The 72,089-nt window shown below is 44.9% G+C and overlaps 3 pseudogenes; 2 read left to right on the top strand and 1 right to left on the bottom strand.

Moving 5' to 3' along the window:
• Nucleotides 1-41,471: 41,471 nt before the first annotated feature.
• On the bottom strand, nucleotides 41,472-41,589 carry LOC134938251 (5S ribosomal RNA; annotated as a pseudogene).
• Nucleotides 41,590-41,606: 17 nt separating this feature from the next.
• LOC134938783 (U5 spliceosomal RNA) lies at nucleotides 41,607-41,648 on the top strand (annotated as a pseudogene).
• Nucleotides 41,649-41,651: 3 nt separating this feature from the next.
• On the top strand, nucleotides 41,652-41,769 carry LOC134939097 (5S ribosomal RNA; annotated as a pseudogene).
• Nucleotides 41,770-72,089: the final 30,320 nt, after the last annotated feature.

The raw sequence follows: 72,089 nt of genomic DNA, 5'->3' as shown, positions 1-72,089 counted from the left end.
TGGAGGGGAGTTATCATATTACACCTTGAAACAACAGGTGCAAACTTTAACAGCCCTGCCGCCATCTGCCCGGAGGCTTTCACCCTGCAGAGAGCTGACCCTGCACCCCTGCTGGAATAGGCGCTGCTGCGATCACCTATATCTCGGAAGCTCCACCTGCTCCACCCATAAACCCATGCCGGCCTCTACACCTGTGTGACATTTCTCCTCGCCCATGTGCGCTGTACACGGACTGATGCCTACCGGTCCTGAGCTATTACTCGTTGAGATGTAACCTGTTATACTTCCGCTTCTTTTTTCCTCTCCATGTGACCTCATTATAGCCTGCTCCTTGCGTGAGGCGACTCCTACTGTATAAATCGGTTCTCCGTTGCCCGCTTATTTTTATGGAAAAATTTCTCATACCCACCCCGATGTCAATTGCTGACCCCGCCTCTACAACCCGAGGCGATACTGTGTGGAGACACTCGTCTGATTCAGATTGCTCTGTCACCCGTTCCAGGTCCTTACAAAAACGCAAGTCTGCTCCGGCCAATAAGCCTCCCAAAATGAAACCTGCGGATATTGCGGCGGTGCTGGGCCCTCTACTAGATGAAAAACTGGCGGGCCTTAGAGAAGCTATTGACTCTACTCTATCCAAATTAACTCAACACTCTGGCCGCTTAGATGACGTCGAACAGAGGGTGTCTACCCTGGAGGATGATTTGCATGCAGCACAACTCACCATTAATTCACAGCAAAGCGACATTTCGGATCTGACCCAGAAGCTAGATGATTTGGAGAATCGCGGACGCAGAAGTAATCTCCGGGTGGTGGGTATCCCCGAATCGGTCAAAGGCTATGAGTTACTTGATCTTCTCTCTAACTGGATACCGCAACAACTGGCCATGGATCTCAAAGGTGCCCCTCTGGCTATTGAGCGGGCACATAGAATAGGCCCTGAACGTAAAACGAACTCTGGTCGCCCTCGCCCGGTGATCATGAAAATCCTTAATTATGCCGACAAAGCTCGACTCTTAGACCACTACCGGAAGACGGATAGCTTAACCTACAACGGAGATCGGCTCTTGATATTTCAGGATTTTTCCACCATTGTCGCTGCTAAACGCAAGGAGTTTGCCCCGTTGTGCAAGCAACTGTTTAATGCCAAAATCAAATTCTCTCTCCTGTACCCGGCCCGGCTGCGGGTCTTCGAGGACGGCAAGCCGTTGTTCTTCGATGACATAACACTCGCCAAGGCCCACTTCTCGAGTTTACCCACTTGACTGTTGCACTGTTATTATTGCTTGCATGCATGTTTTTCTCTCTTTTTTTTCTCCATCTGCAGGTCACGTGGAGAGGAATAATTGCGCAGCTCTGTGTATACAATGAGCTGTAAATTTTCTTGTTTTTCTTGTTTGTTTTCTATGTTACTGTTTAATATTGTTGGTTGCACCTGCCAGACCTGCCGACCCCGATCCTCCATGGGTCAACCCCTTCCCGCTCGCTGGGACGGGCAGGGGCCCTACTTTACCTCTAGTATATTTTTTCTTGCATTCCCAACCATCGGTATAGGCTGATATAGCTGACCCTGCTCCTACTCCCCCCGCCGCCGCGGAAGATACCCCACTCCTTGCCTTCAATATAGTATCATGGAATGTGGAGGGCCTTAACGCTCCAGTGAAGCGTAAGAAAGTGCTCTCCCACCTCCACCGTTTGACCCCTCACATCACCTTCTTACAGGAAACACATTGGCTGGACGATCCCCGTAACACTCTACGTGCCCCCTGGATCGGGGATTGTATCTCGGCCCCTTACTCTAATAAGACCAGGGGAGTTGCCATCCTTTTTCACAAGTCCCTACAATATTCGATACGCAGAAAATTTCTCGATCCTAATGGGAGATTTATTTTGCTAGATGTGATTATTGATAATGTCTTGTATACTCTCCTTAATCTATATGCCCCAAATGTCTCTCAACAGGATTTTTTTGCAGTTGTCCTACAGAAACTTTCCTCTTGGGGGAGCTCTAATCTAATCCTAGGAGGAGATTTCAACACGGTCATCGATCCGTCCATGGACAGGTCTGGGGTGAGTACTTCATCCTCCAAATCCGGCTATGATCTTCTTTCTTCCCTCTGTTCACAACTTGCTCTCTCTGACCCTTGGCGTATCCATCACCCTCTTCTTCGTGATTACTCTTTCTACTCTCACCCCCACTCCACACACTCCCGTATTGATTATATTTTCTTATCCCGACACCTCTTTCCTAAAGTCACTCACACATCGATTCAAAATATTATTATCTCAGACCATGCCCCTATTATGATCTCTCTTAAGCTTGCGTTGCCCCAATGCTTTTCCAAATGCTGGCGATTCCCTGCCTATCTTACTCACTCTGAGGATTTTCTCCTACACCTTAGACACACTTGGCACACCTACGTTTCTGATAATTTGACCCAGGCGGAGGATGTCTCACTGTTCTGGAGCGCCTCTAAAGCTGTTATCCGGGGCCACATTATCTCATACGTAAATTCCAAACGCAAAGCATTTAACTCCCGCCTCCATGAACTGAGCTCCCTTCTCACCTCAACTTATAGAACGTATAAGCGTTCCGACACTCCCGCACATAAAGAGGCTTACCTGACTGCTAAACAAGTATATGATACCTTCCTAACAGAGCAGGCCCAGACACGATATGATTACCAGCGGAACAAATTTTTTAGATGGGGTAATAAATCGGGCAGACTCTTGGCAAACCTCGCTCGGGGACCCCGGACGCGCACATGGGTTGAGGTGGTTAAATCTTCAGACACTATTATATCAGATCCGACAGCCATTTGCGCCGAATTTATGCAGTTTTACAAATCCCTATATACAGCAGAGCCAGATAACGTGGAGACAGGTAAATCCTTTCTGTATGACGCTCAGCTTCCTGTCCTCTCTCGAGATGACAGGGACCTTCTCGAGATGTCTATAACTGAGGAAGAGATACTCACAACTATCAAATCTTTACCAAACGGCAAGAGCCCAGGCCCTGATGGCTTTGGGGCTGAATATTATAAATTACTTAATGCTGAACTCACACCCACTCTAGCCAAATTATATAATCATATCTTTACCTCCGGAACTATACCCTTATACTTCAATGAGGCACGGATAATCGTAATACCCAAGCCGGGTAAAGATCCCTCCCTTGTGGGTTCTTATCGCCCTATCTCACTTCTTAACCAAGACTTCAAATTGCTTACCAAACTAATGGCCAACCGTCTACAGTCTTGTCTGCCTCATCTCTTTTCCCCGGCCCAATTAGGCTTTATTAAAGGCAGACAATCTGTACAAGGTATTAGATCGGCGATAGCTGCTATTTCCCATACCCGCCTTCATAATTTGGAAGACAATATTCTTATCAATCTAGACGCCGAAAAGGCCTTCGATAAAATCGCTTGGCCACACCTTTTTAGAGTGCTCTCCCATCAGCAATTTGGCACTAATTTCTGTAGTCTAATGCGGACCCTCTGCACTGCTCCGATGGCCCAGGTGGTAGTTAATAATGTGGCCTCCTCTTCCTTTTTTCTTGAGAGAGGCACCAGACAAGGATGCCCTCTCTCCCCTCTGCTTTTTAATTTGGCCTTGGAACCTTTTATTCGTTATATCCAACTACTACCTGGGTTTAGAGGCATTGTTATTGGGGATCGCGAACTCAAAGTTATAGCCTTCGCAGATGACCTACTTATATGTACCTCTGACCCTAAACGCTCCCTTCCTGTATTGGTAGAGGCAATTGACAGATTTTCGTCTTTTGCTGGCTTCTCCATTAACTTTGCCAAGTCTGAAGCCCTGGCCATATTTGGCCAGGCGAGACTGGGTTGGATTAGACCCTTCCCGTTTAGATGGGCCCCCTCGCATATCACCTTTTTAGGAGTGGCTCTACCACAACATCTCTCCACCCTCTATGCACGTAATATTACCCCGATCATACATAAAATACAGACTGAACTTAGCCTATGGCAAAACCTTCCCCTTAATATGTTAGGGAGATGCAACCTGTTTAAAATGGCAAGCTTCCCAAAACTCCTGTATATTCTCCAAATGACTCCCATTCTTCTCACTAACTCCGACTTTTCTTTACTTAATACCTTGCTTTCCAAGTTTATATGGAACCGTAAGCGCCCCAGGATAAGCCTAAAAAAAATGACGCAATCGGTGCGCCAAGGGGGTGTAAACCTACCAAACATTAAACAATACAATCTAGCGTGCTTACTACGTTTCGCTATGGATTGGCTCAGTGGCAACGATGTATTCACAGATACCAAGTTAGAATCTCAGCTTTGTGCTCCTCTCTCTTGCTTACCTCCTACATGCCCGGCCCTCTCAAATAAAATCTTCCCAATTTGATAACCCGCTATTGTCTTCCACTATTAAGGCGTGGAAAATGGCTAGGAAAGCCCTTGGTCTCAAATATTATTACTCAGTATCTCTACCTTTGCTTGGAAACCTGGAGTTCCAAAATGGTACTGCCTCTTTGCCTTTTGGTGCTTGGTGCTCCTCTGGTTTAAAGACTCTACGTAATCTGATGACACCTACTCACACTCCTTTGCCATTCCAGGAGGCTATTGAGAAATATGCAATTTCACCCCTGCATGGATTTTACTACTCCCAGGCTATACATTATCTTACATCCGTTCTCCCTCACCTCACGGGAAAAGACTTTGTTAACCCCTTAGACTCCCTTTTACGCTCCAACACATACTCCATATCTTCTATCTATGCGCGCATCCGCACTGAACTGGACCCCCACACTGATTTTCCTGATCTGGCTAAATGGATCTCCCAAGTTCCTACACTCACAGTAGACACCCTACTAGATACTTTTTTTATGACCCTTAAACTAATACCGGCTAGTATATATCAGGAAATGGCCTATAAACTGCTACACAGGGCATATATTTCGCCCAAACAAGGTTTTCTAATGGGTATATCAGATAGGGCCGGATGTAATAAATGCTCAACGGTAGAAGCTGACCTTTTCCATTGTCTCTGGGCCTGCCCTGTCATCCAAAAATTCTGGCATACCTTACACCACTATGGCACCTCAACGCTAGGCATCCCCTTTCAATGCACTGCTCCCTGGGCCCTCTTTGGTCATCTGTCGGACCAACCTGGAATTCCACGCACTGATAAAAAATTGATAGTGCTACTTTCAGCAGTGGGGAAAAAAGCTATATTGCAACAGTGGATCCATCCTACCTCTCCTACTCTCCCTATGGCTACTTCTAGGTTACTCTTCTTATTTAATATGGACTGGCTGGAGGCCTCTATCCACAAGGAAACCCTGACTCCTGCACTCTTTAAGTGCTGGGATAAATACATCTGTACCCTCCCTGCCCACACTAAACTAGCAATACATAAATGTTTCCAATCTAACTTTTGGTACTCTCTCCGACAACTTGATAGCCAACTTTCTCTAACTGACTGAGCCTCCTATCTTCCCCTCCCCCTCTTCTTCTTCATCCGTACTTCCCTCTCCACACACTTCTTCTTTTCTTTCCCCTTTCTTCTTATTTCTCCTGTCTCTTCCCTGGCGGATTGATTGGACACTTCTATGGACGGATCGGTGGCCTGTGGCTCTTGGTAGGTGTTTTTGCCTATTTTTGTTCTAACGTTTTTGTGATGTTCTTTTTTACCTCCCCTTTTTTTTTTTTTTTTTTGTTATTTGAACTGCCGGAATTGAGTGTCAGTTTTTAGTCAGTCATATTCAGTCCCATTCTCAATATATTATAGCCTGACCGCCGCTCTTCTGGTGGTTTACAGTTTGTTCTTGTTGATTGTTTTGGAAAATTGGAAAATTTCCTCCACCTACTCATATATGCTGTGTACTTTTACCTTTCTTATTTGCCTACTTTGATGTAGATATGTTTGATATGTATGCGGTTTTTTCCTTACTTCTGTACCATGTTTTGGAGGTATTTAATAAACATATTTGGAAAAAAAAAAAGAAAGTGCTGGGACATCCTGGAAGAGATAGCAGAGAGACAGTTGGATACATGGGTGAGGAGAGCAGGTAAGAGGTCTGGGGAGAAAAGGCAGATTTGAGTATCATCAGCATAGAGATGATGGCTCTCATTCCGAGTTGTTCGCTCGCTAGCTGCTTTTAGCAGCCGTGCAATCGCTAAGCCGCCGCCCTCTGGGAGTGTATCTTAGCTTAGCAGAAGTGCGACCGAAAGGTTCGCAGCGCTGCTACAAAAAAAGATTGTGCAGTTTCTGAGCAGCTCGAGACTTACTCCTGGCTTGCGATCACTTCAGACTGTTTAGTTCCTGTTTTGACATCACGAACATGTCCTGCGTTCGGTCAGTCACGCCTGCGTTTCCCCAGGCACGCCCGCGTTTGTATCTGACACGCCTGCGTTTTTTCACTCACTCCCTGAAAACGGTCAGTTACCACCCAGAAACACCCACTTCCTGTCAATCACTCTGCGGCCAGCAGTGCGACTGAAATGCTTCGCTAGACCTTGTATGAAACTGCATCAGCTGCTGTGAAAGTACGTCGCGCGTGCGCATTGCGCCGCTTACGCATGCGCAGAAGTGCCACTTTTTTGACTGATCGCTGCGCTGTGAACGAAAGCAGCAAGCGATCAACTCGGAATGACCACCGATATTGTAAGTCAAAAGATCTAATGAGCTCACCTAAAGAGGATGTATAGAGAGAAAAGAAGCGGACCAAGAACAGAACATTAGGGGACACCTACAGTTAGTGGAAGTTGGGAGGTGGAGTCATGAGAGGAGACAGAAAAGGAATGGTCAGAGAGGCAGGAGGATGGCCAGGAGAGGGCAGTATCACGCAGACCAAGGGAGTGAAGGATTTACAGAAGGACAAAAGCAGCAGAGAGGTCCAGGAGAATAAGTAGAGAGTAGTGGCCCTTGGATTTAGCTGAAAGTAGGTTATTACTGACTTTCATGGGGACACTTTCAGAGGAGTGGAGAGGATGGTAGCCAGACTAGAATGGGTCAAGCAGTGAGTGGGAGGAAAGAAAGACAGTAAGGAAGTTGTAGACAATAGGCTCAAGGAGTTTGAAGGCAAAAGGGAGGAGAAAGATGGGTTGATAGTTGGAGAGAGTGTGGAGATCAATGATAGCTTTTTTAAGATAGAGGAGACAAGTGCATGCTTGAAGGCAGAGGGGACACTGTCTAATGAGAGGTAGAGATTTAGGAGATGGGCAAGATGGGAACAGGCCAGAAGAAAGAGGTAGCAGAGGTTGACAGTAGGGGATAGTGTCAAGTGGGAAAGTGCAGGTGGGGAGGAACGGATGAGGGCCATGACTTCCTCACCAGACACATGGGAGAAAGATGTCAGAGTTCGTAAAAGGGATTGAGACAAGTGGTAAGAGAAAGGAGGTGGCTGGTTGCTGATGGTTTGGTTGGATGTAATATCCTGATGTATAAAGTCAGTTTCGGATGTGAAGTAGGTGGCAAAGTCAAGAGCAGAGAGTGAGGAGAGGAAACAACATAGGGGTGGATAGAGGAAGGAATTGTGAGTCGCAAAGAGGCCCCAGGGGTTTGAAGATTGGGAGGAAATGAGCTTTTTTAAGTATGACTGTTTAGTGAGGGAAAGGGCAGAACTAAGAGAGCATAAGTTTGAAATGGAGAAATTACGTGAGCATTTTTTGTAGCTGTCTGGTGCATTTGGTGTGCTAGGGTTGAGATGTTGATCTGTGAGGTTAAATAGTGGTTGGTGGAGCGACTAAGTCAAGAGCATAAGTAAGGGAAGCATTATATAGGGAAGTGCCATGTTCAAGGTATAAGAGAGACAGTATAGGCGAGAGAAGTGAGTTGAGCAGGGAGGATAGAGAAGTGGTGGTGATAGTCTCAATGTTACATTTAGTGATGGCAGCCTTAGGAGGTAGAGATGGAGTAGCAGAGAGAGGAAGGCAGAGAAAGGCGTTATGAGTGCAAAGAGGCTCCAGGGGTTTGAAGACAGGGAGTAGATGAGGTTCTTGAAGTATGACTGTTTAGTGAGGGAAAGGGCAAAACTATGAGAGCATAAGTTTAAAATGGAGGAATTAAGTGAGCATTTTGTGCAGCTGTCTGGTGCATTTGGTGTGTCAGTGTTGAGGTGTTGATCTGCGAGATTGAATAGTGGTCAGTGGAGCGACTGAGTCAAGAGCACAAGTAAAGGAATCATTATATAGGGGAGTGCCTTGTTCAGGGCAAAAGAGAGACAGTACAGGAGAGAGAAGTGAGTTGAGCAGGGAGGATAGGGAACTGAAGTAGTGTTGATAGCCACAATGTCACATTTAGTGATGGCAGCCTTAGGAGGTAGAAATGGGAAATAAGTTAAAGGAGAGCAGGTAGTGGTCAGAGTAGGGAAATGGGAAGATTGGGTAAATCGGAAAATTTCACAGTGGTGAGTGAAGACCAGATACAATGAGCTTCCATTCACATTGGAGGGTGAGGAGGTCCACTAGGAGAGACCAAGCAAACATGTAAGGTTAAGGAGTTTAGAGGCAGGAGATTTAGTAGGGATATCAATTGGGATTTTGAAATCTCCTACGATAATGGAGGGAATGTCAGAAGAGAGAAAGTGAGGAATCCAGGAAGCAAAGTTGTGAAGGAATTTGTAGAGAATGCCAGGGGGCAGTAAATCGCATCTACTCAAATATAAATAGGTTGGAAGAGGTGGATAACGTGGACCTCAAATGCAGAGAATGTGAAGGATGGTTCTGGGGGTATGAGTTGGTAGGAGTAGCTAAATGGTAAAATGACCCCAACACCACCATGTTTGGCGACCCCCAGGTCAGGGTGTGTGAAAATGTAAAGCCCCCAGCTGTTATGCACACCAGTGCCTGCAGGAAAGTACTGGTGTCAGGACTGTTATGCACTCCAGTGCCTGCAGGAATGTACTGGTGTTTGAACTGTTATGCAAAACAAATGGACTCACAGACAGACTAGGGAATATGACATAACGTACACAGAAGGTGGTAGGGTAACAAAATACACACAACGTGAACAGAGAAGCCCAGAGGCTAAGGAACTGGGTATCTCCCTAGTATTAGAACTGCTCAGATGTGAAAAGCAAGATGTTGTGTTTTAATACATAGAAAACCCGAAATGCTGTTGCTAAGGGCAACAGCAAAACCCTAAAGGGTTACCAACGGGTGTGGCAGTAAACTCCTTGGTCAGAGATGGAATGATAGACACAAGGAGATTCTCCACAATCCTAATTCTCACTTGCAGTGCACAGGTTCGGTTTACTGCCACTAAACTGACCCCTGACACCTAGCACAGTGAGACAGGATTAGACAGGCAAGTCTTAGAATACAGCCGCAAACTTGCTAAGTTCACAGAGTAGTAACAGAACCCCAGCAAGCTAAACGACTGACTCCAGTCTTACTGCTAGGTCTGGATTGGCAGAGTGTAATACCAAATCCCCAGGCCTATTTGCAGTAAGCAACAAACAAATACAAAGCTACACAGTACTGGCTAACTTTCAGAAACTGACTAACCAACAAAGATTCAGCAGCATCTGCTTACCCTGAAAAGAGGCCTTATAAAGCAGGTGCTGTCCACGCCCCACTCAGACCTCACAGACTGTGAGCACAAAAACCAGCACCGGATCCCCTGCCATGCACAGAGCCTATAACCACTGCACAGCAAAAGACCCGAACCGGAGTATCAGCTGCGCTCAGGTTACTCCGCTAGCACTTGTCTCCCGGTTGCCATGACGACGTGGCAGCACAGGGCAGGAGACCCTAACACCAGCAGAGAAAGCAACAGGAGAAGTGATGTCAGAGTGAGTAATCCAGGTTTCTGTAATGGCTAGGAGATGCAGGGAGTTGGAGCTGAAAAGGTCATGAGTTTTGTTACAAACAGATCTGGCATTTCATAGGGCACAGGATAAGGGATGTGAGTTTGTGGGAGCGATGTGAATGAGATTATCAGGGTTGCTGTAGCGTTGAGGTGAGACTGATTTGGATGGCAGGGATAAAGTGGGCATAGTGTTGGAGCGGGCTTCTTTGCAAGGACGGGAAACTGCAGGAGAAGGGCAGGGAGGGAGTGCAGTGTGATACAGATGTGGTTGAGGTGACATGACAGAGAAGGAGGGAGTGAGCTGGGCTGAGTGGTGGGGTAGTAAGACCATGGTGGGGCAGAAATAACTGAAAATGGGGTGACAGGAATGGAAGAGGAGAAGGGAATCAGAGGCGTGGGTGGGAAACATAGGAGGGAAGAGAGTAGGAGATGTAGGAGACTAGGGGGGAAGGATAGAGGTGGGAGGAAGTGAAAAGATAATGGATTAGGTGTACAAGGAGTGATGGAGAGGGTTTATGAAAACCTGGACATAGTATGGGTGAGGTAAATAGGTGTAAAAAATAAACATTTTTAAAAAGGAGTAAAGACTCGATGACAGAATGGTAGAATTACAGGAGTTCAGATAAAAGTACGGTGTTGGTAATTGTGTATGTTAGATGACGAAAAAATAGAGTTATGAGCGAAATGTAAAGTAAAGATTATAAGATTACATAAATTTAGATTTAAAGTAGACTGTTAGAATTAAGAGAGGTTGTGAGAGAAGGGAAAAAGCAATGATAATTCAGACAGGACTTACAAAAATTAGAGATGAGCGCCGGAAATTTTTCGGGTTTTGTGTTTTGGTTTTGGGTTCGGTTCCGCGGCCGTGTTTTGGGTTCGACCGCGTTTTGGCAAAACCTCACCGAATTTTTTTTGTCGGATTCGGGTGTGTTTTGGATTCGGGTGTTTTTTTCAAAAAACCCTAAAAAACAGCTTAAATCATAGAATTTGGGGGTCATTTTGATCCCAAAGTATTATTAACCTCAAAAACCATAATTTCCACTCATTTTCAGTCTATTCTGAATACCTCACACCTCACAATATTATTTTTAGTCCTAAAATTTGCACCGAGGTCGCTGTGTGAGTAAGATAAGCGACCCTAGTGGCCGACACAAACACCGGGCCCATCTAGGAGTGGCACTGCAGTGTCACGCAGGATGTCCCTTCCAAAAAACCCTCCCCAAACAGCACATGACGCAAAGAAAAAAAGAGGCGCAATGAGGTAGCTGTGTGAGTAAGATAAGCGACCCTAGTGGCCGACACAAACACCGGGCCCATCTAGGAGTGGCACTGCAGTGTCACGCAGGATGTCCCTTCCAAAAAACCCTCCCCAAACAGCACATGACGCAAAGAAAAAAAGAGGCGCAATGAGGTAGCTGACTGTGTGAGTAAGATAAGCGACCCTAGTGGCCGACACAAACACCGGGCCCATCTAGGAGTGGCACTGCAGTGTCACGCAGGATGTCCCTTCCAAAAAACCCTCCCCAAACAGCACATGACGCAAAGAAAAAAAGAGGCGCAATGAGGTAGCTGACTGTGTGAGTAAGATTAGCGACCCTAGTGGGCACATGACGCAAAGAAAAAGAAAAGAAAAAAGAGGTGCAAGATGGAATTGTCCTTGGGCCCTCCCACCCACCCTTATGTTGTATAAACAAAACAGGACATGCACACTTTAACCAACCCATCATTTCAGTGACAGGGTCTGCCACACGACTGTGACTGATATGACGGGTTGGTTTGGACCCCCCCAAAAAAAGAAGCAATTAATCTCTCCTTGCACAAACTGGCTCTACAGAGGCAAGATGTCCACCTCATCATCATCCTCCGATATATCACCGTGTACATCCCCCTCCTCACAGATTATCAATTCGTCCCCACTGGAATCCACCATCTCAGCTCCCTGTGTACTTTGTGGAGGCAATTGCTGCTGGTCAATGTCTCCGCGGAGGAATTGATTATAATTAATTTTAATGAACATCATCTTCTCCACATTTTCTGGATGTAACCTCGTACGCCGATTGCTGACAAGGTGAGCGGCGGCACTAAACACTCTTTCGGAGTACACACTTGTGGGAGGGCAACTTAGGTAGAATAAAGCCAGTTTGTGCAAGGGCCTCCAAATTGCCTCTTTTTCCTGCCAGTATAAGTACGGACTGTGTGACGTGCCTACTTGGATGCGGTCACTCATATAATCCTCCACCATTCTTTCAATGTTGAGAGAATCATATGCAGTGACAGTAGACGACATGTCCGTAATCGTTGTCAGGTCCTTCAGTCCGGACCAGATGTCAGCATCAGCAGTCGCTCCAGACTGCCCTGCATCACCGCCAGCGGGTGGGCTCGGAATTCTGAGCCTTTTCCTCGCACCCCCAGTTGCGGGAGAATGTGAAGGAGGAGAGGTTGACAGGTCGCGTTTCGCTTGACTTGACAATTTTCTCACCAGCAGGTCTTTCAACCCCAGCAGACTTGTGTCTGCCGGAAAGAGAGATCCAAGGTAGGCTTTAAATCTAGGATCGAGCATGGTGGCCAAAATGTAGTGCTCTGATTTCAACAGATTGACCACCCGTGAATCCTTGTTAAGCGAATTAAGGGCTCCATCCACAAGTCCCACATGCCTAGCGGAATTGCTCCGTGTTAGCTCCTCCTTCAATGTCTCCAGCTTCTTCTGCAAAAGCCTGATGAGGGGAATGACCTGACTCAGGCTGGCAGTGTCTGAACTGACTTCACGTGTGGCAAGTTCAAAGGGCATCAGAACCTTGCACAACGTTGAAATCATTCTCCACTGCGCTTGAGACAGGTGCATTCCACCTCCTATATCGTGCTCAATTGTATAGGCTTGAATGGCCTTTTGCTGCTCCTCCAACCTCTGAAGCATATAGAGGGTTGAATTCCACCTCGTTACCACTTCTTGCTTCAGATGATGGCAGGGCAGGTTCAGTAGTTTTTGGTGGTGCTCCAGTCTTCTGTACGTGGTGCCTGTACGCCGAAAGTGTCCCGCAATTCTTCTGGCCACCGACAGCATCTCTTGCACGCCCCTGTCGTTTTTTAAAAAATTCTGCACCACCAAATTCAAGGTATGTGCAAAACATGGGACGTGCTGGAATTTGCCCATATTTAATGCACACACAATATTGCTGGCGTTGTCCGATGCCACAAATCCACAGGAGAGTCCAACTGGGGTTTGCCATTCCGCGATGATCTTCCTCAGTTGCCGTAAGAGGTTTTCAGCTGTGTGCGTATTCTGGAAACCGGTGATACAAAGCGTAGCCTGCCTAGGAAAGAGTTGGCATTTGCGAGATGCTGCTACTGGTGCCGCCGCTGCTGTTCTTGCGGCGGGAGTCCATACATCTACCCAGTGGGCTGTCACAGTCATATAGTCCTGACCCTGCCCTGCTCCACTTGTCCACATGTCCGTGGTTAAGTGGACATTGGGTACAACTGCATTTTTTAGGACACTGGTGAGTCTTTTTCTGACGTCCGTGTACATTCTCGGTATCGCCTGCCTAGAGAAGTGGAACCTAGATGGTATTTGGTAACGGGGGCACACTGCCTCAATAAATTGTCTAGTTCCCTGTGAACTAACGGCGGATACCGGACGCACGTCTAACACCAACATATTTGTCAAGGCCTCAGTTATCCGCTTTGCAGCAGGATGACTGCTGTGATATTTCATCTTCCTCGCAAAGGACTGTTGAACAGTCAATTGCTTACTGGAAGTAGTACAAGTGGGCTTACGACTTCCCCTCTGGGATGACCATCGACTCCCAGCAGCAACAACAGCAGCGCCAGCAGCAGTAGGCGTTACACGCAAGGATGCATTGGAGGAATCCCAGGCAGGAGAGGAATCATCAGAATTGCCAGTGACATGGCCTGCAGGACTATTGGCATTCCTGGGGAAGGAGGAAATTGACACTGAGGGAGTTGGTGGGGTGGTTTGCGTGAGCTTGGTTACAAGAGGAAGGGATTTACTGGTCAGTGGACTGCTTCCGCTGTCGGCCAAAGTTTTTGAACTTGTCACTGACTTATTATGAATGCGCTGCAGGTGACGTATAAGGGAGGATGTTCCGAGGTGGTTAACGTCCTTACCCCTACTTATTACAGCTTGACAAAGGGAACACACGGCTTGACAAATGTTGTCCGCATTTCTGGTGAAATACTTCCACACCGAAGAGCTGATTTTTTTGGTATTTTCACCAGGCATGTCAACGGCCATATTCCTCCCACGGACAACAGGTGTCTCCCCGGGTGCCTGACTTAAACAAACCACCTCACCATCAGAATCCTCCTGGTCAATTTCCTCCCCAGCGCCAGCAACACCCATATCCTCCTCATCCTGGTGTACTTCAACACTGACATCTTCAATCTGACTATCAGGAACTGGACTGCGGGTGCTCCTTCCAGCACTTGCAGGGGGCGTGCAAATGGTGGAAGGCGCATGCTCTTCACGTCCAGTGTTGGGAAGGTCAGGCATCGCAACCGACACAATTGGACTCTCCTTGTGGATTTGGGATTTCGAAGAACGCACAGTTCTTTGCTGTGCTTTTTCCAGCTTGAGTCTTTTCATTTTTCTAGCGAGAGGCTGAGTGCTTCCATCCTCATGTGAAGCTGAACCACTAGCCATGAACATAGGCCAGGGCCTCAGCCGTTCCTTGCCACTCCGTGTGGTAAATGGCATATTGGCAAGTTTACGCTTCTCCGACGACAATTTTATTTTAGGTTTTGGAGTCCTTTTTTTACTGATATTTGGTGTTTTGGATTTTACATGCTCTGTACTATGACATTGGGCATCGGCCTTGGCAGACGACGTTGCTGGCATTTCATCGTCTCGGCCATGACTAGTGGCAGCAGCTTCAGCACGAGGTGGAAGTGGATCTTGATCTTTCCCTAATTTTGGAACCTCAACATTTTTGTTCTCCATATTTTAATAGGCACAACTAAAAGGCACCTCAGGTAAACAATGGAGATGGATGGATACTAGTATACAATTATGGATGGACTGCCGAGTGCCGACACAGAGGTAGCTACAGCCGTGGACTACCGTACTGTACTGTGTCTGCTGCTAATATAGACTGGTTGATAAAGAGATGTAGTATGTATGTATAAAGAAGAAAGAAAAAAAAACCACGGGTAGGTGGTATACAATTATGGACGGACTGCCGAGTGCCGACACAGAGGTAGCTACAGCCGTGGACTACCGTACTGTGTCTGCTGCTAATATAGACTGGTTGATAAAGAGATGTAGTATGTATATATAAAGAAGAAAGAAAAAAAAAACCACGGGTAGGTGGTATACAATTATGGACGGACTGCCGAGTGCCGACACAGAGGTAGCTACAGCCGTGGACTACCGTACTGTGTCTGCTGCTAATATAGACTGGTTGATAAAGAGATGTAGTATGTATGTATAAAGAAGAAAGAAAAAAAAACCACGGGTAGGTGGTATACAATTATGGACGGACTGCCGAGTGCCGACACAGAGGTAGCTACAGCCGTGGACTACCGTACTGTGTCTGCTGCTAATATAGACTGGTTGATAAAGAGATGTAGTATGTATGTATAAAGAAGAAAGAAAAAAAACCACGGGTAGGTGGTATACAATTATGGACGGACTGCCGAGTGCCGACACAGAGGTAGCTACAGCCGTGGACTACCGTACTGTACTGTGTCTGCTGCTAATATAGACTGGATGATAATGAGATGTAGTATGTATAAAGAAGAAAAAAAAAACCACGGGTAGGTGGTATACAATTATGGATGGACTGCCGAGTGCCGACACAGAGGTAGCTACAGCCGTGGACTACCGTACTGTACTGTGTCTGCTGCTAATATAGACTGGTTGATAATGAGATGTAGTATGTATGTATAAAGAAGAAAGAAAAAAAACCACGGGTAGGTGGTATACAATTATGGACGGACTGCCGAGTGCCGACACAGAGGTAGCTACAGCCGTGGACTACCGTACTGTACTGTGTCTGCTGCTAATATAGACTGGATGATAATGAGATGTAGTATGTATAAAGAAGAAAGAAAAAAAAACCACGGGTAGGTGGTATACAATTATGGATGGACTGCCGAGTGCCGACACAGAGGTAGCTACAGCCGTGGACTACCGTACTGTACTGTGTCTGCTGCTAATATAGACTGGATGATAATGAGATGTAGTATGTATAAAGAAGAAAGAAAAAAAAAACACGGGTAGGTGGTATACAATTATGGACGGACTGCCGAGTGCCGACACAGAGGTAGCTACAGCCGTGGACTACCGTACTGTACTGTGTCTGCTGCTAATATAGACTGGTTGATAATGAGATGTAGTATGTATAAAGAAGAAAGAAAAAAAAACCACGGGTAGGTGGTATACAATTATGGATGGACTGCCGAGTGCCGACACAGAGGTAGCTACAGCCGTGGACTACCGTACTGTACTGTGTCTGCTGCTAATATAGACTGGATGATAATGAGATGTAGTATGTATAAAGAAGAAAGAAAAAAAAAACACGGGTAGGTGGTATACAATTATGGATGGACTGCCGAGTGCCGACACAGAGGTAGCTACAGCCGTGAACTACCGTACTGTGTCTGCTGCGACTGAATGATAAATAATGATATAAAAAATATATATATATCACTACTGCAGCCGGACAGGTATATATTATATAATGACGGACCTGCTGGACACTGTCTGTCAGCAGAATGAGTTTTTTATAGAATAAAAAAACACCACACAAGTCACACGACGAGTGTTTAACTTTTTCAGGCAATCACAATATAGTATACTATACTGGTGGTCAGTGTGGTCAGGTCACTGGTCAGTCACACTGGCAGTGGCACTCCTGCAGCAAAAGTGTGCACTGTTTAATTTTAATAATATGTACTCCTGGCTCCTGCTATAACCTATAACTGCTCCCCAGTCTACCCCACAATTAAGCTGTGTGAGCACAGTCAGATATTATACATAGATGATGCAGCACACTGGGCTGAGCACAGATATGGTATGTGACTGAGTCACTGTGTATCGTTTTTTTCAGGCAGAGAACGGATTATATTAAATAAAACTGCACTGGTGGTCACTGGTCAGTGGTCAGTCACTAGTAAACTCTGCACTCTCTAGTACTCCTAAGCTCCAGTAAATCAAGTGTCTCTGTCTCAATCTCACTCTCTCTCTTCTAATCTAAATGGAGAGGACGCCAGCCACGTCCTCTCCCTATCAATCTCAATGCACGTGTGAAAATGGCGGCGACGCGCGGCTCCTTATATAGAATCCGAGTCTCGCGATAGAATCCGAGCCTCGCGAGAATCCGACAGCGTCATGATGACGTTCGGGCGCGCTCGGGTTAACCGAGCAAGGCGGGAAGGTCCGAGTCGCTCGGATCCGTGTAAAAAAAGCTGAAGTTCGGGCGGGTTCGGATTCCGAGGAACCGAACCCGTTCATCTCTAACAAAAATATGTAAAAGCAAAATTATTTTGGTACAGGTGAGAAAACAGATAGAAACATAGAATTTGTCAGCAGATAAGAACCACTTGGCCCATCTAGTCTGCCCCTTTTTTACCATATTTTTATATCAAACATTATTTGATCCTTATTTCTTTGTAAGGATATCCTTATGACTATCCCATGCCCGATATAAATTGCACTAACATGAATATTTCCAGCAGCTCTTTACCGCCTGGAAACAATTTATAATCTTGTGGCTATGCAGGATCATAGCTGTCAAAATTAATATTCTCCCCAATTGGCTCTACCTTTTCCGAACCCTCTCTGTAGTGGTTTGCTTTTCCCTCTTCCGTAAATATCAGAAATCTTAAAACTGCTTTATTTGGCATGGAAATTCACCCCCGTTTACCTTCTACTATCCTAAAAAGAAAAACATTTTTACGGGTGGCAGGAGGCTCCCTGATCTTAAACTCTATTTCCTGAATTTGCAATTTTCCCAAAACGCCTCTTCCTACTCCACTGCTGGAATGGCCTACTGACTCGATATTTAGTCCAATTTTATAAACTCCCCAGAACTTTCCTCTTTATGGAGCTTACCAAAGTAGTACCACCCTCCCTCCTCTAGTCTCCTCCCTAACCTCAAATTCCTTCTACAGATTTGGAATTTCTACTCTGTTAAATTTTCAATTACCAACCCCTGCCTCCCCCCTCATTCCTATTTGGAACAATCCTGATTTTCCGTCAAGTTTACATGCTGCTCGTATAAAGCCTTGGACAACAGTGTCCCTTAAATTCCCTTTTAACTTTAGCTCATATGTACTCTGGCTTCCTCTTTCAGTTTTACAGGAGAAATCCTGTGTCCAACCCAACTCCTGTGAATATTTCTAAATTAGACACTTTCTAAGCTCCCTCCTGCAGGATCTATTATTAGAGGAATACATCTGGGAAATGCAAATGAAGCAGAGAAACAAGTAAGGTGCTTACCTGGAGCCACAGCTCCAATGGATAAAGAGCACATGCTAAGAATTGTGAAGGCAGCAAGAAAAGATAGGTAGGTAGATGTCATTGTCCACCTAGGGACAAATACGGATGGTGTAATGGTTAGCATTACTGCCTCAGGGCACTGAGGTCATGGGTTTGATTCCCACCATGGCCCTAACTGTGGGGAGTTTGTATATTCTCCCCGTACTTGCGTGGGTTTCCTCCAGGTACTCTGGTTTCCTCCCACAATCCCAAAAAATATATATACTGGTAGGTTAATTGGCTCTCAACAAAATTAACCCTAGCGTGAATGTGTCTGTGTGTACATGTGAAAGGGAATATAGACTTTAAGCTCCACTGGGGCAGGGACTGATGTGAATGGGTAAAATATTCTCTGTACAGCGCTGCGGAATATGTGTGCACTATATAAATAACTGGTAATATATAATAAATAAATAATGACCTGGCTAATGCTGAACTCATGGCCATAAAAGATGAATTTAGGAAGTTAGGGACTGCTCTGAAGCAGGTGGCAGCCACTGTAAATTTTTCAGAAGTATTGCCAGTACACAGAGGGGAAGAATGAACTCATTACATCAGAAACTTCAATGTTTGGCTAAGGACATGGTGCAATAATGAGAGATTTATAGGCCATATTCACACCATCTGGCAAGATAGGAGCTTATACAAAAGTGATGGCTTGCATCCGTCTTCAAGGGAAACGAGAATACTAACTGAACAGTTTGGTTGCTTCATCAAGAACTATATAAACTAGCAGAGGGGGGCAGTGATCCAAATAGAACTAAAGCCATCTGCTCCCCCAACCCATAGGTATTGTTTCTGCAGGCAAAGGGAATAGGAAGCATATCCACAGCAAAAGAAAATAAATCAGATCAAAACCAAATAAACATAGACAGTGAGATGAACATAGCTAGGAACAGGAAAAGCACAAACAAACCTCTAAAACCTATGTATGCAAATGCTAGGAGCTTAGTAAATAAAATCCCAGAACTAACTGCAATAATGACAAGGGATGATCTAGATATTGTGGCTATTACAGAGTCATGGTGCAATGAAAATCATTACTGGGACATAGCTATACTGGGATATGCTTTATTTAGGAAGGACAGAATGGGAAGAAACAGAGGAGGGGTAGCAATGTATGTGGAAAAAAAGCATAAATACTACCTTGATACAAAGTACTGAAGAAAAAACTGAGGCCCTTTGGGTGACCATAGAAACAGGGGGGAAGTCGATTCTTCGTATTGGGGTGATATACAGGCCACCAGGTCAGGAAAAGGAACTGGACAAGAACTTATTGCAGGACATCACTAAAATGTCATTAACCGCTTAACTGACGAATTTTTCTCCAAAAACCGTTCAGAAATTGACATTTTTTTGAGTGAATTATGTGAAGAACATGAATTTTACCTTATCCAAAATATGATTTTAGTTAAAAAAGAAAAAAAATATTTATTTTAAAAAAAATGTAAAAAAAAATTATTTTTCTCAAACATCGGTCAGGAAGATCGGTAACATTAGAGCATCGGTAACATCGCGACCATCGCAACATTACTTTTTACACTCAAGACAGCCACCAGGTACACAGGGGTGCTGGGGATGGGGAGGGCTTTGGGTGGGTTGTTTTACACTTTCTCAGTGGCTGCTATTGTCTGCAGCCGCTGAGTTTTGGTCCTGCCGTACTGACCGATCAGCAATGATCGGCAGCATGGCAACACTGAGGAGAGGGTGCACGGAGGCAGAGGGACCTTCCGATCCCTCTGAGAGCAGCAGCGTAGGGAAGTTTCCCTTCCCTGCATCTGCTAACACTCTTTATCTGACTGGTCACATCCTGTACGACCAGGTCATGTAAAATACTTGCTTGTATGGTCGCATCTGATACGACCATGCCAAGCAAGTGGTTAAAAGGAGAGGTTATTATTATGGGAGACTTTAATCTTCCTGATGTAAACTGTGAGGTGTCCAGGGGAGTCAGAACATTTTTAGGTTGGGGGGGCAAGATATAATCTCATTTTGGCACCCCTAAACTGCTGAATCGCTAAATGCCACCACCTTAAACCATCAGCAGCTCTCCCAATAGCCACACTGCTGCTGGGATAGTTGCCGGCGGTGGTGACTGGAGATGAGCAGAATTGTCCACAAAGAGCAGCACCAACAGGGACAGTTCTATTCTTTTCTTTAGGTGGAGCTGACAATTGCCATCACCCATCGTTAGAGGTTTGTGTTGCAGGTTCAGAGAGAGAAGGAAATCCAAGGGTAGCAACAACGAAGGGGAGAGAGAGACTGTGAACAAGTGCAAGGAACAAGATAGGAGCTGGTGGTAGACGTTTATAACAAGAGAGGCAGAGAGAGAGGAGGAGAGAGCGAGTGGCAGAGATGCAGAGAGAGGAGGGGGACCGAAAGAGATAGAGAAGAGAGGTGAGAGAGATGCTGAGAGAGGAGTGCAGCGGGAGAGAGAGAAAAGCAAGGGAGGCAGAGAGAGAGAGGAGACAGTGAGTGGCAGAGATGCAGAGAGAGGAGGGGAACCGAAAGAGATAAATAGAGAAGAGAGATTAGAGAGAAGCAGAGAGAGGAGAGAGCGAGCAGCAGAGAGATGCAGAGATAGTAGGGGGAGCAGAGAGATGAGGGAGGCATAGAAAGGAGAGAAATAGGGGGACAGAGAGGAGAGAGAGATGCAGAAAAGGAGAGAAAGATGCACAGAGAGGAAATGAGATGAGATAGAGGCACAGAGTGAGAAAGATGCATAGAAAGTGGGGGGGGGGGGCAGAGAGAAGATAGAGAAGTACAGAGGAGAGAAAGAGAGAGGCACCGAGTGGAGAGGAGAGAGATGTTAGAGAGGTATAGAAAGGAAGAGGGGGCAGAGCGGAGAGAACAAGAGAGGCACAGAGAGGAGAGATGGGGGCACAGAGAGGAGAGAGAGAAGCAGAGAGAGGAGATTAAGGGGTCTATTTACTAAGCCTTCGATGGAGATAAAGTCAATGGAGATAAAGTACCAGCCAATTGGTTTCTACCTGTCATTTTTCAAACCCATCCTGTGACATGGCAGTTAGGAGCTGATTGGCTGGTACTTTATCTCCGTGGACTTTATCTCCATCCAAGGCTTAGTAAATAGACCCCAAAGAGAGGCACAGAAAGGAGAGAGAAAGAGAGAGGGGAGAGAGAAGCATAGAGAGAAGGAGAGAAGGGGGAGTCAATAAGATTGCATGGAGTTATCTGTATAGCTAAAATAAACTTATCTAAAATGAGATTGTGCTGTTTCATGCTCCTCTATTTCACATAACTGGATGCATACTGCTGTAGTTTAAAATTTCCTGGGACTCGCCTGTCCAGCACTGCACACACTGATGCTAATGACAGCAAACAGGAGAGCAAGGAGGTAGCTGCAAACTCATCCTGCAGTCTCACCCCTCTGTATGATCCCCTCCCACCCACCCGTATGACGCACAGTGTTACCATACACAATACTCAGGCTCATGGGCGCAGATGCAGAATCCCCCTCGGAACCAGCTGCTGTCCTCCACCTTGCTGTCACTGGCAGCTCCCCTCACACTCCACACCTGACCCGCAGCCCGGCACTGAGTTCCTGTGTATAAGTGATGGAGAAATCCGCTGACACAGTGCGCTGCATGGGATGTATGACGTCCCCGTCCTGCGCCACCTTGCTGCTGTCTGCAGGGGCTCATCCCTGCGCTGCTGAGGCCAGATAGAGAGGGAAGGGACTGAATCCACAGGCGGGTGCCGGACGGCCACAGCACGGAACCGACGGGAAAAAGCAGAGCGGAAAGCGCAGCACGAATCCTGATTGGCTCCCGGTGCACACGTGACGCTGTGCAGTGTAGAGGATGTATCACAGGAGCAGTGCATCACATAGAGGTAAGGCTGGCAGCCGGGACCATCAGGTAGTAGGAGGGGCACAACATGCACGATGCTGCTTCTGCTCTGACTACATTCGCTGACTGCGCGGAGCGGAGAATGTAAAGTGCGGTCTTTCACCTGACCGCACATCGCACCTCTGCTACTCCTATACATGATCGGCGCCTCTCTATGTTTGCGCAGGGTTAATTCCCTTCCCTGGTTGCCTGGCAACGGCCAGGGAAGTGGCAGAAATGTGGGGCGCTAGGACCCAGGGCTGTCGAGTTAGTCTACAGGGAGCGGGAAGCGCTGGAGCCACCAGGATTGGAAGAGGAAAGCGTGCAAGGAGGAAGAGGAGTGGTCAACCTGATGATCGGGGAGAGGGAGAGACAGCTGCGGCGTGTGGACGGCAAGAGAGCCACAGCGTGTAAGTGAGAAGAGAAAGCGCCAAAAAAATGACGGCCGTTGCACACAGGACGGAGACACCGGAGCTCTCCACCAGCCACTTGATCAGAAGAGGCGCCGCTGTACTGCAGGCAGACGGCGCTGGGTGACCAGAGGAAAAGGAGCACACACAGGCAGGACAGCTGAAAATGGGATCACGGCTGCCAGCTAAAGAGTGAGGCGCCTTGTCCCTCCATATCAAAGGCAGAAACTCACCAGCTTACACGAACCCTAGAAACCCCATTGTGAATTATTGGGGTTGAACAGCCACCTTACCGTACTTTCAAGAGACAGAGTTGCGTGAGTCCCTGTTTCCTTGCTGCCAGCTAGAACTGTTTTATACCCCGCCAGTTTACATTACGTGACTATATGTGTGGAGTGACACTTTATCCAGAGTAACTTCCTTCTTCCTGGCTCCCTAATGAACATTACAGCACATACCCCTGTTAAGTGACTTACCTTTTCCGTGGATACAATTACCTTCAACACCCAGTTATTCATTGTTGCTGTGTTATATTTCAAGTTACCCACCCTGCACGCCTTCCTACAAATACTTACCTGATGTCCGTTGACATTATTCCAGTATTTCACCATCAATGCGCAGGTTCTCCTACTCAGAGACATTGATATAGAACGGAAATTAATACGCAGGAACTGAACATTTTTAGTTGGTGCACAGCGCCACCGTGTGGACAGTTTAGAGAGTGTGCCAATTTAGTGCCGGAACATTTCTTTCCTTAAAGTACTTGAAGTTGGTCATTATATCTTAACGTGTGATGTTGTATGTGACTTATGTGATTGTTTGACCAAACCATTTGTGCCTTTCAAGATCATAAAGTGTGATTGTCGTTATAGACTCTAATCAAACTGGAGTATTGCAATACTACTAAGTAATATACATATATATGTACACTTGATCCTAATAAGGATTGACATGCAGCAGTGATTAGTAACTTCCCGCTCAATAAATGGTTGTCACCGTTCTCATGCGTAGTGGTCCCTAAGTATACTGTGTTTGGGTTTTGCCCTTCCGGGGGTCTCCTTGTCCTTCTGCCTCAGTTATACAGGTGACACAAAGAACAGTTACTGACTTCGACATTGTTGAGAAGTGGATTCAGCTGACAACAGCAACAACCGAGCTCCAGCTACTAATACACTACACCCACATTACCGATATATCACATTTGTATCAAAAGTGTTAGGAAAAATGCAAGGAAAAGGAAGCCAGTGTGGTTTGCGAAAGATGTAGTAAGTATTGTGAAAGCAAAAAAGATGGCTTTTAGGAAATATAAGCAGACACAAAATAATGAAGACAAAGAGATATACCTTTTTAGAAAGAAAGAGACAAGCAGATGAGAAAATGGGCCAGGCAATGGGTGAAGGATGCAAAACTTTTTTTAGGTATATAAGCGAAAGGAGAAAAACAAAAGGCAGAATAATAAGACTAAAGACAGACACTGGGAGTCTTATTGAGGGAGACAATGTAATAGCAGATCATCTTAATAATTCTTTTTGCTCAGTATTCACTACTGAAAGAGAGGGGAAAAGGCCACAGTTAAGTTGCAGGGATATTCAGAAAAAAATGAAACAAGTACATTTACAGAGGAGAAGGTCATAACAGAACTCTCAAAGCTGAAAGTGGATAAATCAATGGGGCTATGGGGGTAATTCCAAGTTGATCGCAGCAGGAATTTTTTTAGCAGTTGGGAAAAACCATGTGCACTGCAGGGGGGGCAGATATAACATTTGTAGAAAGAGTTAGATTTGGGTGGGTTATTTTGTTTCTGTGCAGGGTAAATACTGGCTGCTTTATTTTTACACTGCAAATTAGATTGCAGATTGAACACACCACACCCAAATCTAACTCTCTCTGCACATGTTAAATCTGCCTCCCCTGCAGTGCACATGGTTTTGCCCAACTGCTAAAAAATTTCCTGCTGCGATCAACTTGGAATTACCCCCTATATGGGATACATCCAAGGACACTAAAAGAGCTGGAGGAGTTGCTGGTAGCACCATTAATAAAATTATTCAACCAGTCATTAGCTACAGGAGTAATTCCCGAGAACTGGAAAAGAGTGAATGTAGTCCCACTGCACAAAAGCGGAAGCAAGGAAGAGGCAAGGAATTACCGACCAGTGAGCCTTACATCAGTAGTATGGCAATTGATGGAAATACACTTAAAAGAAAGAGTTGTATATTAACTCAAATCCAACAATTTACAGTATCTCATACAGCATGAATTCACTGGGGGGAGATCATGTCAAACAAAACTAATTTACTTTTTTGACTGTGTGACTAAAGTAATAAAGGTGGACCCATAGATATAGCTTATCTAGACTTTAGTAAGGCTTTTGACACTGTCCCACATCGCAGACTGCAAAATAAACTCGAAACCTTGGGACTGGATACTATATGGTTGAATGGATAAGATCTTGGTTGCAGGATAGAAAACAGAGAGTTGTAGTAAATGGAGTGCATTCACAGGAGGGAAATGTTACCAGTGGAGTACCCCAGGGATCTGTACTTGGACCAGTGCTCTTTCATATCTTTATTGGTGACATTGCAAATAGCATTAAAGGGAAAGTATGCCTTTTTGCAGATGACACAAAAGTATGCAAAAGGATAGACACTCCAGGGGGTTTATTTACTAATATTCATGTTTGAGTCGATTTGTGTTGAGTTTAAACTCGTTATTTATTGGACACCTTTTCCTGCAACTTTTTGAATCCATCTATGCTAATTTACTAAGCTGTCGAGTTATTTGTTTTCGTATTTTCCGATGTTTGCACTTTTACTTTCGTTTTTCACCTTCGTTCGTGATTGGTTGTGTTTCAGATGGTAGGAGTGTCTGTGCGCAACCATATAAATACGCCCAAACCGTCCACAACTCGTGGGTTTAGTTAGTTAGGAGAGAGGTTGTGCTGTGGAGGTTGGTGAGTAGTATTTTTTTGGAGGAGTATTTTAGGCGAGTTCTGAGTGTAGTATTGTGTGTGAAAGTAGTCTTGTCATTCTTGTAGTCTTGGTTCCTTTTGGTTTGTCTTATTTTTTGTCCTAGTGGGTTTTTTTTTTGAGTCTATAGTCAGTGTTTGTGTGCGTGTGTGTGTGTGTGTGTGTGTGTGTGTGTGTGTGTGTGTGTGTGTGTGTGTGTGTGTGTGTGTGTTGTATAGTGGTAGTGGAGGAGTGTGTTGTTTGTCTATTTACTTTTCAGTGTTAATTGTTTGTAGTCAAAAATATGTCTGACTCAGAGGTGGGTGAGGTTGCTGGGGAGAGTGAGGTGGGTGAGGTGAGTGAGGTGGAGGGTGTGAGTGAGGGAAGGAGGTTGGTGAGGTAGAGGAGGTGAGTGAGAGTGAGGAGGTTAGTGAGGTGGAGGAGGTGGGTTAGGTTGCTGCTGCAGCCTCGAGTGACAGTGACAGTCAAGTAGCTCTGCAGCCACGCACCACTACTAAGACTGGGCGGAATGTAAAATTTAGTTATGCTGAGAATGTGGCATTGGTGCGTGAGCTGATCAAATATCAGCGTTAGTCATTTGGGCCTGAGTCCGCAAAGGTTCCATCACGGAAGAAGACGTTGTTATGGGCTAAAGTTGTTGCTGCTGTTAATAGTGAGGGGGTGGTCAAACGGACGGAGGATACATGCCGCAAACGGTACTATAATATAAAGTGCCATGTGAAGTCCAAAATTGCCAAGGAGGCGGAGTCGGCTCGCCAGACCGGTGGGGGTCAGCCCTTCATTGCCAGATATCTGGACTACGAGGAGCCCATGCGGAGCTTCATACCTCCTGAAGTAGTGTCAGCAACCCATGTCTGTGATTCTGATCGGCCCAGGAAGGATGGTGAGCATGTTTTATTTTTTATTTTTTATTTTTTATAATTGATGTATATGGAAAATGTGTGTAATGTGGCCTAGCGCATTAATAGTATCTTCAACTACACGTCACCAAAACCCTTGTGTTTGTTATTGGGAAATCCAAAAGCCAATGTAGCACATAACAGTATTGTATGTGAATATTTATAATTGTTATCTTATTGTTTTTGTGATTGTGAAGTTGTTATTTTGTCTGGCATTTAATTTACAAACACCAAGCTTGTCTTTCAACACATTTTGCCGAAAAATTATTGTACTCTGTATAAAGTTGCAGTTAGCCATGTGCAAGGATTCTTAAACAGTGGTTTAGATGTTATAGGCTGGAGTAGGCCTCAGAAACTTTAAAACGAGTGACAGGTGCCTCATAAATGTAACACAATTTAATAATGTTTAAAAATAAGTCCCTATATTGATCATCGCTTGGCAGCTGTATTTGTCACCTTCCCGAACACTGCTTTATTAGTGACTGATATATTTGGATGGTTAGAAAATCTGTTTAAAGGTTTCCTTAGTTTAGTCGTGATATTGTGCTAGTGTGTGCTTTTTGTGGCACATCAGAGAGGTTTACACAAATTTAATTTTTTATTGTGTAAATGTGATTATAGAAGCAATATGTGTGTGCTTTGTAGTGTTATTGTATGTAATTTGAATGTAGGCCCATGTTTGTGGCCTCTCCATTATCTCATGCGTAGCACTTTCCTGAGTGCACATGCCTATTGTGCAATATTGTTGTGGTAATGTGTGTGTGTGCGTGTGTGCGTGTGTGCGGTCAATATGAAATTAGGTAATAATTTGGTTGATACAAAAACAGCACACAAAAGAAGAAGTTGGTGTCTTCTTTATAAACATAATGCCTCAAATGTTGAACAAATGCATTATACAATGTCATCGTGTTTTTTTTCTTTGTCCCCGGATGTACAAAGTTGAAAAAACCACAACTGGTCGCCCTACAGTCAGTCCCATGACATCTGATGATGATGATGACGCTGCGGAAGCAGGTAATGTGTCCATTGTAGTACATGTTATATTTGTAAAGGAATGGACATACAATATTTGTCACTTCAATACTAGGTCCCTCAATACAAGGCTTGACCAGCAGAAGATGGCCTCCTGAACCCCACAAAAACGGACACATGTGACACCCAAGAAACCAAGGTCGGATGTCCTGGCCAAACCACAGCAGTCTACACCGCCACAAAGAATGTCAGTAGTTTCTTCTGTTCCACCACTCCAAATTTTGGACACTCCACCAAGACCCCAACCACACTCCCCTCATCTGGATGGTGAGTAAGAATCTATAACAAAATAAGAGATTAGTCATCGCTTAATTATCCATGAATGTACATTCATAAACTGGACACACAGCACAAGCAGCCATACTTACAGAAGAACAGGAAACACAAAATGCCCACAAAGTTGAATGTCCATTTCCGCCTCCATTAAATATATGTATGTTCACTTCAGCCATACAGTAGTAGATTGTCTGGAAGATGCTGCAACAGAAACATATGTCTAAGCTTGACTAAGAGTAAGGCTGTATTTTTTTTAAAAATGTCTATTTTTGGAACAAACATTGGCTTCAACACGAAACAACATTCCAATGTTTTTCCCGAGCACAGTAAAACCCAACGCTTCTGGAAACAACAAGGATGTATGATATAGCAGACAAATCATGTGTTTGCTTTCACATTGATCTACACAGCAAAGAAACAATGACAGAGGCATATGGTTTTTTTTAAGCCAGTAGTGATGTTGTTGCAATGCATAATATGTACAATATGCCTTCACATACATGTGTACAGTGTCCTTTGTTTGTGAAACATTTGACTAATATATGGGAAACTAACCAAAAATGCTTAGTCCTTCCAGAATCAAGTAATGCTACCAGCATCCCTCCGACACAGCAGCAACAGTGACATGGATGATACAATAATTTTACAACTTCATCCAATAAGTGAAGGAAACACACCCTCAGCACCTGTGAGTACACCACCACTGCTACACACCCCACCATCACAACACAGCCCAACAACACCAGTAGCACAAGGGCCTGATCAAGTGTTTTGGGACAATTGGGCTACACAGCAGGCCACTAATCAGGATTGCCTGCATAGACAGACACAAATTTTTGCAAGCCTGCCATCTCATCTCAAAAGAATCAGCAGAAATATCAGCCGACAAACTGAACCAACCACGCAAATGGCAAACTCCATGGAAATAATGCGGGCAGACATGACACATGTAATAGAAAATTACAAAGCCTAATGGAAGAACATCACAGACAATAGCAAAGCTACCTCAACATTTTAGAAACCAATCAAATGCTAATTGAATCTATATGCCGTATCATGGAAACTCACAATGCAGCAACGCGTGAACTCAACGCCACCCTCACTAACCTCAATGAAACACTCAGCTCCCAGAAACAACAGCAACAAAGCACCAGTTCTGGTACGACAACTCCACTCTGTATCGCCTGTGTCCTCACCACCAAGGCGCTCCAGCAGAACACACCCACACGACATTGGTAAAGGCAAAACAACATTCAAGCAGCCGCCAAAAAAAAAAATCATAGATGTCGTTTTTTTCTGTTAGGAGGACAAACAACAATGGGGGAAATTTACTAAGCTCCCGATTTTGACCGAGATGCCGTTTTTTCATCAAAGTGTCATCTCGGTAATTTACTAAGCACTAATCACGGCAGTGATGAGGGCATTCGTAATTTTTTGCAAGTTCAGGTAAAAAATTACGAATGAATACACCATCGGTCAAAACGCGGCTGTTTAAGTATGAATCTCGGTCATTTACTAAGAAGTGCAAAGCAAAAAAAGAACAAACACTGCCGTGAAAAATTACAACTCGTAAAAAAGTGCTAAAAAAAAACAGACCTTTTTTTTTTCCCCGTGATTAGATAGGCATGCAGGGATCCATGAGATCCGTGCATGTATATCAATGGGAAGGGGTGGGAAAGTGCTTATTTTGTCAAAAAAAATTGCGTGGGGTCCCCCCTCCTAAGCATAACCAGCCTCGGGCTCTTTGAGCCGATCCTGGTTGCAAAATATGGGGGGAAAAATGACAGGGGTTCCCCCATATTTAAGCAACCAGCATCGGGCTCTGCGCCTGGTCCTGGTCCCAAAAATACGGGGGACAAAAAGAGTAGGGGTCCCCCGTATTTTTAAAACCAGCACCGGGCTCCACTAGCTGGACAGATAATGCCACAGCCGGGGGTCACTTTTATATAGTGCCCTGCGGCCGTGGCATCAAAAATCCAACTAGTCACCCCTGGCCGGGGTACCCTGGGGGAGTGGGGACCCCTTCAATCAAGGGGTCCCCCCCCCCCAGCCACCCAAGGGCCAGGGGTGAAGCCCGAGGCTGTCCCCCCCCATCCAATGGGCTGCGGATGGGGGGGCTGATAGCCTTTGTTGTAAAAGAAAAGATATTGTTTTTAGTAGCAGTACTACAAGTCCCAGCAAGCCTCCCCCGCATGCTGGTACTTGGAGAACCACAAGTACCAGCATGCGGCGGAAAAACTGGCCCGCTGGTACCTGTAGTACTACTACTAAAAAAATACCCAAAAAAAGACAAGACACACACACCGTGAAAGTATAATTTTATTACATACATACACACATACATACATACTTACCTTAAGTTCCCACGCAGGTCGGTCCTCTTCTCCAGTAGAATCCAAGGGGTACCTGTTGAAGAAATTATACTCACGAGATCCAGGGGTCCAGGCTCCTCGGGAAATCCAGGGGTAATCCACGTACTTGCATAAAATAAGAAAACGGAAAGCCGAGCCACGAACTGAAAGGGGCCCCATGTTTTCACATGGGACTCCTTTCCACGAATGCCAGAAACCCACTCTGACTGATGTCTAAGTGGGTTTCTTCAGCCAATCAGGGAGTGCCACGTTGTAGCACTCTCCTGATCGGCTGTGTGCTCCTGTACTGAGTGACAGGCGGCACACGGCAGTGTTACAATGTAGCGCCTATGCGCTCCATTGTAACCAATGGTGGGAACTTTCTGCTCAGCGGTGACGTCACTTTAGGTCAACCGCAGGGCAGAAAGTTCCCATCATTGGTTACAATGTAGCGCATAGGCGCTACATTGTAACACTGCCGTGTGCTGCCTGTCAGTGAGGACAGGAGCACACAGCTGATCAGGGGAGTGCTACAACGTGGCACTCCCTGATTGGCTGAAGAAACCCACTTAGACATCAGTCAGAGTGGGTTTCTGGCATTCGTGGAAAGGAGTCCCATGTGAAAACATGGGGCCCCTTTCAGTTCGTGGCTCGGCTTTCCGTTTTCTTATTTTATGCAAGTACGTGGATTACCCCTGGATTTCCCGAGGAGCCTGGACCCCTGGATCTCGTGAGTATAATTTCTTCAACAGGTACCCCTTGGATTCCACTGGAGAAGAGGACCGACCTGCGTGGGAACTTAAGGTAAGTATGTATGTATGTGTGTATGTATGTAATAAAATTATACTTTCACGGTGTGTGTGTCTTGTCTTTTTTTGGGTATTTTTTTAGTAGTAGTACTACAGGTACCAGCGGGCCAGTTTTTCCGCCGCATGCTGGTACTTGTGGTTCTCCAAGTACCAGCATGCGGGGGAGGCTTGCTGGGACTTGTAGTACTGCTACTAAAAACAATATCTTTTCTTTTACAACAAAGGCTATCAGCCCCCCCATCCGCAGCCCATTGGATGGGGGGGGACAGCCTCGGGCTTCACCCCTGGCCCTTGGGTGGCTGGGGGGGGGGACCCCTTGATTGAAGGGGTCCCCACTCCCCCAGGGTACCCCGGCCAGGGGTGACTAGTTGGATTTTTGATGCCACGGCCGCAGGGCACTATATAAAAGTGACCCCCGGCTGTGGCATTATCTGTCCAGCTAGTGGAGCCCGGTGCTGGTTTTAAAAATACGGGGGACCCCTACTCTTTTTGTCCCCCGTATTTTTGGGACCAGGACCAGGCGCAGAGCCCGATGCTGGTTGCTTAAATATGGGGGAACCCCTGTCATTTTTTTCCCCATATTTTTGCAACCAGGATCGGCTCAAAGAGCCCGAGGCTGGTTATGCTTAGGAGGGGGGACCCCACGCATTTTTTTTAATGATTTTACAGTGTTTAATTAAAAAAAAAAAAAAAAAACCCAGCACGGATCACACAGATCCGGCCGAGATTGATTGTAAAAAAAGTCGGCAGTGTTTTGCTAATCACTGCCGTAAAAATAGGTAAAAAACCACGAATGACATCGACATCGGAAGAAAAGAAAAACCCGAATACGACAGCTTAGTAAATCCATCGTAATCAATTCAAAAAGTTGCAATTTTACACTGTCGATGTCATTCGTGATTGAACTTGGACATGATTCTGGAAAATACGAATCTTAGTAAATGTACCCCAATGAGTTATTAAGTGTCTGCTTAACAGTATAGATTGACTACTTAGCACCTTACTAATTTAAGCAACATCATTAATTAACCGAAAACTAATATTTCAAGTGTATTTCTACTTCACACTGCTATTTACTAGTCTTTGTCCATTTTTTGACCAGGAAAATGTCATCTGTACTACACATTGTGAGTTGCATGCAGGAATGAGCCAACAGTCTTTGATTAACTAATTCATATTTCCAGATTCTAATCAGGCTCATATACAGCACCTTGACTACTGCATAGCCATGCAAATTAACACATGAGCCATACAACCTATTTTGTAACTTTGTCTGGTTATTTGTTCTCAAATTGTCGCCATTAGGATAATAACAGTATTGCGCTACAAGAAAGTGTCCGAATATGTTTAAACCAAATTGTTTGCATTACTTTTTTGGTGGTTTATCATTAATGTCCTGCCATGTTTGTGTGTGCTAAAAAGGCGTAATAGTTTTTCTATTTGGAAAGTTTACCAAAAAAACTTAAAAACCTATAAAATGGCAAAGTAATGTGTGGAATAATGGATACATCTTGTTTACTGTGTTGTGTCTAAAAAAACATGCTCAATTCATACAGCAAACAAAAAACAATAAAACATTTTGGATGAAACTAAATTTGTGTCCCTTAAATCCCATGGAAACCCACACATAGGGACATATGTATTAAGCATGGAGAATATTGAAAACATGTCGAAGTGTAATGTTAATACGTAGCACACATTCAGATAGTAACTAACATTTTGTAAAACAATCATGATGACGTAGTGGTTTATCACCTTCCAGTTATCATTGCTTAATGACTTCTCCATCCTTAATCCATGTGCATCATAATATGATGTATACTTGAAAACAGAAACACATAATACACATGCTGCATTTGTATGGCATGAAGCCAGGGTATGTTTTAGGAATCATACACATTCTGGCGAAGTAACATGTTTAAAAAAAAAAAAAAGAATTATGTATCAAATTTAGATGTAGATATAAAAAATACACATATACTTACCATAAAAATGTAGATTGATAAGCTCTTGCCTTACCTGCCTCCCTACATCTGTACTCCAAGTGTCGCCAGATGTATCTAACTCCTCTGCTTGCTGACTGCTTTCTTTATCCTCCTCCTCAACATGTGGCAGATGTTGTTGCAAACACATGTTATGAAGAAAACAGCAGCAGAACACAATTTGGGTCACCTTTAAGGGACTATACAACAAAAGCCCACCAGACTTATCCAGACACTGAAACCTAGATTTCAGCACACCAAAACATCTTTCTATCACATTCCGCATGGATTTATGTGCATTATTGTAATTGTGTTCAGCAGGGGAATCAGGGCGGGACAATGGAGTCAGAAGCCAAGAGAAACAGCCATATCCCCCATCACCTGAAAGACATATAGAGTAACGTGTGTAAAGTACATAGACAGCAACACATAACTAACAGTGGATTTTAGCGTAATATACAAAGGCCTACATATATCAAAGCACATACCCAGCAGCCATCCATCTGGCATTTGTCCGTCCTCAAATTTATCAAAGAGAGATGACTGACTGAGGATGAAGGAGTCATGGCAGCACCCAGGGTAACCAGCAACAGCACTCATGATTTTTAGTTTTGCATCACAAACCACCTGTACATTTGTGGAGTGGTCAAGATGATGATTTGTATAGATGTGCTGCCCGCCCCTAGGTGGTCTGAATGTGTGTGCAATCTATGGCTCCCCAGGGCTGGTGCAAGGTAATTTGGCACCCTAGGCAAAACTTATGCACCCCCCCCCCCCGACTCTGTGTCTCTCAGCCATATGCCCTTCATTGTTACTCAAACTGCCAGCCCCCCCCTTATTCTGTGCCTCTCAGCACCTCCCCTCCCCCCCCCTCTTCACTATGTCTCTCAGCATCCCTCCCCCTGTTCACTGACAGCTACTCTGTCTAACATGTGTGTCTCTGAGCCGTGGGCGCAGTGGACTGTAATGTCGGCGTCGTTTTCCACGGTTCCGGCAGCTTGACAAAGTGGGAGGCAGTGGTAATGGTGGACAGGGACCAGGGTTGCCATTAGAAATTGTGGGGTATGGGACTGACAAAATAGGCAGGGACCCCTTTTAGAGGGTGTGGCCTGTACCATGGAGTATGTATATTCCATTTTGTCTGTATCAATTCTATTAGTATCATGACTCCACCTCTATATGATTTGTATTGTGCTACCCCCTCATCTGTATATTCTGTACCGTGCCTTTTGTCCTCTTCATCTGTATGTCCTGCATTGTACAGTCTATCCCTCTCACCACCTATATGTTCTGCATTGTGCTGTCCCATCCATCTGTATGACCAATATTGTGCAGTCTGACTGTCCTCATATGTATGTCCTGCTTTGTGCTGTCCCCATCTATATTTCCTGTATTATGCCATCTATCCATTCCCATATGTATGTTCTGTATTGTGCTGTCCATCCGTCCCCATATACAGTATATGTTCTCTATTGTGCTGTCCGTCCGTCCGTCCCCATATGTATTCTGTATTGTGCTGTCCATCTGCCCCATAAGTATGTTCTGTATTGTGCTGTCTGTGCCCCCATCTCTTTGTCTTGCATTGCGCTGACCCCCCATCCGTATGTTTTACATTGAGCTGTCTGTCCTGTCTCCAGCTGTATTTTCTGCATTGTGCTGACCGCCCTCTCCACGTCTGTGTGTGCTGCATTGTGGTGTTGGCCCCCACCTCATCTGTACGTACTGACTGCACTATGCTCCCCCATAATATATATATATATATATACACATATATATATACATACTTATCACTACAGGACAATGCATCCATGAGCTGACCAGATAAGTTCCTTGGTTTGAAGCTGCTATCATGTATTTATCTACAATATTTTTCACCAACTGCTGCTATTTTGAATTTTATTGATGAACTGTTTGAATTTCTTCACTAAAATATTTTTGCATCTAATTGGTGTGCTGGTCTCTATGTGGATAGGCTGCTTTCAACAGTGTGCTTTACACAGGAGGTTTTATGTTTGCAATATGAGATTGCAGCACCTGACTTTTACAAGGAAATGAGTGCGGTTTCTTCCACTGACATTTATATACATACATACACGTACTCACTAGCATGTGTACACTTCAGTCCGCTGATGTTGCCAGATGACGTCATATGCCTTCAATGGGATGGCCACCTGGCCGTCAACCCTCTGCATCCATTGCCAGAACAGCACCCCCTGCCCTCCTACGCCAATAAATCATTGTATTTGTGACATTTAAGTGTCTAACCAGTACCTCCGGCTCAGGGGTTTGGAACAAATGTATTAAACTGTAAAGGTGGGTACACACTAGTAGATATATCTGCAGATCAACTGATCTGCAGATATATCTCTGTACGGATCGGGCAGTGTGCTGTGCATACACACTGCCCGATCCGTCGGGGGACTGACGTCATGAACTGGGTGGGCGGGCGCCCGCCCAGTTCACCTGTCAATCACAGCCGGCCGCCGCAGCATGTGTACGGGCGGTCGGACGACCGCCCCGTACACACACAGCGACGCGCCAATATATTGGTAGATATATTGGCCGTGGGCTGTGCTGCGCGGCCGACGCGATACTTCTGTGAACGACGGAGTTCACAGACGTATCGGCCGTACACACTGACCGATGGTCCCGCGATATATCGGCCGTTCAAGAGAACGGCCGATATATCGACCAGTATGTACGGGTCTTTAGCTTCCAAGACAAACTGCAGACTAATAAGAGACAACATGAGAAAAGACCCAGATTCACATTGACAAAGGGGCGATCCATACCCAAAACGTTGGATATAGATCTGAATACACTAATGGCCCGTACACACTGGCCGATATATTGGCCGTTCTCTTGAACGGCCGATATAACGCAGGTCCGTCGGCCAGTGTGTACGGCCGATACGTCTGTGAAGTCAGTCATTCACAGACGTATCGTGTCGGCCCCGCAGCACAGCCGACGGCCAATATATCTACCGATATATTGGCGCGTCGGTGTGTGTGTACGGGCGACATGCTGCGGCGGCCGGCGGTGACTGACAGCTGAACTGGGCGGGTGTGTGTACACGCCCGCCCAGTTCATGACGTCAGTCCCCGATGGATCAAGCAGTGTGTATGCTCAACACACCGCCCGATCCATCCATAGATATATCTGCTGATCAATTGATCAGCAGATATATCTTCCAGTGTGTACCCACCTTTAGTTAAATTTAAAACTCGAGTGCCTCTGTGTGTTCTTATGAAAAATTATTTATTTGGATCCAGAGGGCACCGAAGCAGATGATTCTCAGAGGGATAGTACTGGTCCGGTGTGACATTTATATATATATATTTATATATATATATATATATATATATATATATATATATATAAAACTAAACCATGATATGTTGCTGTGCTTGGCTTGATATGGCCTCTCCAGCTGTGATAACACTACAAGTCCCAGCACATTTAGCTGACAAGATCTGCTGGGACTTGTAGTCCCACTACATCTGGAGAGACGCAGTCAGCAATCAAATTACTCCCCTAGACTGTTTACCTGTTCTTAAACACCTCAAGTACCTGAGCTGTCCCCAACTGCATAAGACCAATCTGTCAAGGATGGTAACCTGTCCGAATAATCAACGCCGCAGCCTCCTCTCAGTCTTGGCTGCCTTTCACATGGGGGAAGGACTACAGACTCGGGTACCGTGGCGCCCGCCGCACGTGCTGCTGGGAAGATAGGGTAGGGGAGGAGCGCCCGCTCTCCCGGCCTATACTCTGCTATGAATTACCTTCTTCAGCTGCGCTGTGTGCGATCCGGGGATGAGGGTGATCGTCACATGCAGACTAGGATGGTCCTGTCACTGTGCACATGGGCGGACCCCCTTCTCTGTCGGGGCGGGACGACGTCATTCCTTGACGGCGGCTCTGACCGGGACACAGGTGTAAAGTGTCCGGCGGGCGCCACGGTACCCGAGCGTACCCGCCCGCATACTTGCTCCACTGGGCGGCTATGTTTCTACATTAGAGTGTGTGCCCGTTTTGCACACCTATGAAACCACTGCTTTCTTTTCAATGCAGCCTCAGTGGGCCGCCCCTTCATGTCCCCCACCCATAGGCAGCTGCCTAAAGCTGCCTAGTGGAAGCGCCAGCTCTGTGGCTCCCAGCACATTGGGCATGCCAGCAAGGCCATAGAAAGCTACCCTGAAGGCATGCCACTGAGACTCCTGGGTATGGAGGCAGATAGAGGCATCGATGTGGGGCTGCAAAACATCCAACACCTGTGTGTATATTTGATAAAAAAAGGGTACTGAGATTACATTACATAACATCATCACTGGTCACTGACATTACTAAAACCAAATAATTAATAGATGAGGTTGTTAGGTATACGTCACCTGTGTTAGTATTCTTGAAAAGGAGGGCTGCGAGATCCCAATGACATCCCCAGACACAGCCTGAAAGCTACCAGTAGCCATGAAGTGCAACACAGGCAGGAGTTTGTGCAGGCCTGAGACAGGGCGAGAGCGTGCTGTCCCAGGGTCTAGGTCCAGTTTGACAAGGTCATACAGATGGAAAATGTTGGTACGATTTAGACAGAACATCTGTATGACCCTGTCATCGGACAATGCGTTCAAGTTTAAACGCCCCCTAATAAAACGAGGCCTGCGCAGCATCCGCGGAACCTGTACAACCTGCTGACCATGTTCAGTTTCTTGGCCCTGGTTTCTTCCAGGCTGATATCTGAGTCTCAGGAATCCCACAGCACAGAAAACATCACTGCACCATAGTCCAGCAGCCATTTCTGAATGTAGTTTGTTTGAAATGGGCCTAATATCCTTTTATACCCATCCTAATTCAGGTGTGATTGATTTTTAAGTTGCAACACATGTAAACACGCCAGGAAAAAGCAGGTCTATTTTTTTGCTGCTTTTTTTTACGAATCGCAAAAAAAATACGTCCGCAATTGACCATTCAGGGACAAACACCCAAGTACGAATGAATAGTAAATTCCCGTGTTGTATGAACAAACAGGCGCGTTTGACCGATGGTCTATTCATTCGTATTTCTGATCTCTGCCGTTAAAACCATTACGAATAGGCCAAACACTGCCGAGAATTTTGCTTAGTAAATTCCCATTGTGACACTTAGAAAAAAAAAAACAAATTCGGACAAAATCGTGACTTTAGTAAATAAACCCCCAGGAGGGGTAAAAAAAATTATTGAGGATCTAGGTAGACTAGAGGAATGGTCAAGAGCATGGCAATTACAATTTAATGCCCCAAAAAAATGCAAAATCATGCACGTGGGTCTCAAAAATCCAAAAGCTAAATATAGTATTAATAGCACTATACTGGAAACTACTGAGGAGGAAAGGGATCTAGGAGTTACTATTTCAGGTGACTTAAAGGCAGGTAAGCAATGTAACAAAGCAATGAAGAAGGATAGTCAGATGCTCCGTTGCATAGAGAGAGGAAGCAGCAGAAAGAAATAAGTAATAATGCCACTGTATAGGTCATTGGTACGGACTCATCTAGAATACTGTGTTCAATTCTGGAGGCCATATCTTCAGATGGATATTAATACATTAATGTATTAGAGACTGTACAAAGAAGGGTAACTAAAATGGTGCATGGCCTACATCACAAATAATACCCAGAAAGACTAAAAAAATCTCAATATGTATAGTTTGGAGCAAAGAAAGGAAAGAGGGGACATTATAGAAACTTTCAGATATATCAAGGGTTTTAACAAAGTCCAGGAGGGGAACTTTCTTCAAATGAAGAGAAGTATTAGAACACAAGGACATGCACTGAAACTGGAGGGAGGTAGGTTCAGGGGAAATATGACAAAAAATTACTTCACAGAAAGAGTATTTGACAAGTGGAATAGCCTCTCATCAGAGGTGGTAGAGGCTAAAGGTGTGTACACACGGTAAGAGTTTTTCTTTCGATTTTGACTATAAAGTCAAAATTGCAAGAAAAGTTAGTGCAGATCGCAAGGTGAAAGTCACCTTGCGATCCCGATGCGATACTGATGCAAGGTTCCGCAACGTCAGTATCAATTTTGACTATCTAGTATAAAAGTATAGTCAAAATTAACACTTTGGCAAAATTGTACATAGGGGAAAATTCAGTCAGGATCGCAAGTCGCGATTCACACGGAATTTTTGCGGTGGTGGCGTGGCCGCATGCACAGCGGTACCTACTGCGCATGCGTATGCATTTTCTGCGGGGGCCGCAGAGAATGCAATCGCCTCTGCCTGTCAATCAGGTAGAGACGGTCGCGGGGTGGGAGTGGGGCGGCAACACTATTTTCAGGGAGGAAATGAAGCTTTGCGGGGGCGGGGCAAACTGAATGGTGGGTTGTACAGCGCAAACGGGGGCGTCAGGGGTGCGGTCGCGGCGGCTGCGTGATGTCACACGCAGCAGTCACGACAGGGAAAATTGCGCTGGGACTCCTGCGGCCGCAGCTAAGCTAAGGCTTGCGATACCGGCCTACTCCCTATCGCACAGTGAGAATCGGGGTTAGGCCAAATCTCACCATCTGTACACACCTTAAGACAGTAGAGCAATTTAAACATTCATGGGATAGACATAAGTATATCCTTACAAAGAAATAAGGTTCATATAAGGTTTGAGGCATAAATATGGTAAAAAAGGGGCAGACTAGATGGGCGAAGTGGTTCTTCTCTGTCATCACATTCTATGTTTCTATGCTATTCACTCCTGTGACCTCACCCCTTTTCAATGCCTCTGTAAGTACTGCCCCATGTCCAGTGGAATGATTTTTAGGGTTTACAGATTCTTTATTGATACTGCTCTCCCTGATCGCAACCCTCATGAGTCTTCCTGGGAGGTGAATTTTGGCCCCCACCCGATGAAGAGGCATGGGACAACATGAGACTGGAAATTGCTAAGTCTTCTATATCTACTCATCTTAAGGAAACCTCTTATAAGCTGTTTTACTGCTTGTACTATACTCCAGTGTGGTTCTCTAAACCACAGGTTCTCAAACTCGGTCCTCAGGACCCCACACAGTTCATGTTTTGCAGGTCACCTGTAGATTTTTGAAATGTGACAGTTGGTGATACACAGTGCAGCTGCTGGGTGACATGGAAAACGTGGACCGTGTGGGGTCCTGAGGACCGAGTTTGAGAACCACTGCTCTAAACTGTTTCCTTCCACCTCTCCCCTCTGCTGGAGGCACTGTGGCCTCTGAGGAATTTTCATTCAAGTCTGATGGTCCAGTCCCTCACTTGAATCTTGGATTTCTGTTCATACCCTCCTATCTAACCTACTTGAAATCGTAGTACTGTAAGACCGTGGATCTTTCTCCCAGGCTTCCTTACTCCTTATCTCTGCAAATCTTCCATTAAACTGCTGTCCCATGTCCATATTACTTTTAAGAGACTGATTGCCTGTAACTGGAAGAACCCTCTTCTACCTTCTCTCTCTACCTTGAAATCATAAATCTGGGATATAGCGGAGATAGAAAATATTACTTTTTCTCTCCATGATAGAGGTCACAAGTTCATAAAGGTATGGGCCCCTTGGCTCTCTTCTGAAGGATAGCCTTCATGTCTGCTTCCTGCACCCACTCCCTCTGTTTGACCCAATGCGCAATGGGCTCATATGCCTTGTGTGGCTTCTTTTTCTTTATAATTTTTTGATTGCAGCCTTCATGACTCTTTCTGTAGCACTGTTCCCCTCTGTACACACATGTACACATACCGCTTGCCCCTGCCTTCCGACTCATGTTCTCTTTTCCATCCACCTTATATGTAGAGATGAGTGGGTTCGGTTCTCCGAGATCCGAACCCCCTCAAACTTCACCCATTTTACACAGTTCCGAGGCAGCCTCGGATCTTCCCGCCTTGCTCGGTTAACCCGAACGCGCCCGAACATCATCATCCCGCTGTCGGATTCTCGCGAGATTCGTATTCTATAAAAAAGGCTCCGCGTCGCCGCCATTTTCACTCGTGCATTGGAGATTGAACGGAGAAGACGTGGCTGCGTTCTCTCCCTGAAAAGCTCCGTAATCTGTGCTCAGTGTGCTGCAAATATCTGTGCTCAGTGTGCTGCAAATATCTGTGCTCAGTGTGCTGAAAATATCTACGTTCTCTGCCTGAAAGCGCTCCATATCTGTGCTCAGTGTGCTGCAAATATCTGTGCTCAGTGTGCTTTATTGTGGGGACTGGGGACCACCAGTATATAATTATACTTATAGTAGTACAGTACAGTAGGCCATTGCTGTATCTTGAGAAAACAAGAGAAAGACAAAATACCCTTGTGTGGAAGTACTCTTTGGGTAAAATATGAAAAAAATGAAAAAAATGTGTATGGTAGAGGAGAGGACCCTTTCGTTGTCCTTCCTCTATAGAATTGGATAAAACTTAACTTTTAATAATATTCTATAGAAAATTTCACTGGAGGTGAACAAAAAGAATAAACATAAAATCTAGATTGCCATTGTACCAAATAAGGTTCTAGATATGGCAGGTGAAAATTTTTGTGGTTGTTGTATAATTGTTGAAAATAAACAATATGTACAGGTCACAGAAAGGATCGGATTGTAGGATAAGCTTAAAAAAATGATATTGGATTGCCTGAAGAAAAAACGGCCCACAGCACCTAGTATTCCCTGGAGGTCTCCCATCCACGTACTGACCAGGCCATACCTGCTTAGCTTCCAAGATCGGACGTGTTCGGGCGCATTCAGGATAGTATGGCCGTGGGCCGACTGTGGTTTTTCTTCAGAACGAACAAATCTTTCGCCTTTTACTAAAGATTTCCGTGTCGGCCCACGGCCATACTATCCTGAATGCGCCCGAACACGTCCGATCTTGGAAGCTAAGCAGGTATGGCCTGGTCAGTACGTGGATGGGAGACCTCCAGGGAATACTAGGTGCTGTGGGACGTTTTTTCTTCAGGCAATCCAATATCATTTTTTTAAGCTTATCCTACAATCCGATCCTTTCTGTGACCTGTACATATTGTTTATTTTCAACAATTATACAACAACCACAAAAATTTTCACCTGCCATATCTAGAACCTTATTTGGTACAATGGCAATCTAGATTTTATGTTTATTCTTTTTGTTCACCTCCAGTGAAATTTTCTATAGAATATTATTAAAAGTTAAGTTTTATCCAATTCTATAGAGGAAGGACAACGAAAGGGTCCTCTCCTCTACCATACACATTTTTTTCATTTTTTTCATATTTTACCCAAAGAGTGCTTCCACACAAGGGTATTTTGTCTTTCTCTTGTTTTCTCATGTAGGCTAACTACAAAATCCATGGGAGCACCGCCAAAACTCAGTACTATTTATGATTTACAATAATAGTCAACATTTTGGTACCTTATAGATATCTTTCTTTTTATCTACAACCTTTATTTTTTAAGCTGGTGCAGATCCACAACCTCGTTTTCACATTGCTGTATCTTGCAGCTCTGTGTCACTGCAAGTATCCATTCCATATCTGTGCTGCATTTTTGTGAGCAGTATATATAGTATTAAGTGCAGCATTTTGGTGACCCAACAGTATATAGTTGTATACAGTAGGCCATTGCTGTATTTTGCAGCTCTGTGTCACTGCAAGTATCCATTCCATATCTGTGCTGCATTTTTGTGAACAGTATATATAGTATTACAGTGCAGCATTTTGGTGACCCAACAGTATATTGGCCCTCATTCCGAGTTGATCGCTCGCAAGGCGATTTTAGCAGAGTTGCTCACGCTAAGCCGCCGCCTACTGGGAGTGTATCTTAGCATCTTAAAATTGCGAACGATGTATTCGCAATATTGCGATTACAAACTACTTAGCAGTTTCAGAGTAGCTCCACACTTACTCGGCATCTGCGATCAGTTCAGTGCTTGTCGTTCCTGGTTTGACGTCACAAACACACCCAGCGTTCGCCCAGACACTCCCCCGTTTCCCCGGCCACTCCTGCGTTTTTTCCGGAAACGGTAGCGTTTTTTCCCGCACGCCCATAAAACGGCCTGTTTCCGCCCAGTAACACCCATTTCCTGTCAATCACACTACGATCGCCGGAGCGATGAAAAAGCCGTGAGTAAAAATACTATCTCCATTGTAAAATTACTTGGCGCAGTCGCAGTGTGAATATTGCGCATGCGTACTAAGCGGAATTTCACTGCGATGCGATGAAAAATACAGAGCGAACGACTCGGAATGAGGGCCATAGTTGTGTACAGTAGGCCATTGCTGTATCTTGCAGCTCTGTGTCACTGCAAGTATCCATTCCATATCTGTGCTGCATTTTTGTGAGCAGTATATATAGTATTACAGTGCAGCATTTTGGTGACCAACAGTATATAGTTGTACAGTACATTAGGCCATTGCTGTAGTATCTTGCAGCTTTGTGTCACTGCAAGTATCCATTCCATATCTGTGCTGCATTATTGTGAGCAGTATATAGTAGGACAGTGCAGCATTTTGGTGACCAGCAGTATACATATATAGTACACTACAGTAGGCCATTGCTCTATCTTGCAGCTCTTTGTCACTTCTGGTATCCTGATCAGTGCTCAATATCTGCTGCATTGTTGTGACCAGTATGTATACTGTACTGTGCGACTTGTGTTATACACTTGGTGATTATACATCCTGTAATCTGTACTGAGCGATGTGTGAGATACACCTGGGGATTATACACCCTATATACTATACTGTGTGATGTGTGAGACACACCTGGGGATTATACACCCTATATTATTATTATTATCTTTTATTTATATGGCGCCACAAGGGGTATGCAGCGCCCAATTACAGAGTACATAAATAATCAAACAGGAAAACAGCAACTTACAGTTGATGACAGTATAGGACAAGTACAGGGTAAATACACATAGTTACATCAGCAGATGACACTGGAATAAGTATCAGGTGGCAGATGACTGCAGGATGTGGTACAGTTGAAGATTATTAAAGTAAGACAAAGGATAAGCACATGAGGGAAGAGGGCCCTGCTCGTGAGAGCTTACAATCTAAAGGGGAGGGGTAGACAGACATGGGTGACACAGATGGGGTACATAGAGAAAGTGGAACAGAGGGTCAGGATGAGATTTGGCTGGGTTTGGTGAAGAAGTGGACCCCCAGAAGGCACAAGTCAATACTTAACATTGAAACATTTTACTGGGCTATGCAGGAGAAAATTAAAAATAGGGGAAAATAAAAAAAATGTAAAAAGAAAGAATCGATAACTTCTACCGCTTTCAAAAAGGTCAAAAGAAGCTGAAATAATGGACAACTACCTCATGGAAGCCAGATACAGTATACCAAACAGTACTTAGCAGAGTTAGGAATGAGTGCTTATGAAATACAGTAACATTTTGTCATAATATTTCAGAGACTGCATGGCTGGTCTCTTGCACTCTTTTGCTCTAATACACAACCTGCTTTAGGATTTATATTCAAAAACATTATGTCTCCATAATCCCAAAAACATCAGTCTTCTTGGAAAGTGGTTTGTTCCTTTGTAAGGGAAAGAGAACAAACGTTCTCAAACAACGGTTTCTCAATTTCTTTTTCCCCTGGGAAGGGATTGTGGATTCGCAGGAATATCTGAGCATTTCTGTAATCAGAAAGCAGCGACTTTCTACAAATGTTTACAAATAATTCCAGTGATTTTGGGGGTCATTCCGAGTTGTTCGCTCATTGCCGATTTTTGCTATACTGCGATTAGTCGCTTACTGCGCATGCGCAAGGTTCGCAGAGCGCATGCGCTTAGTTATTTTACACAAACGTTAGGTATTTTACTCACGGCATAACAAAGCTTTTTCATCGTTCTGGTGATCGTAGTGTGATTGACAGGAAGTGGGTGTTTCTGGGCGGAAACTGGCCATTTTCTGGGAGTGTGCGAAAAAACGCTGGCGTTTGTGGGAAAAATGCGGGAGTGTATGAAGAAACGGGGGAGTGTCTGGGCGAACGCTGGGTGTGTTTGTGACGTCAAACCAGGAACAAAACTGACTGAACTGATCGCAATGTAGGAGTAAGTCTGGAGCTACTCAGAAACTGCTAAGAAATTTCTATTCGCAATTCTGCTAATCTTTCGATTGCAATTCTGCTATGCTAAGATACACTCCCAGAGGGCGGCGGCTTAGCGTATGCAATGCTGCTAAAAGCAGCTAGCGAGCGAACAACTCAGAATGAGGGCCATTGTCATTTTCTTCCAGTGATTTGGACCAATAATACCATTGATTAGAACGAATGATTCCAGTATTTTGTCATTTTCTTCCAGTGATTTGGACCAATAATACCATTGATTAGAACGAATAATTCCAGTGATTTTGTCATTTTCTTCCAGTGATTTGGACCAATAATACCATTGATTAGAACGAATAATTCCAGTGATATTGAGATGTTTGTGTCACTAAGCTTAGCCGTCCAGCGACCACAGTGCACCTCTTTTTCTCTTTTCTTTGCATCATGTGCTGTTTGGGGCCAATTTTTTGTAGTGATGAGCTGGTTCGGTTCCTCGGAATCCGAATCCCCCGAACTTCACCCATTTTACACGGTTCCGAGGCAGATTCGAATCTTCCCGCCTTGCTCGGTTAACCCGAGCGCTCCCGAACGTCATCATCCCGCTATCGGATTCTCGCGAGATTCGGATTCTATATAAGGAGCCGCGCGTCGCCGCCATTTTTCACTCGTGCATTGGAAATGATAGTGAGAGGACGTGGCTGGCGTCCTCTCACTTTGTTTCAGAACTTTCAGGGGCCTGCAAATAAATATCTTTATTCTGGGGACCAGCAGTATTATAGGAGGAGTACAGTGCAGAGTTTTGCTGACCAGTGACCACCAGTATTATACGTTCTCTGCCTGAAAAACGCTCCATATCTGTGCTCAGTGTGCTGCATATATCTGTGCTCACACTGCTTTATTGTGGGGACTGGAGACCAGCAGTATTATATAGGAGGAGTACAGTGCACAGTTTTGCTGACCAGTGACCACCAGTATTATACGTTCTCTGCCTGAAAAACGCTCCATATCTGTGCTGCATTGTAGTATATAGTAGGAGTACAGTGCATCATTTTGCTGACCACCAGTATATAATATATAGGAGTACGGTACAGAAGGCCACTGCTCTACCTACCTCTGTGTCGTCAAGAATACTATCCATCCATACCTGTGGTGCATTTCAGTTTTGCACAGTTTGCTGACCACCAGTATATAATATATAGCAGTACGGTACAGTAGGCCACTGCTCTACCTACCTCTGTGTCGTCAAGTATATTATCCATCCATACCTGTGGTGCATTTCAGTTTTGCACAGTTTGCTGACCACCAGTATATAATATATAGCAGTACGGTACAGTAGGCCACTGCTCTACCTACCTCTGTGTCGTCAAGTATACTATCCATCCATACCTGTGATGCATTTCAGTTTTGCACAGTTTGCTGACCACCAGTATATAATATATAGCAGTACGGTACAGTAGGCCACTGCTCTACCTACCTCTGTGTCGTCAAGTATACTATCCATCCATACCTGTGGTGCATTTCAGTTTTGCACAGTTTGCTGACCACCAGTATATAATATATAGCAGTACGGTACAGTAGGCCACTGCTCTACCTACCTCTGTGTCGTCAAGTATACTATCCATCCATACCTGCGGTGCATTTCAGTTTTGCACAGTTTGCTGACCACCAGTATATAATATATAGCAGTACGGTACAGTAGGCCACTGCTCTACCTACCTCTGTGTCGTCAAGTATACTATCCATCCATACCTGTGGTGCATTTCAGTTTTGCACAGTTTGCTGACCACCAGTATATAATATATAGCAGTACAGTACAGAAGGCCACTGCTCTACCTACCTCTGTGTCGTCAAGTATACTATCCATCCATACCTGTGGTGCATTTCAGTTTTGCACAGTTTGCTGACCACCAGTATATAATATATAGCAGTACGGTACAGTAGGCCACTGCTCTACCTACCTCTGTGTCGTCAAGTATACTATCCACCCATACCTGTGGTGCATTTAAGTTTTGCACAGTATATACAGTAGGAGGACAGTGCATAATTTTGCTGACCACCAGTATATAATATATAGCAGTACGGTACAGTAGTCCACTGCTCTACCTACCTCTGTGTCGTCAAGTATACTATCCATCCATACCTGTGGTGCATTTTAGTTGTCGTGCGCAGTATATATAGTAGGAGGACAGTGCATTGCCACTCCTAGATGGGCCAGGTGTTTGTGTCGGCCACTTGGGTCGCTTAGCTTAGCCATACAGCGACCTTGGTGCACCTCTTTTTTTCTTTGCATCATGTGCTGTTTGGGGACTATTTTTTTGAAGTGCCATCCTGTCTGACACTGCAGTGCCACTCCTAGATGGGCCAGGTGTTTGTGTCGGCCACTTGGGTCGCTTAGCTTAGTCACACAGCTACCTCATTGCGCCTCTTTTTTTCTTTGCATCATGTGCTGTTTGGGGACTATTTTTTTGAAGTGCCATCCTGTCTGACACTGCAGTGCCACTCCTAGATGGGCCAGGTGTTTGTGTCGGCCACTTGTGTCGCTTAGCTTAGCCATCCAGCAACCTTGGTGCACCTCTTTTTTTCTTTGCATCATGTGCTGTTTGGGGACTATTTTTTGAAGTGCCATCCTGTCTGACACTGCAGTGCCACTCCTAGATGGGCCAGGTGTTTGTGACGGCCACTTGGGTCGCTTAGCTGTCATCCAGCGACCTTGGTGCAAATTTTAGTACTAAAAATAATATTGTGAGGTGTGAGGTGTTCAGAATAGACTGAAAATGAGTGGAAATTATGGTTATTGAGGTTAATAATACTATGGGATCAAAATGACCCCCAAATTCTATGATTTAAGCTGTTTTTGAGGGGTTTTTGTAAAAAAACACCAGAATCCGACAAAAAAATTTCAGGGAGGTTTTGCCAAATCGCGTCCGAATCCAAAACACGGCCGCGGAAACGAATCCAAAACCAAAACACAATACACGAAAAATGTCCGGTGCACATCACTAATTTTTTGAAGTGCCATCCTGTCTGACACTGCAGTGCCACTCCTAGATGGGCCATGTGTTTGTGCCGCCCTCTTGGGTCGCTTTGCTTAGTCATCCAGCGACCTTGGTGCAAATTTTACGACTAAAAATAGTATTGTGAGGTGTGAGGTGTTCAGAATAGACCTTAAATGAGTGGAAATTGTGGTTATTGAGGTTAATAATACTATAGGATCAAAATTACCCCCAAATTCTATGCTTTAAGCTGTTTTTGAGGGGTTTTTGGGAGAAAAAAACACCAGAATCCGACAAAAAATTTTCAGGGAGTATTTGCCAAAACGCGTCTGAATCCAAAACACGGCCGTGGAACCGAATCCCAAACCAAAACACAAAACCCGAAAAATTTCCGGTGCACATCTCTACTTACATGTAATATTTTCAACTGACTTTATACTACCTGTGAAAATGGCTCCCAAGCATTCTTCCTTGTATTGGTTTTATCTTTGTGAACTTCTAGGAGCCTTCTAAATAAAGAATGGGTGTTCAGTGCTGCTTGAGAAAGGCCACAACCAGCGCTATATTAAGAATCGGAGGGGCCTGGGGCACTTAAGACAAGGGGACTCTGGGGATACCTCCCAACATGACCCATTCCAGGAGGGAAAAAAATGCTCTGCTCCAGGACTTTCCTCTTTAATATACAACTGGTGTCACCTGTGTTGAATTATATCATTGACAAGAAAGGAATTTCAATACAGAAAAAAGGAGATGCTGGATCCATGTGATGTTGCTGTCCTCCTGCCGGGATGCCAAGAGTACAGTATCCCCTGCACCCCCCATAATCTGGCTATGCCACCAACCCCTGATTAGCATTCTCCACAAACCCCTGCATACTACCTCAGCATGAATTAAAAATCCTGCATGGTTGGCCTTTTTCTCCAAGGAAACTGTCTTGTGACCTCATATGTCTTCACATCCCAAATGAATTAACCTTCTCAGATGGCATCCTACTGCCCAGTCAGTGTTTCATGATATCTTATGCCCTTCATAATATATATGCTCAGCAGGCCCATGAGGCACACCTCGTGCATAAAGCCATTATACAACAGGCTAAAGATGTCCTCGTTTGGCTATCTATGGGTGCTGACATTGAGCAGTTGCCTCTGCCTGTGCTCCCTGCAATGCTTTATAGGCCTATAATGCCAAGAAACGCCTCACTCTCCATGAGTTTCATGACCTCCCTTGGTCAATTGTTGCTGCAGAACTCTTTGAATGGAGGGAGAAAGAGAACCTTGTGTTAGCTGATTCTAGGGATGAGCTGGTTCGATACCCTGAGAACCGAACCCTACCGAACATCACGTCCCGAGCCCGGATCCGAGCCCAGCTTGGGACTTCCCGCCAGACTCAGAAACCAGAACGAGGCAAAATATCATCATCCCACTGTCGGATTCTAGCGGGTTTTGGATTCCATATAAGGATCCGCTCGTAGCCGCCATTTTCACTCCAGCCCTGGAGAGTGTAGCGAGAGGACGTGTCTCTCTCCTCAGTGTCTGTCTGTGTGGGAAAGTGGTGTGGCGACCTGCTCTGTCATATGTGTGTCATTCCAGTGCTGTGTTGGTGTCAGTCCAGTGGTGGTGTCTTGTGCTGCATCAGTCCAATCACAGTGGTGGTGTCCTCTGCTGCCATATGTCCAGTGCTGCTGTATAAGTCCAGTCCATTGCAGTGGTGCTGTGTTGTCCTGCATCAGTCCAGTGGTGGTGTCCCTGTGCAGCTTTATAAGTCCAGTGGTACTGCCATATAAGTCCAGTGATACTGCCGTATATGTCTAGTGGTACTGCCGTATAAGTCCGGTGATACTGCCGTATATGTCCAGTGGTACTGCCATATAAGTCCAGTGATACTGCTGTATAAATCCAGTCCAGTGGTTCTGCCGTATAAGTCCAGTGATACTGCCGTATATGTCCAGTGGTACTGCCGTATAAGTCCAGTGATACTGTCATATAAATCCAGTGATACTGCCGTATAAGTCCATTGATTCTGCCTTATATGTCCAGTGGTACTGCCGTATTAGTGCAGTGGTACTGCCGAATAAGTCCACTGATACTGCTGTATAAATCCAGTCCAGTGGTTCTGCCTTATAAGTCCAGTGATACTGATGTATATGTCCAGTGGTACTGCCGTATAAGTCCAGTAATACTGCCGTATAAATCCAGTAATACTGCTGTATAAGTCCAGTGATTCTGCCATATATGTCCAGTGGTACTGCCATATAAGTCCAGTGATACTGCCGTATAAATTCAGTCCAGTGTACTGTCGTATAAATCCAGTCCAGTGATACTGCCGTATATGTCCAGTGGTACTGCCGTATAAGTCCAGTGATACTGCCATATATGTCCAGTGATACTGCCGTATAAATCCAGTGATACTGCCGTATAAGTCCAGTGATACTGCCGTATATGCCCAGTGGTACTGCCATTTAAGTCCAGTGATACTGCCGTATATGTCCAGTGGTACTGCCATATAAGTCCAGTGATACTGCCGTATAAATACAGTCCAGTGGTGCTGTCGTATAAATCCATTCCAGTGATACTGCCGTATATGTCCAGTAGTACTGTCGTATAAGTCCAGTGATACTGCCGTATAAATCCAGTCCAGTGGTACTGCCATATAAGTCCAGTGATACTGCCGTATATGTCCAGTGGTACTACCGTATAAGTCCAGTGTACTGCCGTATAAGTCCAGTGATACTGCCGTATAAGTCCAGTGGTACTGCCATATTAGTCCAGTGTTACTGCCATATAAATCCAGTCCAGTGGTACTGCCTTATAAGTCCAGTGATACTGCCGTATATGTCCAGTGGTACTGCCATATAAGTCCAGTGATACTGCCATATAAATCCAGTGATACTGCCGTATAAGTCCAGTGATACTGCCGTATATGTCCAGTGGTACTGCCGTATAAGTCCAGTGATACTGTCGTATATGTCCAGTGGTACTGCCGTATAAATCCAGTGATACTTCCGTATATGTCCAGTGGTATTGCCGTATATGTCCAGTGGTACTGCTGTATAAGTCCAGTAAAACTGCTGTATAAGTCCAGTGATACTGCCGTATAAATCCAGTGGTACTGCTGTATAAGTCCAGAGATACTGCTGTATAAGTCCAGTGATACTGCCATATAAATCCAGTGGTACTGCCGTATAAGTCCAGTGATATTACCATATAAATCCAGTCTAGTGGTACTGCCGTATAAATCCAGTCCAGTGATACTGCCATATATGTCCAGTGATACTGCCATATATGTCCAGTGGTACTGCCGTATAATTCCAGTCCAGTGGAACTTCCATATAAGTTCAGTGGAGCTGTCATGTGCTGTATATTATTTACTCCAAATAAAGGGGTTATTAATATTTAAACCAAATAATTTTTACAGGGTTTGCCCTGTGTGGTGTAGAAGTACGCTCTCCTGTGCTGCATTTTGTTACGGTATATAACTCCGGAAAAATAATGGAGAACAAAAATATGAAGGATAATATAGGGAAAGATCAAAAACCATTTCCTCCTACTGCTGCTGCTGTTGTTGCTGCTGGGAGTCGATTGTCAGCCCAGAAGGGAAGTCGGAAGACCACTTGTACTACTTCAATTAAGCAAATGACTGTCCAACAGTCCTTTGTGAGGAAGATGAAATATGACAGCAGTCATCCTGTTGCAAAGCAGATAACTGAGGCCTTGACAGCTATGTTGGTGTTAGACGTGCATCCGGTATCCGCCATTAGTGCAGTGGGACTGCAGTGCCATTCCTAGATGTGTTTGTGCCGCACACTTGTGTCGCTTAGCTTAGTCATACAGCTACCTCATTGCACCTCTTTTACTTCTTTGCATGATGTGCTGTTTGGGGATTAGTTTTTGAAAAGTGCCATCCTGTCTGCCACTGCAGTGCCACTCCTAGATAGGCCAGGTGTTTGTGCTGCACACTTGTGTCGTTTAGCTTAGTCATACAGTTACCTCATTGCACCTCTTTTACTTCTTTGCATGATGTGCTGTTTGGGGACTAGTTTTTGAAATGTGCCATCCTGTCTGACACTGCAGTGCCACTCCTAGATGGGCCAGGTGTTTGTGCCGCACACTTGTGTCGCTTAGCTTAGTTATACAGCTACCTCATTGCACCTCTTTTACTTCTTTGTATGATGTGCTGTTTGGGGACTAGTTTTTGAAAAGTGCCATCCTGTCTGCCACTGCAGTGCCACTCCTACATGGGCCAGGTGTTTGTGCCGCACACTTGTGTCGCTTAGCTTAGTCATACAGCTACCTCATTGCACCTCTTTTACTTCTTTGTATGATGTGCTGTTTGGGGACTAGTTTTTGAAAAGTGCCATCCTGTCTGCCACTGCAGTGCCACTCCTACATGGGTCAGGTGTTTGTGCCGCACACTTTTGTCGCTTAGCTTAGTCATCCAGCAACCTTGGTGCAACTTTTAGGCCTAAAAACAATATTCTGAGGTGTGAGGTGTTCAGAACAGACTGGAAATGAGTGTAAATAATTGTTATTGAGGTTAATAATACCGTAGGATCAAAATTACCCCCAAATACTGTGATTTTAGCTGATTTATGTTTTTTCAAAAATCATCCAGATCCAAAACCAAAACCCGAAAGGGTAGTTTTGGCAAAACCAATCCAGATCCAAAACACAAGCGAGGATCCAGATCTAAAACCAAAACACAAAAAGTGCCCGCTGCACATCTCTAGTTGATTCATATTCCAATTGGTTTGAAATAGATTACCTTCCCAAACTAACAAGTGCCACAGTCATCAACAAAAGTAAAATACTGTTTTCTGCACATTGCATACCATGATACTTACTGACAGTGCCATACATTTCAAGAGTGGTGAATTCCAGAATTTCACGAGTGAATGAGATATCTCACGTCACCAGCAGTCCATGCTCTCCTCATTCCAATTAGATAAATGTTATAGTGATATTTCTGACATGTTTATGTCAGAAATATCATGTTTATGAATTTGAGAAATACTCTGAGAAATTAACTTTCTGCTCAACACCTTCTGTCCAATCACACCTGCACCATCATTCCCACGACCAAGTTCAAACGTAGACTACAAGTTGAGATTATTGTGCAAGATGTTCTGCAGAAGTCCAGATCTCAAAGTCACTCATAATAAAACAATTAATTGCTTAGGACCATTGAACCCTGGGAAGACAATCTGCATCCAGACGTCTGTGGGGTGTGAGTAGTCTTAACTGTACAGGGATCTTCCAACAGGCCTGACATCTTTGTGGTGCAATCTGACAATGCTTTGTATGAACACAACAGGCACTATGTCCTAAGGATGTGTGAGACAACACTTCCACCTCAACTGATGTCATCTGAGGGTGTCAGAACATGGACAGTGAATCCTCTGAAAACACCTATTGAGGTGGACAGTCACATGGCCTTGCCCAATAGTGAGCCTATTTAGACACTGAATACACTATTAGTCCCTTTCTTTGTTACCGAGTCTGGGAGACTTTCCAGGCCTAATCAAAAATTGCAGGACTATTTACTTATATAATTTCCCAATTTTTTTCCAGTTTATGCTTATTCTTTTGTTGTACACTGTATGCAGGACCTGTTACACCTTCATCCAATACCCATCACACTGTCTCCCAAAAAAGGGGAATGTAGATGAATGCTGTATGTGGATTGCATCATTGCTCCTCACTTGTTATACAGGAAGTGTTTGTTACACAGGAAGTATTTTTATGCAGGAAGTGATGCTGCAACCACTGTTTAGTAGGATTTGCAGCTAGTAAAGACTCACTTCTGCAGCTCTTTGGAGTCTTGTGGTGATTTGCATACAGACTACTTTACAATACTTGTAAAATGTTCAATCCAGACATCTATATGTATGTGTGTCCATGTGTTTGACTAAATAACCTCTATAAGTGCAGATGAATAACTGTTCTACAATACACTACATTTAAGGATGCACAAATCCTAATCATTTATCAAAGTCAAACAGGGCATCTTTATGTTTAATGATACTCTCCATCTGCCCACTTCTCAGGTACTAGCTCAATGAATGCTAATTTACTTCCTGCTCCTCCCCCCTACCCCTAGGTAACATATCATAACCTGTTTTTACTAATAAAAGTGAGTAACCTATCTATTACTTTCTCTATACCTCCCACCCAGGGTTGCCTACCCTCCTGCATGCAGCGGGAGGCTCCCGGTTTTTACATGAGCCTCCTGCTGCCCCGCAAAAGCTCTGGGTCCTCCCGGTCTTTCATGCTACTCGCTAAAAATGTGAACTGCGCATGCGCGAGTCCGGATTGCTAGGGACAGGGCCTGCATATCAAAGTCATGAAGTGGATGTCATATTATTTAATTGCCGGCCGCCGATACCCATAACCATACGGTTGCCCTCATTTAAATAATATGACGCCCACATCATGACATCACCCATGCAGGCCCCGGCTCTCTGGCATTCCAGACTTGTGCATGTGCAGTCCGCATTTTCCTGATGTCAGGAAACAAATGTTCACGGTCCAGCCACCGCAGAGATATGGGGTAGTAGTGGCTTTGCCCTGAAGTCGTACCCCCGGGTCTAGCACTGTGTGCCTGTACCAGCTCCTCATGCTCCTCCCTGTTAATGTACAGCGAGAGGAGGCCAGCTGGAGTAGCAGCTGCTCATGGGGTGAGAGAGCAGAGGCTGGGTTGACTGACAGCGGGGGGTGCCTTAGGTGGATCAGGCACAGCTCTAATGGAACCCAGCCGTGACCAGGTTAGAAGTGTGTGTGTGTGTGTGTGTGTGTGTGTGTGTGTGTGTGTGTGTGTGTGTGTGTGGTGGTCCGAGTGTGCACAGGAATCTGTGGAGTGAGGAGAGCTATGGGTCATCTGATTTATGTGGACGCATGGGTAACTAAGTACAGGGACTCAGGCTGGGGAGTAGGGACCCAGCAGAGCTGTGGACCCCTCTCCTCCTCCCCTCCTACTTTGCAGTGCTGCTGCTGTCTGTGTTTCACTGTAATCTCCTGCAGGACCTCCTCCAACTCCGAGACCTTCTGTTCTCACTTGCCCCTTCACTGCACAGCTGTCAGTTGGCAATAGACGGCTGGAGCTCACTAATTAGCACTTGTAAGGCTGAGCTGGCGTGAGGAGGGGAGCTCATGGGCATATTCCATGGTACCCCCTCTCTGAGAGGTGTTCTTTCTCCTCCCATAGCTGCTGCTTTCTGCTAACAGTTTCTTTAAGTTTTATTTAGTTCTAAAAAAAAGCGGATTGTAGGCAGGAACCAGATATGCACAGCAGCACAAATCTCCTAGAAACTACCCTGGTTATTGGTCTGTGCAGCAGCTGTCTCTATTCCTGGGTGCACCTCTCTGTGAGTCTATAGGCCAGTACACACTGGCAGAGATGTGTGCAGAGCAATCTATCGCAGACCGCTCAGCACACATCTCTCCCCCTGCTCAGCACATTGCGATGTGTGCTGAGTGAGGTAGGGGGGAAAGGAGGGAACCCAGCGGGTGAAATGAGCGATGCACTAGATTGTTCCTGCATACAAGCCAATCTAGCATCGGCGATAGCGACGCACGGGGCCACGCAACGCTATCACTGGGGGGCATACACACGAGAGATCCGTGCTTATGTTCTAAGTAATCTAGTCAGATTGCTTGGATTTTAAACGCGGATCTCTCCATGTGTACCCCCCTTATGTCCCCACCCCATGACAGCAGCAGCACACGCAGTCACAGAAGAATTATCTTTGAAACGGTTAGTGCTACAGGAAGAAAGGTAAATGTGGGGCTCTGGATCTCTTGCTAAGAAATACATTGTTAAAATAAAATAAATACTATATTTTTATACAGTTTGTGGGGTCCTAAACAAATAGAATTGCACTATGAAGGTGAAAATATGTAGGACTGGACAGAATGGAGCATGATCAGATTATATGTAAGTCAACCTTTTAAGTAAATAAAGTAGACTAAAACACTTCAACCTGCCAGATAGCATCCTATGGGCCAGACGTAATGACACCCAACATAGATGTAATGGCGCCCGAGATCGCTGGAGGTGCGAGATACCGGACAATCTCTGATGTTTTTTAAAAGGGGCAATCACTTACAAGGCAAACAATGCCTTGTAAGTGATTGCCCCTTTAAAAAAACGTCCCAGATCAGCTGGCATCTCGCACCTCCAGCGATCTCGGGCGTCATTACATCCAGCCCTATACCTCAAAACCATCCCCACAGGCATCCCATTAGTGATAGACCTGCAACCCAGTAGTATTGAGCATACTTGCCTACTTTTCTGCCCCCTCCTCCGCGAGGAGGCAGCGTTGTAGTCGCATGGGGGCGTGGCCAGCAGCATGATGGCCTGTTCGGGGACATGGTCAGAGTCAATGTGGGCTGTCCGAGCGCTTGATGACGGGGAAGTCGACAGTTCCGGGGTGTGGCATCATTATTGTGTCATCATTGCTCCACCCCCCACTATACAGTGCCGAGAACATAGTCATCGGATCCCCTCGGACAGCCCACTTGTTCTCTGCTGTGGGCAGCCATAGGGGCGGTGCGGAGGGCCTGACAGGGAAAATGGGAGGCTTGCCCACCTTTATGGGAGGCCAGGAGAGTCACCCAATTTTTTGGGAGCCTCTCGGCCATTTCGGGAGGGTAGGCAAGTATGGTTTTGAGCAACATATACATTTAGATGAAATACAGTACAGTATATGTGGAATATATGTTTGTGTCCCTTTGATTAAAAGGTTCAAATAAAATAGATGGGCACCACATTTGTTTACTATTACTGACACATACAGTAGCCAAGAGTATGTGCGTAGTTTGTATGTTCTCCCTGTATTTGTGTGGATTCCTTCAGGGTGCCTCAGTTTCCTCCTACACTCCAAAAACATACTAGGACATGTCCCCTCAATGTATTAGGTAGAGAATGATATGTTATTAGAGTCAATCCTTATGAGATATCAAAAACATCAGTAATACCCCTTTCACACAGATAATGAAATTACCGGGTGAAGCAGTTCTACCTGGTAATTTGCCAATAAACACGGGTCCTTTTTCTCTGTGAAAGGGTCAACCCGGGTTACAATTCCCGGGACTTCATCCCAGGAATCTACCAGGGCCGGAGACCCTGAAATTTCTACCAGGGTTGAGCCTTTCACACAGACGAAATACTCGCAATGATCCACAAATTACCGGGTAGAAATTCTTGATCCGGCAATTTGCTTCTCTGTGTGAAAGGGGGGTCAGGCAGATACCAGCAAAACGACCCGGCGCTGAAATGCCGGGTAATTGCCGGGATTTCTGTCTAAAAAAGGGTATTATTCATATATGCAAATTTTGCACACTGCCTGTCATTCTTAAATCAATCAAAATGGTTAAAACTAGTAATGAGCGGGTTCGGTTTCTCGGAAACCAAACCCCCCCGAACTTCACCCTTTTTACACGGGTCCGAGCCATACTCGGATTCTCCCGTATGGCTCGGGTAACCCAAGCGCGCCCGAACGTCATCATCCCGCTGTCGGATTCTCGCGAGATTCGGATTCTATATAAGCAGCCGCGCGTCGCCGCCATTTTCACTCGTGCATTGGAAATGTTAGGGAGAGGACGTGGCTGGCGTCCTCTCCGTTATTGTTGAACTTGATTGTGCTGTGCACTATTGCTTAATTGTGGGGAGGGCTGGGGAGCAGCTGTATAATATAGGAGGAGTACAGTGCAGAGTTTTGCTGATCAGTGACCACCAGTTATCCGTTCTCTGCCTGAAAAAAACGCTCCATATCTGTGCTCACAGTGTGCTGCATATATCTGTGCTCACGCTGCTTAATTGTGGGGACTGGGGAGCAGCTGTATTATATAGCAGGAGTACAGTGCAGAGTTTTGCTGACAGTGACCACCAGTATATGTTGTCTGCCTGAAAAACACTCCATATCTGTGCTCAGTGTGCTGCTTTATTGTGGGGACTGGGGACCACCAGTATAATATTATATAGGAGGAGTACAGTGCAGAGTTTTGCTGACCAGTGACCACCAGTATATAATATATAGCATTACGGTACAGTAGGCCACTGCTGTACCTACCTCTGTGTCGTCATTAAGTATACTATCCATCTACATTCTATACCTGTGGTGCATTTTAGTTTTGCAGTTTGCTGACACAGTGACCACCAGTATACTATATATAGCAGTACGGAAGGCCACTGCTGTACCTACCTCTGTGTCGTCATTAAGTATACTATCCATCTACATTCTATACCTGTGGTGCATTTTAGTTTTGCAGTTTGCTGACACAGTGACCAACAGTATACTATATATAATAGCAGTACGGTACGGAAGGCCACTGCTGTACCTACCTCTGTGTCGTCATTAAGTATACTATCCATCTACATTCTATACCTATGGTGCATTTTAGTTTTGCAGTTTGCTGACACAGTGACCACCAGTATACTATATATAGCAGTACGGAAGGCCACTGCTGTACCTACCTCTGTGTCGTCATTAAGTATACTATCCATCTACATGATTCTATACCTGTGGTGCATTTTAGTTTTGCAGTTTGCTGACACAGTGACCACCAGTATACTATATATAGCAGTACGGTACGGAAGGCCACTGCTGTACCTACCTCTGTGTCATCATTAAGTATACTATCCATCTACATTCTATACCTGTGGTGCATTTTAGTTTTGCAGTTTGCTGACACAGTGACCACCAGTATACTATATATAGCAGTACGGTACGGAAGGCCACTGCTGTACCTACCTCTGTGTCGTCATTAAGTATACTATCCATTGTCAAAGTCAGAAAAATATCACGCTGCACGTTGCCATATATTCACCTCATGCGCGTGCCTGTTGCACGTGCACATTCTCTCCCGTGCGTGCGGATACTCGCAGCCGCGGGATGGCGCCTCGGCCATGCGCTCGAGCGCGTGGTATGTGCATTTACGGTAGAGTTTGTGTGCGTCTAGCGGGCGACTCAATCGTTAGATAATAAATCCATATAGCATGTTTTATAGATAATGTTCCCCTTAGTAATAACTGTAAGTTTGTTTAATGTGACTTGTTCACGGACTTGGGAATCCCTCTTTGTATGGTACGAAGGGTCAGACAGGGTTTGAACAGCTGTGTCTGGTACCTAACTGAAGAGTATTTTAATAGCAACAATCCGGTGCTGGTTAGGTAAAGATTAATCGCTCCTGCGTATAGTTATGGACATTAGTAGATTCTGGACATTTCATATATTTGCGATTCATTATCCATGCGGCGGGAATCCGGAGATTCCCACCCACCTGAGCTGTTTGAAATAGTCACAGCCCACCTGTTCAAACTAACCTATGACCTTTTGATATGATGCGAGGAGACATTCCTGTGTCCAATGAACAATGAGATTGTAGGTCCCTTTGTAGTATACTGTACTCAGTGTATATAAGATCAGCCAGCCTGAACAGCTCCCCCACTCTCCACAAACGGTTTTCATATTGACAAACTCGGAGCTGGTACCAGGCTGCGCTGCGATCGTTCCCAGTGTGTGTGTAAGTAATTCTCTGTGATTATCTCGCTCGTTGTTTGTATTGGCCACATTCTCTCTCTCTCTCTCTGTTTAGTTTAAGATTGTAACGTTATTGTATATTTCTGTCTAGATATTCTGTTACAGTTATATGTTAGTATGTAGTGTATGACTTGTAACTGTTTTACCCCTTTTCAATATAACTAAAAGCTTGTTAGTAAAGGTGTTGGATCCTTAGCACGGTATTGTGGCCCTCATTCCGAGTTGATCGGTCGCAATGCGAATTTAGCAGAGTTACACACGCTAAGCCGCCGCCTACTGGGAGTGTATCTTAGCTTCTTAAAAGTGCGACCGAAGTAATCGCAAAATTGCGATCACAAACCTCGTAGCAGTTTTGGAGTAGCTTCAGACTTACTCTGCCTGTGCGATCAGTTCAGTGCTTGTCGTTCCTGGTTGACGTCACAAACACACCCAGCGTTCGCCCAGGCACTCCCACCGTTTCTCCGACCACTCCTGCGTTTTTTCCGGAAACGGTAGCGTTTTCAGCCACACGCCCCTGAAACGCCGTGTTTCCGCCCAGTAACACCCATTTCCTGTCAATCACATTACGATCGCCGGAGCGATGAAAAAGCCGTGAGTAAAATTACTTTCTACATAGCAAAGTTACTTGGCGCAGTCGCAGTGCGAACATTGCGCATGCGTACTAAGCGGATTTTCATTGCGATGCGATGAAAAATACCGAGCGAACAACTCGGAATGAGGGCCTGTGTTCATTACATTGCAGAGGGTAATAGGAGCGTCTCGATCGCTCAAACAGCTTTAGTGTTAACAAGGTTAAGCAGCGTTATATCGCTACAGTGTTTCAGTACAAAGGTTTACAGTATAAGAATATCCTTTCTGTGTGTTACATTCAAGGTTTACTGATTGTCATCTTGTGAGCGTCTGCGCCGCTCGTGATCTCCTCGTGGTCTCGAGCGTCCGCTACGCTGATAGCGTAGCATTACGGTTGTCGCTCGCCTATAGCGTGCTCGACACCACGCATTAAGCTGTGAGCGAGCGTGCCGCATGTGCGTCTCGATCACGGCCTAGCGTATGCTACGCTAAATACGTACCCTTGCGGTACCCCATACGCCAATTGCGTACTGTGTCTCTTACCCATTATTGTGAAGTTATAAGGTAATCTAAATCAGCATTATCAATTGGCGGCTCGTCCATCCTCCACATATCCGCACTAGCGAAAACAAACGTTATCCGTCAGCAAGGGCGGGAAGGCAGTATCCCTTCGTATCGGGATACAGGAGTGCTGACTAGATAAGCGTCTGTTTCGCTAGATTGAAGGAGTGCTGGTGGGATCCGGAACCGGAGGTAAGAACAATACGCTATTGTTTTTTTAAAACTGTTTATTTCTGTTTTGTGTACACACTCACGCACACACACAACTGTATCTCTTTTCATTTGTGTATTTTCACATATCACCTTCCTGTTTGCCATTTCACAATTGATAACGTGCTGAGAAAGATTTGTTGCTATTGGTAGTTAAAAGTTAATATTAAAACGTAAGGAAGTAATTTGTAAAACACGCACACGGCTTGCCTAAAAATACAAGGAAGTTCTGTGTGGTGTTCAGTAGATGATTACAATTAAAGGTCATTTACATTGATAAACGTGTTAGTTGTGTTACTGTGGACATACCTGGCTTGCGTACACGTGTCTCTAACAAGGGGCAGAACGAGTGTACGCGACGAAAGGGTCGACGCAACGGAGCGTCTGGGTACGCCCACATAATACAAATCACACGATAGTATTATTTTAAATAGGCGAAAAGGAGGTAACGCGATAATAGCGCAAGTCAATTTCAGTGTCCAAAATTTTAAGCTAATAGATCCTTCTCTAATTTGCAACCCATCTGGACTAGACTGTGTTACTGAATGAAAGGGATTTCTGCGCAGAAACGAAAGTAAAGTGTATATGAGGTGAAAGAGTGTGTATACATATATATATAAGTTTCTAAAAAATTTTGGGGTTGAACCAAAGGAAATCAAGTTCTCGTGAAGGTACATACATGTAAGTGACTGCATGGTGGCTTGGGAGGCATCCCTTGTTAAACATTTAAAAAAGAGCATTAGAGTATAGCAGACCAGGAGGTCTACTGTAGCACAGACCAGGAGGTCCAGACAGACCAGGAGGTCCAGGTACAGCAGACTAAGAAGTCCGCTATAGATAAAGAGTAGCACAACACCAGAAAGGGTTGGTGCGATACCCATATAGGCCATTAAGCTCAGGCTGAAGGAATTCGCAGCCACAATTTTCGATTCCACTGGTCGCTCCGCACATAAGATTAGTTGCTTATGTGCAGAACGATTGTACCGCACGTAATTGTGTGCATTAGTTAGTAACTTGACCCAGTACCATTTGCGTACCCTAGAGGGGTCATAAACGCTATTTGTACATTCTAACGTGATTTGTGTAATATTTTTTTTATTTTAAGGGAAGTTCGCTAGTCACTTGGGAACTATCCAACAACCAATAGTTACTGGAAAGGGTTAAGTGCTCTTCGGATCACACCCACATGTTCCAGTAAATAGAGGTTCAGGTCGCAGGGGCCCTAGGTTGAGTACGCCAGCGCTAAGGCAGTGTGTGGGCGTATTGGTCGACGTGGGCGAGTGAGTGGAGTACTCGTAAACTTCGCCGCCGGCCTGCCCAGGACATCTTGGTTTTGTAAGGGTTCGCTGAAGACCCTGATTTGAAGGTCAGAGGTAGTGAAAGCAACACCTGCAAGGATGGGGGCCAGTTGTTCAGGTAGGGGGCGATCAACCTCGGTTCGGGTTGACTTAGTAAACCGACCAATCGGGTCGGCAAGGTATGTAATGTGTGAGAAATACAGATCACACACAGAGGTTTTGTGCGATGAATGGGAAAGAATGACTGTGCACGATGGGGAAAAGTTCCCACGGGTAGGCAGTTTTAGCCCAGATGTGCTGCAAAATCTAAGGAGAAGGATATGTCTCATTAAATCTGCAAAGAGACGAATCAAACATTATGACTATTTACAGTTATGGCAGCAGATGGGTGAAATACAGAGAGGATTGGCTCAGGCGGCTGGATCTAACCCTATCAAGAAACTGATAGCCACGGCGCCACCGCCACCATACATAACGGGAGAGCAGGTGGTCACAGAGAATGGCACACTGGTGAATGATAAACATGCACTTAGTAACTGTATAAATGTTAAGAATAATGTGACTAAGATTATTGATGCAAATACTAACCCGTGCAAGCTGTACCCTGTTTTAAACTTTCCCCAGGAGTGTGATCAAGAGGATGAGCCAACAACAATATCGGCACTCTCTCTAGCAGCCACCATAGCAGAAACAACAGTGGGCACGGCCCAACCCGTAAGGTTAGCGTCAAAGCCCCCTAGCGGAGGGACAGGTGAGGTCGTATCATCTGGTAAGTACGGCACCATACACTATGCTGAAACCATTTCACCACATATTGTAGAATCTACTCAGAAAGATGTTATTGGACTTAATCCCGTTAGGGTAATAGCAGTGCCAAATGGGAAAACTGACACTTCAGGACTCACTCCTGTCAGAAACATCGCCATGCACTGCCCCTTTTCCCGAATGGAATTAAGAACAATGGTGTCTGAATTCCCTGATCCTAGGAAAGATCTAGCTGCTAGTCAGAAATACATTAGAGATCTAGGAAATACTGTGGAGCCCAATAACAAAGACTGGCAGATATTGCTGAGGGCATGTTTACCCTCCAATGTCGACTCTGCAAGATTTTTAGCTGACTGTAAATTAGATGAAGATGTACCCGTTACGGATGTGTACAACCAAGATAATGTAAAGAGAATAAATTTACAGTTAAAAGAGTATTTTCCAGCTGTTGCCAAATGGAATAAAAAAATATCCATCAAACAAAAAGAGGGAGAAACAGCTGCTGATTATTTTCATCGGGCACTACAGGAAATGGCTAAGTATACAGGCATAGAAGACATTTCAACAAATGTAAATCATAGAGCAGTAGCAGTATCTGTGTTAATGGAAGGCTTAAAAGAAGTATTAAAGACAAGGGTACAGACCACCCAACCATGTTGGCGAGGTCTGTCGGTGGCTACTTTGAGAGAGGCCGCTGTTGATCATGAACGGAATATCACCAGACACAGGGAGTCACAAAGTGATAAGTTAATGGCCGTAAGTATACAGGCCCTGACCCCAAGGCCATCTCTGTATAAATCTCCGACCCCTGTGGGTAAGTCAAATGTGGTAACTTGTTATTACTGTCATAAAGAGGGACATTTTGCACGAGACTGTAAATCAAAGAATGCACAAAGATCATACCAACCCCCTAGACAACGACATGACACACGAAATTGGGAGCAAGGACCGCAGAGACGGAGTTATGAGCCACACGCAGGGGAAACAAAAAGGTATCCCCCAAAAAGAGACTGGCAAGTCACTGATAGATCCCATTTACCCCCTTCACAGGTAATAGCTGCCAGCGCAATACAGGGAGGCCACCACGCACCATAGGGGCGAGGCCACACCTGTAATCTGCAGCCAGTGAAATTAATTGTGAACCTTGGAAGTGAACCCGAGGTCACAATTGATGTAGCTGGTAAATCTCTAAATTTCCTTGTAGATACGGGGGCAGCCAAGTCAGTGATAAATTCGACCGTGGACATGAGAACCACTGGTAAAACAATTCCAGCCATGGGAGTAACAGGCGTAGTACAGCACTACCCTTTAAGCAAACCCGCAGAGATTACGATAGGGCCTTTGCATACCAAGCATTCTTTCCTGCTGGCTGCATCGGCTCCGACTAATCTCTTAGGGAGAGATTTACTGTGCAAAATGGGATGCGTCATATACTGTACTCCTGAAGGTGTGTTCTTGGACATACCCGAAAACCACGCTCAGGAAGCGCAAGATATGCTAGACTCCCCAACAAGATTAATGTCACACACTGTTATTATAAATAGGTGTCCGTCCAAGGTAGAAGAAATTATTTCCCAGATACCGGAGTCACTTTGGACCAAAGATGGACAAGACACTGGATTGATGGCAAATGTAGCCCCAGTAGTTGTGCAAGTAAAAGATGGTAGGATAGCTCCAAAAATCCCACAATATCCTCTGAAGCCAGAGGTGGAGTTAGGAGTTTACCCTGTAATAGAGCGCTTGCTACAACAGGGCATTCTGGTAAAGACGTCCAGCACTGCAAATAGTCCCATCTTCCCTGTTAAAAAGAGTGGGGGGAGGGGTTACCGATTAGTGCAGGATCTAAGAGGGATCAACAAAATAGTTGAGAGTCAATTCCCTGTAGTGCCAAATCCAGCTGTCATCCTAATGCAAATCCCTCCCACTGCCAAATTTTTCACTGTGATTGACCTCTGCTCCGCTTTCTTCTCGGTACCTCTACACCCTGACAGCCAATACTTATTTGCATTTACATACAGAGGAGTTCAATATACATGGACTCGCTTACCCCAAGGTTTCATAGACAGTCCAAGTATTTTCTCACAAGCTCTGCATGATTGTTTACAGTCTTTCCAACCAGTGAGTGGATCAGTATTGATACAGTACGTGGACGATTTACTACTATGTTCAGATTCATTGGAAGCGTCCCTGAGAGATATGAAACAGCTCCTGTCTCATCTTTCAGACACAGGACACAAGGTTTCCAAAGACAAGTTACAATTATGCCAGACTCGTGTGAAGTATTTGGGACACTGCTGATAGAATTCAAGCAATTCGTGACATGACCCTGCCACAAACCCAGCAACAGATTAGAACGTTTTTAGGAATGTGTGGGTATTGCCGTAACTGGATCCCAGGTTTTTCCATACTAGCCTTACCTTTGCAGGAGATGGTCTCATCAAGCAAACCTGATCCGATTTCGCACACAGACGAATCCGAGATGGCATTTGAGAGACTTAAACAGGGCCTAACGCAGGCACCGGCATTGGGTATGCCAGACTATGGGAAACCCTTTGAGCTGTACGGAACAGACAGTGCTGGGTGCGCAGCAGGTGTCCTAACCCAGAAGCATGGTGATGCCAGCAGGCCGGTAGCCTACTACAGCGCCCAGCTAGATACGGTAGCGCGATCCCTCCCCACATGCTTGCGAAGCGTTGCAGCAATAGCATTGCTAGTCACGAAAAGCGAAGATGTAGTGCTAGGACACAACCTCACAATCCATACACCACATGCAGTGTCAGCCTTACTAAATTCTGCCCAAACCAGACACGTCTCATCAGCGCGGTTTACAAGATGGGAATTGGCATTGATGGCCCCCGTAAACATTACCATAAGGAGATGCAGCACATTAAATCCTGCAACGTATCTCCCAGGTGTGCCTGGACAGGCACAAAGGGTGGAGGATGAGAATAATGGTGAAGGAGAATTTAATACAGAGGATGACACACATGATTGTATGGAATATTTGACCCAAAATTTCACGGCAAGGCCTGACATCAGTGACAACCCACTGGAAGACGTAGATTTTACTTTCTACACTGACGGTAGTTGTCACAGACAGACGGACTCGGGAGACTTGTGTACTGGATACGCAGTCGTAGATGACCAAGGTACCATAGAAGCAGAACCGCTAGGCCCACCTCACTCAGCACAAGTTGCTGAACTGGTTGCCCTGACCAGAGCATGTGAATTGGCTAAGGGCAAGTCAGCCAATATCTACACAGATTCTAGGTACGCATTTGGAGTAGTCCATGATTTCGGAGCCCTATGGCGCCTCAGAAATTTCATGACGGCAGCTGGCACACCAGTAGTGCATGCAGCCCACATCAAAAGACTTCTAACAGCGATACAGGAACCCGACAGAGTGGCTGTTATCAAGTGTAAAGCTCACACGTATAGCCAAGACCCGGTATCACTTGGTAACAGCCGAGCAGACGAAGCTGCTAAATCAGCAGCTGGTACCCCCAGACAAACAGATAGTACACGACTGATGGTATTTAATACTGTAAACACACAGAAATTGTGTGAAATGCAAAATTTGTGTTCCCCACAGGAAAAGGCAGTTTGGAAGTCAAAAGGATATGACCAGGAGTCCTCAGGACTCTGGACAGATGGACATGGTAAACCAGTGGCACCCAGAGCATACCTTCCAAGTCTAGCGGAAGCAGCACATGGGCTGACTCATCTAGGCAAAGAAGGGATGTGCAAGCTAGTAAGAGCTTATTGGTGCGCCCCAGGATTTTCTTCCCATGCGGGTAAAAGAGCGATGACATGCCTTACCTGCTTGAGGAAGAATATCGGAAAGGCAATACCGACAGAGCCATCTCATATCCCTCCAACAGATGGCCCTTTCCAGGTGATACAAATTGATTTCATACAATTACCACCTTGTAGAAATTTAAAGTATGTTTTGGTCTGTATTGATGTATTCTCAAATTGGGTTGAAGCATTTCCTGCGGCCACAAATACCGCTGTATTTACTGCAAAGAAAATTGTACAGGAATTTGTGTGTAGGTACGGTATCCCTAGAATAATTGAAAGTGATAGGGGTACCCATTTCACAGGTGAAGTCTTTCAAACAATGTGTAAGTTGATGGGAATTAATAGTAAGCTGCATACTCCATACCGCCCCCAGGCGAGCGCGAAGGTGGAAAGAGTAAACAGCACTATTAAAAATAAATTGAGCAAGGTAATGACTGAAACAGGACTGTTATGGCCTGAAGCTTTGCCAATCGTATTATACAGCATCAGAACCACTCCCAGGTCCCCTCTTAATCTGTCTCCTTTTGAAATTCTGTTTGGTCGACAACCCCATGTTATGATTAACCCCCAGGATGATTTGAAATGTAACAATGAAGTAACCGTAAAGTACTTGGTTAAGATGAGTAAGCAATTGAGGAATCAGAATGATAATCTAAAGTTGGTGATTCCTGATTTGCCAGACAGTAATTGTCATGACATTGAACCTGGGGATTATGTAATGATACGGAATTTTCTACGCTCAGGTTGCCTTATTGACAGATGGGAAGGACCATACCAAGTCTTATTGACCAGCACAACTGCTTTGAAGGTTGCCGAGAGAGAGACTTGGGTCCATTCGTCTCATTGTAAAAAGGTCACTGACCAAGAGAGGTCCCGTGATAAAGAACAGACGGTAGAGGTTGTATCACTAGAGTGTCTGTTCAGGGAGGATTGAGACGACACCTGAGCGATGAGAATAACAAGACCGGAAGCTTGTCGAGCCAGATTTCTTTTTCCCATTTGTTATTTTCTCCAGTTCCCACCTCCCTCCTATTTCCTTTCCCCCTTCTTATTTTTCTCCTTTTACTCCTCAAAGATGGACTTGCCCCAAGAGACTGTGATCCGTATTTTCCTGTTGAACATGATGTTGACCAGAGCAGTCTGTTTCGGTGAGAGTACCATGGAGGTCGAGAAAGGATCTGGAATGGGTTCTGATGACCAGGATGCAGGCGTAGATTTCCAAGAACAACATAATCTCTGAGTAAAGGCGAGTATCAGAAAACGATCTGGTAGCATTGACAATAGAAGGAATTGTGAAGGATTGTTAGCTGAAGAGAATTGCATCTGTAGGCATTGTGACAATATAGTTGAGGATGGGTGCATAAAGAAATGTCAGTCCAGTTTTAATGTCCACATGGACCGGCATCCATTGAGTGACTATCACTCCTTAGTGGGTAAAGTGTTAAATCAGACAGACTGTTGGGTATGCTCTCAAGTACCTCAAGGCCATAGCAAATCAGGACTAGTACCATTCCCTTTAACGGTAGGAGAGGTACTTGAGCTAAGTGGTGGGAGGCCGGTGGACAAGAGGTTTAATATCTCTAGTCCTCCTAGTTTGAAGCTCCACCAATATCATGTGGACAGGTCCTTAGTGTGCTTTAACATTTCCAATCCCCGAAAGCCGGGAAATTGGGAAGTGTCATGGAGTAATCAAACCATGACATTCTCACATAGAGCCGACAGATTGCCCGTAGACACAGAACTTATACGCCAGATAGCCGACCATAGGAAATTCTTTCGGTATAGGTACACCTTAGGAAGTAGGATCATGCGAGTTGGAGAAGTATCACCAGGATACTGTGCACAGATCGTACAAACTGATACGTGTACTAAACAGATGGAAGAATTAGGGTTAGGAGAGTTCACATGGAAAATCTGTAATATGGTTATGTCACACTCCGTCCCATATGTTCTCCCCGATGATGCATACTTCATATGCGGGAGGAAGGCGTATAAGTGGCTTGCCCCAAACTCAGAAGGGTTATGTTATATTGGAAAAGTACTGCCTGAGGTAATGACTGTATCCCACACTAAAATGAAAGATATTCACCGTGGTGCCCAAGCTCCTTATACTCACACTCATTACGAGCACATCGTTAAACGGCACCTGATAGAAAGAACAGAGCATTCAGCCTCTGACCTGATCCATGAATCCACCGGGATTCAATTCCTACTCGCGTTAGATATCACTCGTACTGCTAGAGGAGTGATAAATTATAAATATATATCTGCGCTTGCAAATTTATTAGACAATATCACCGAAATGTATGACGACACCTTCAGGTACACTGGGAAAGAGTTACAAGCCTACAAAACGGAACTGGTTCAGCATAGGATGATTCTCAATTACCTCACAGCTGTGACAGGCGGGTATTGGGTAACCCTGGCAACTCAATATGGAATCAAGTGCTGCACGTACATTACAAACAGCACGGAGGACCCAGCCGAGGTCATAGACCAAAAGATGGATGACATTTTACAATTAAAATGGGAGTTCCGAAGGAAACACAATCTCACCCTTGCAGCTGTAGGTAATGAGCTGACCAGTTGGGTGTCATGGTTGAACCCACGAAATTGGTTCTCTGGTTTAGGAGAATGGGCCCAAGGTATTATCATGGATGTAGGGAAATTTCTTTTGTGTATTCTGGGTGTCATCATATTGGTCGGTCTGATATTTAGATGCGTTCGGGTTTTGACGAAGTGTAAACGTAGCGCCCGAGTGATGAGTTTAAGAAGCGAGGACACTGTATTAACAACGACTAATTTGATGTATGACCCAACAATAGAGACAATGTTGTGATGAAAATGTGATTCCACGGTCCGTTTCTTTCACCCGTTTCTCCTTTGTTTTCCTCCAAGGTACAAAGACATCCGCTTGGAAGAAGAATTTGACAACCTTTTACACAGACCATTGATGGACAATGCCATAGACCCCCATTTTCCCTAGTGACTCTAAAATTTTACGATAGCCCAACACTTCAAAGATTGTAAGTCTATGGACATTGGGGGTAATTCCAAGTTGATCGCAGCAGGATTTTTGATAGCAACTGGGCAAAACCATGTGCACTGCAGGGAGGCAGATATAACATGTGCAGAAAGAGTTAGATTTGGGTGTGGTGTGTTCAATCTGCAATCTAATTTGCAGTGTAAAAATAAAGCAGCCAGTATTCACCCTGCACAGAAACAATATAACCCACCCAAATCTAACTCTTTCTGCACATGTTATATCTGCCTCCCCTGCAGTGCACATGGTTTTGCCCAGTTGCTATCAAAAATCCTGCTGCGATCAACTTGGAATTATCCCCATTGAGAAAGCTTTTTGCTCAAGCAATTATAGCAAAAGCATCGGGAGACTACAGGCAACATGTACATCGAGACAAGACATCAGACAAGACCTCAATCGGCAAATGTACATTAAACTCACATAGTTTATGACTGCATTTACCATAATTGCTTCTTATCTTCATCTCTACAACCTTCAGGTAATGACACACATAGTCGATAGGGAATATAGGCACAGATATCAGCACTCACATATCCCCCCATTCATGTATCATCAACTAAAATGTGCTCCCCTATTTTGTTGCAACCAAAAGCCGAAAAGAGCTCGGTAAAGTTTGACAGCCCATCCACAGACCCGTACTACGGGATAAGAAGGAATTCAAATGTATACTTCGCAATACCTCGAAGCTTGATTTAAAACACTCATACATACATGCTTCTACTATCTCACTAGGTCATACCTTTTTCCCACCTTCTTCTCTTCTCCCTTACCCAATCATAGAAATGTATTTTTATATGACATATATTTTTCTCTTTTTGAACTGTTTTTAGGAAGTGGCAGTTATTGATGACTGCCAAAGGGTGGACTGTCAAAGTCAGAAAAATATCACGCTGCACGTTGCCATATATTCACCTCATGCGCGTGCCTGTTGCACGTGCACATTCTCTCCCGTGCGTGCGGATACTCGCAGCCGCGGGATGGCGCCTCGGCCATGCGCTCGAGCGCGTGGTATGTGCATTTACGGTAGAGTTTGTGTGCGTCTAGCGGGCGACTCAATCGTTAGATAATAAATCCATATAGCATGTTTTATAGATAATGTTCCCCTTAGTAATAACTGTAAGTTTGTTTAATGTGACTTGTTCACGGACTTGGGAATCCCTCTTTGTATGGTACGAAGGGTCAGACAGGGTTTGAACAGCTGTGTCTGGTACCTAACTGAAGAGTATTTTAATAGCAACAATCCGATGCTGGTTAGGTAAAGATTAATCGCTCCTGCGTATAGTTATGGCCATTAGTAGATTCTGGACATTTCATATATTTGCGATTCATTATCCATGCGGCGGGAATCCGGAGATTCCCACCCACCTGAGCTGTTTGAAATAGTCACAGCCCACCTGTTCAAACTAACCTATGACCTTTTGATATGATGCGAGGAGACATTCCTGTGTCCAATGAACAATGAGATTGTAGGTCCCTTTGTAGTATACTGTACTCAGTGTATATAAGATCAGCCAGCCTGAACAGCTCCCCCACTCTCCACAAACGGTTTTCATATTGACAAACTCGGAGCTGGTACCAGGCTGCGCTGCGATCGTTCCCAGTGTGTGTGTAAGTAATTCTCTGTGATTATCTCGCTCTTTGTTTGTATTGGCCACATTCTCTCTCTCTCTCTGTTTAGTTTAAGATTGTAACGTTATTGTATATTTCTGTCTAGATATTCTGTTAGAGTTATATGTTAGTATGTAGTGTATGACTTGTAACTGTTTTACCCCTTTTCAATATAACTAAAAGCTTGTTAGTAAAGGTGTTGGATCCTTAGCACGGTATTGTGTGTTCATTACATTGCAGAGGGTAATAGGAGCGTCTCGATCGCTCAAACAGCTTTAGTGTTAACAAGGTTAAGCAGCGTTATATCGCTACAGTGTTTCAGTACAAAGGTTTACAGTATAAGAATATCCTGTGTGTTACATTCAAGGTTTACTGATAGTCATCTTGTGAGCGTCTGCGCCGCTCGTGATCTCCTCGTGGTCTCGAGCGTCCGCTACGCTGATAGCGTAGCATTACGGTTGTCGCTCGCCTATAGCGTGCTCGACACCACGCATTAAGCTGTGAGCGAGCGTGCCGCATGTGCGTCTCGATCACGGCCTAGCGTATGCTACGCTAAATACGTACCCTTGCGGTACCCCATACGCCAATTGCGTACTGTGTCTCTTACCCATTATTGTGAAGTTATAAGGTAATCTAAATCAGCATTATCACCATCTACATTCTGTACCTGTGGTGCATTTTAGTTTTGCAGTTTGCTGACACAGTGACCACCAGTATACTATATATAGCAGTACGGTACGGAAGGCCACTGCTGTACCTACCTCTGTGTCGTCATTAAGTATACTATCCATCTACATTCTATACCTGTGGTGCATTTTAGTTTTGCAGTTTGCTGACACAGTGACC

The sequence above is a fragment of the Pseudophryne corroboree genome, chromosome 6 (genome assembly GCF_028390025.1).
Source record: "Pseudophryne corroboree isolate aPseCor3 chromosome 6, aPseCor3.hap2, whole genome shotgun sequence".
Lineage (NCBI taxonomy): Eukaryota > Metazoa > Chordata > Amphibia > Anura > Myobatrachidae > Pseudophryne > Pseudophryne corroboree.
Note: the sequence above shows the minus strand (reverse complement) of the source record. Positions and strands in the feature narration are given on the sequence as shown.